The following is a 71,248-nucleotide window of genomic DNA, read 5'->3' as shown; positions in this document are numbered from 1 at the left end:
CAGCTCCTGCTCCAAATCCTGAGGACAGACCCCATTAGGGCTGATGGGGGTGAGGGACTTTGGTATCCCAAAAGCATCCCACCAATTACAGGGGGTGGGGCAGAACAGATGCCTATCTAGGCACCAACTTGTCTATGGTGGGGTGGAAGGTGAGCAGATGATGAGGGGGAGGGAGATGAACTTCCTGTCCATGGGACAATGCCTGGGCTCCCCCCCAACACTTCAGCCAGGCACCCCCAAGCTGAAGCTCTTGGAGGAACCGGAGATCTAGAGTTGCAACCTGTCCCCCAGGGCAAGATTCTCTCCTTGTACAGATAGAAAAATCAAGGTGTGGGGGCGGGGGGCACAACTTGTCCAAGGTCACACAGCCAGCAAACTGCAACGCTTAGCCTTGTGTGTAGACCCCTGCCCTGAGTGACTTCTTGCACACCAGTCACCTCTCCCCGCACCATACGTGCGCCAGGGCTCAGCAAGGACCTTCCAAGTGCAAGTCTCCCAACTTTTTGCCCAGTCCCCTGCAACACCCCACTCTGGGTTCTCTGCCCTTCACATTCAGCCCAGGGTCCTCTGCCTACCCAAAAGACCCTCAGCTCCTTCACTGTGCCTTGCTGGGGCCAGCTGTAGGGTCTCTCCGCCCTCTCTCCTGGGGGCCACTGTAGGCCACATGGATAACACTGTGCCGGGGTTCCTCTCCATCCTCTGCAGTGTCACCCAAACCCCCATTCAGGGTGGCCTTGTGGCTCTCCCCAGGCCCAGGTCCCCCTCCTCTATTCCTTAGCCGGATGCAAAGTTTCTCATGTGCTCTCCTGGGGGTCCATTAATAATTAGGGGAACCCTGTACGTCAATCCAGGGGTCCCCATCTCTATCCTCTGTACCGTCCACCATCCCCCATTCAGGGTTGCCTTGCTCCCTCCTCGATTCCGGGCTGGCTGCACAGTGTCTGCACTCCCTATCCTGGAGACCCCTCTAACTGTGAGGGAAACCCTGAATCCCTCCCAGGCAGGGGTCCCCTTCTTCAACTGACTGCAGGGTCTTCCATCGCTCATACCGAGGGCATCCTTGCTCTTATTCCCATTCTGGTCACCCTGTACTCTCCCCACTTCAGGTCCCCTCCGCTATTCGGACACAGCTGCAGGGTCTGTCGAATCACACCCGGGGGTCCATGCCGGTCCACTTCCAGGAGTCTTGTGACTCCTGACCCGACCTCAGGTAGAAGCTCCTCTGACACTCCCTTAGTTCTCTTTCACTCTGGGGTCCCCCTGCCCCGCCCCTCTCACTGCGGCGAACTAAGCCTGCCCTGGCGGAGGGGGGAGGAGGCGAAGAGGGCGGGGCCCGCCCCCCCCCATGCCTAGGGGCCGGGCCGAGCCGGCCCGGGCGGCTATAAAAGGGCCGGCGTCCGGGGTGCTGCCGCAGTGCGGTCCGCCCCGGTCCCGTTCACCCGCCCGCTCCGCTCGCGGCCCGCACCTGCTCCGGCCACGATGAGCTTCGGCAGCGCCGACGCGCTGCTGGGCGCCCCGTTCGGGCCGCTGCCGGGAAGCGGCGGCTTGTACTATGCCCTGGGCCGCAAGGGCGGCGCGCGCTCAGCGGCCGGCTCCTCCAGCGGCTTCCACTCATGGGCTAGGACATCCGCAAGCTCTGTGTCGGCTTCTCCCAGCCGCTTCCGCGCCGCGGCCGCCGCCTCAAGCACCGACTCGCTGGACACCCTAAGCAACGGGCCGGAGGGCTGCGTGGTGGCGGCGCGCAGCGAGAAAGAGCAGCTGCAGGTGCTGAACGACCGCTTCGCGGGCTACATCGACAAGGTGCGGCAGCTCGAAGCACACAACCGCAGTCTGGAGGGCGAGGCGGCGACGCTGCGGCAGCAGCAGGCCGGTCGCTCCGCCATGGGCGAGCTGTACGAGCGCGAGGTCCGCGAGATGCGCGGTGCCGTACTGCGCTTGGGCGCGGCGCGTGGCCAGCTGCGTCTGGAGCAGGATCATCTGCTTGAGGACATCGCACACGTGCGCCAGCGCCTAGACGACGAGGCCCGGCAGCGCGAAGAGGCAGAAGCGGCGGCGCGTGCACTGGCGCGCTTCGCGCAGGAAGCCGAGGCGGCGCGCGTCGAGCTGCAGAAAAAGGCGCAGGCGCTGCAAGAGGAGTGCGGCTACCTGCGGCGCCACCACCAGGAAGAGGTGGGCGAGCTCCTCCGCCAGATCCAAGGCTGCGGCGCCGTGCAGGCGCAGGCTCAGGCCGAGGCGCGCGACGCCCTCAAGTGCGACGTGACGTCGGCCCTTCGCGAGATCCGCGCGCAACTCGAGGGCCATGCGGTGCAGAGCGCGCTGCAGTCCGAGGAGTGGTTCCGAGGTGCGCAGGCGTGAGGGATGGGGCACGGCCAGAGGGGGCGCTCGTAGGCTTCGCGGGGAGGGCGCGCTGCTCAGTTTTCCCTTGAAAAGTGCATGCCCACTTGGGGAGAGGCCAGAAGTGGGGAAAGGACAAAATATTTAAGCCCAATACTTAAATATTGGGCTTCACTCTGGGTGTTTTGTGAGCACCCCCCAGCTCTGGGTTCTCCTTTGCCTGTGCTCCCCTAGGGTCCTTAACGTCTGTCCTCCGACTCTGGGCACACTCTGCTCCTCCCATCAAGATCCGCCCCCCCCCCCCCCCGCCGCGCCCCGCAGTTCCAAAGTGGGCTTCTGGTCCGCAGACGCTAGGGACTCTACACCCTTCAAAGTAGTTTGCCTTCCCTGCCCAACGCTGCCCATCCCCCTTTCCTGCACACTGCAGGGGACCCCATTTTCCTGGCCCCCTACCAAGCGCATCCCAAAGCTCAGCATCCCCGCCCCGCCCCTAAGTCGCTTTTGGGATGGAAATGGCGGGGTATTCGCACATCATTTCTGGGGGCAAAGGGCATCATCACAGCCAGTTGCAGTAGATGGCTGAAGTGCCCTTTAACGTCCCCTCCCCTTCAGGGAAAGTGGGAGCTTCTCAAGCCGGCCCCTTCTCCTAGCTCCCCCCTGTCTGAGTCCTCTAGGCACGGAAGCTTTGCCTAGCAGCTGCAGTGTGGCCTTAACCAACACTTGTCCTCTCTGGCCTTCATTTCTTTGAGGGTCAAAAGAGGGCGAGTACATCAACCGGGTTTCTTAATCCAGAGAGGTCCATGATCCCTCTAGAAACTTTGCGCATTTGTCTGGGGGTAGGGTACAGAGAGTGCAACAATTTTCAAATGGGTCCGTGTCCCAAAATCGGTAAGAATCCTCACCCCGCAGGATGGTGTCTCAGTCTTTGTGGGCACTAGCAGGGGAATCCAGGAAAGCTGGGGTCTGAGTGCATGCCTTTTCCCATTCCTTTTCCACCCCACCGCAGTGGCATCCCTCCGCCTGCTCTGCAGCAAGGCTCCACCAGGAGCAAACCTCTGCTCTCCTGGGCTTTGCCCTTCACACAGGACTCCTGGCCATCTGGCTGGCCCCCTCCCCTGCCCCTGAAGACTCAGGCCCTTACCACTGTCAGGTGATTCAGGAGTTGGAGACCAATCTCCAGAGTTCTACTGGTCCTGGAGGGTCTTCTGGGGACCAGAATCCCTTTGGTGGCAGGGGCCATGGTGTGACCTCTATTGGGCGGGGGGGGATCCTGTACTAAAGAATGGGCAGCCAGGCATAGGATGGGACAGAGGGACTGGACACATAGGCTACTGGCTATGCAGTGACCTGGAGCCCTGCACAGAAACCTGCAGGGAAGGGGCTGTGACGACATGGTGGCCTGATTGCTTGAGGCACCCTCATGCCTGCAGAAGTCACAGGCTCATTGACCTGTTCAGTCACAATCCTCAAATTCAGAGTTAAGCCCCATGGGCCAGGTATCACATCTGGACCCAGACACTGCCAGGCCTTGCTGGGGAGCTGGACAAGGCAGAAGCAGGGGCATCCTCTGCCCTGCAGGGCTTGTAGGTCCTGAGCTGGGGGAGGCAGCATGTCATCTTTAGAGCCAGACACTGGTTTTGAATCCAGCTCTGCCACTTACTAGCTGGGTGGTTTGGGCAGCAGCCACTTGCCTGTCACATAGGAAGTGGTGAGTTAAGCATGCAGGCTAGTGCCTGGCATGCAGTGGGCCCTCAACCCATGTATGTCTCTTTCTGCATCTGGGCACTGGAACCTAAATCCAGGTGTGTCTGACCCTGTGCCCTGCTCCCTTCTTCCCTCAGTGAGGCTGGACAGACTGTCAGAGGCTGCCAAGGTGAACACAGATGCCATGCGCTCAGCACAGGAGGAGATAACTGAGTACCGGCGTCAACTGCAGTCCAGGACCACAGAGCTGGAGGCGCTCAAAAGCACCAAGGACTCGCTGGAGAGGCAGCGTTCTGAGCTGGAGGACCGGCATCAGGCTGACATTGCATCCTACCAAGTGAGCAAGGGTGGGGCAGAGAGCATGGGCGGGGCAGAGAGCATGGGCCTTGGAATCAGATTTACCCAGGTACCAGTACTTTCTGGTGCTGTGACCTCAGGAAGGTTATTTGCCTCTCTGAATCAGTTTCCTTCTCTGCAATGAAAAAAATAAAAAAGACTACTTGCTTTGTACAACTATGAAGTTTAAATGAGATACCCAAAATTTAAACGAGATGAAGAGTGTGAAAGTGCTCAGCCATATCTTGGTCACTATAGGCATTCAGTAAATGGTAACTGTAGCATCTGGCGCCCTCGTGGCGCAGTGGTTAGGAGACTAGCTGCAGTTCGAATCCACCAGCCGCTCCTTGGAAACCCTATGGGGCAGTTCTACTCCGTCCTATGGGATCACTATGAGTCAGAATCAACTTGACAGCAACGGGCTTGGTTTTTTGTGGGTAGCACCTGTGAGTCTGCATAGCCTGAGGAAGGCATTGGCAGAGCTCTCCATTAAAGGCAACTGGTGAAAGAAAGTGTCACTTTCAAAGAATTTCTGCAAGTAATACTCAGTGATTGTAGGAAAATTAAGAAAAAGAGAAAATAAAAAGTCACCAATAATGGTTCACTTTAAGTAGTGGCTACAGTGGGATTAGTGGGGTGGTGGGGGAAGAAGTTTTAATTTGTGTTTAATGTACTTCTGTGTGTGGTCACAGTCATCAACAACAGATGCTTACTGCACCCTTAACCATGTAGCAGGCACTTCGGGGCATTGGGGAGCAAAGGAAAACAAGCTCTTGCTCCCAAAGAGCTTGAATTTGTTACTGAAGATTTGAGAGATCCGTAAAAAATCACCTGTCATCCCCCCAACCAGTGACAACCACTGTCAACATCTGGTGTGTTTTATTCCAGACCTTTCCCCAGGCTGAGATTATATATGTGAGAACTTTTGCTCTAGCTGATCTCTTTGTCCACAAATGAGAACCCTGCATCTTTGACAGGGTGGGAGTTAGCTCCCGCGAGCCTCGCTGGGCAGAGCTGCCCTGGGTTTGCCCCACCAGTGCCATTTTCCCTGGTGCTGAGGGCCAGGCTCTGGCTGGTGCATGACGTGTGTGACATCTGCTCCCCCAGGAAGCTATTCAGCAGCTGGATACTGAGCTGAGGAACACCAAGTGGGAGATGGCAGCCCAACTCCGAGAGTACCAGGACCTGCTCAATGTCAAGATGGCTCTGGATATCGAGATTGCTGCTTACAGGTGAGGTGGGCCAGAGGGCCTTCAGGGTGGTGGCGACCAGCCCCTGAGCTCTTATAAGGAACTAAGCCTTGGGTTTCAAGCCCCAGCTAGGCAGGTACTTGTCTTAGAGAAAAAAATTTGTCACTTATTTTCATTTTGACAGTGACTTAAAGGGTGAAAACTGCCCACTGTCTCCCCAAATTCAGTCAGCCAGAGGTCTACTTTGGAGGGAAAAGAGGTGCTTGAGTATTCGGGGCCCTTTATAATCCTGTCCCTTAGAGTTTCTTAGCTCTCTGAGCATTTATTTTTCAGGGAAATAAAATGGGGATGATAATAACAGTACCCATGTCGTGGGAAGTTTCCATGAGTTAGTTCAGGTAACATGGATAGCACTGGGCTGCCACTGTACGTGGTAGCCAGGAGAGAGCCAGTTCCAAGGAATGAGAACTCCCAGCTTAAGCTTAACTTAGCCACTTCTTGCTAAGGACCTGCCCAAGTTGCTCAGCAGTGACCCTTCATCTCACCCCTTGGCTCTAGTTTTGCTCCTCAAAGCGTGATCTGTTAACCAGCAGTATCAGCATCATCTGAGAGTTTGTTAGAAAGGCAGAATCTCAGGCTCCTCCCCAGACCTACTGAATCAGAATCTGCATTTTAACAAGATCCCTGGCCACTAAATTTGGGAAGCACTGGTCTATGGGGTAACCCCTGCACTTACTCTCAGGCAGGCACTCTGCTAAGCCTCTTTTATTCATGATCACATTTAAACAACCCTATTTTTTTTTTTTATGAGATAGGGCTCTTATGACCCCTTTTCACCAATGAGGAACCTGAGGCTTAAAGAATTTGAGTGGCTTGGCCAAGGCCTCCCATCCCATCTAGTGAGTAACAAAGCCAAGAGTAGAAACTGCTGCCACCATCGTATTCCTAAAACCCAAACGATGAGAATATAAGATAATGGGAGACCCTTGAAATTCAAATGGAAGCATTCTAAAACCTCTTAAATCTATATTTATAAAAGTTGAATTGTTTGCTCAGGCTCCTAGAGTTCTCTTGAATCACATTTAAGTGATGAAAAACAAGTGTAACTTTTGTTAATGTAGGAGCTCTCTCTCGAGGGCCCTTTTTCAGTTGAAAAAAGTCGTTTTATTTCATGAGTTGTAACGTTAAAAATTTTTTTTTTTTTTTTACGTTAGCTGCATTAAACAAGAGTAACCCCTTTGGGGTACAGATTCTAGGTGGTTGCTGGGATTGTTTGCTAATTGATGTTCTCCAGTCTCAAAGTGTCTATCATTTGCATTCATTTCTTGGCCAACGTCCATATCATTGGACGCCATGGACCTTCATCGTAACCGAGGAAGACCCCCAAAATGATGAATCTGCAAAGAGTTAATAGTAATGGCTTTTGTTGTCCTTTCTGCAGAAAACTCTTGGAGGGAGAAGAGTATCGAATTGGCTTTGGCCCAAGTCCTTTCTCCCTTCCTGAAGTATTCCCTAAAGTTCCCTCTATATCCACCCACATAAAGGTCAAAAGCGAAGAGAAGATCAAGCTGGTAGAAAAGTCAGAGAAGGAAACTGTGATTGTAGAGGAACAGATGGAGGAGATCCAGGTGACTGAAGAAGTGACCGAAGAAGAAGAAAAAGAGGCCAAAGAGGAGGAAGTCAAGAAGGAAGAAGAGGGAGAAGAGGAGGAAGCAGAAGGGGGAGAAGCAGCAAAATCTCCAGCAAAAGAATCTATATCCCCAGAGAAGGAGGTCAAGTCCCCTGCAAAGGAAGAAGCAAAATCACCAGCTGAGGCCAAGTCCCCAGAGAAGGAAGAGGCCAAGTCACCAGCTGAGGTCAAGTCTCCAGAGAAGGCCAAGTCCCCTGTGAAGGAAGAGGCAGCATCTCCAGCTGAAGTCAAATCCCCAGAGAAGCCCAAGTCCCCTGTGAAAGAAGAAGCAAAATCGCCAGCTGAAGTCAAGTCTCCTGAGAAGGCCAAGACACCTTTGAAGGAAGAAGCAAAGCCTGTAGCTGAGGAGAAGTCCCCAGAGAAACCCAAGTCCCCAGTGAAGGAAGAAGCAAAGTCCCCAGTGAAAGAAGAAGCAAAATCTCCAGCTGAGGTCAAGTCCCCAGAGAAGGCCAGGACCCCAGTGAAGGAAGAAGCCAAATCTCCAACAGAGGTCAAATCCCCAGAGAAGGCCAAGACCCCAGTGAAGGAAGAGGCCAAGTCTCCAGCTGAGGTCAAGTCCCCAGAGAAGGCCAAGACCCCAGTGAAGGAAGAGGCCAAATCTCCAACAGAGATCAAATCCCCAGAGAAGGCCAAGACCCCAGTGAAGGAAGAGGCCAAATCTCCAACAGAGGTCAAATCCCCAGAGAAGGCCAAGACCCCAGTGAAGGAAGAGGCCAAATCTCCAACAGAGGTCAAATCCCCAGAGAAGGCCAAGACCCCAGTGAAGGAAGAGGCCAAATCTCCAACGGAAGTCAAATCCCCAGAGAAGGCCAAGACCCCAGTGAAGGAAGAGGCCAAATCTCCAGTGGAGGTCAAATCCCCAGAGAAGGCCAAGACCCCAGTTAAGGAGGAAGCCAAGTCCCCAGTGGAGGTGAAGTCCCCAGAGAAGCCAAAGTCCCCAGTGAAGGAAGAAGCAAAGTCCCCTGAGAAGGCCAAGACTCTTGATATGAAATCCCCAGAAGCCAAGACGCCAGTGAAGGAGGAAATAAGGTCCCCTGCAGACATCAAGTCCCCTGAAAAGGCCAAAACTCCTGTCAAGGAAGAGATTAAATCCCCAGAGAAGGCCAAATCTCCCGTGAAGGACGATGCCAAGGCTTCTGAGAAGGAGGCCCCAAAGAAGGAAGAGGTGAAGTCCCCCGTTAAAGAGGGGGAGAAACCCCAGGAGGGTAAAGTCAAAGAGCCCCCAAAGAAAGTGGAAGAAGAGAAAGCTCCAGCCACACCAAAAACTGAGGAGGAGAAGAAGGACAGCAAGAAAGATGAGGTGCCCAAGAAGGAGGTTCCAAAGCCTGAGGTCGAGGAGAAGAAGGGACCTACTGTAGAGAAGCCAAAAGAATCCAAAGTCGAAGCCAAGAAGGAAGAGACTGAAGATAAGAAAACAGCAGCGACCCCAGAGAAGGAGACTCCTGCCAAGGTGGAGGTGAAGGAAGAGGCTAAACCCAAAGAGAAGACCGAGGTGGCCAAGAAGGAGCCAGATGATGCTAAGGCCAAAGAACCCAGCAAAGCGGCGGAGAAGGAACCAGAAAAGCCCAAAAAGGAAGAGGCACCAGCAGCACTGGAGAAAAAAGATACCAAGGAGGAGAGGACCACAGAGGCCAAGAAGCCTGAGGAGAAACCCAAAACAGAGACCAAAGCTAAGGAGGAGGAAAAGCCTGTTGCAAAAGAGCCCACCAAGGAGGCCCCCAAGCCCAGCAAACCCCAGATGGAAAAGGCTGAAAAATCCTCCAGCACAGACCAAAAAGACAGCAGGCCTCCAGAGAAGGCTCCAGAGGACAAGGCCCCCAAGGGGGAGAAGTAAGTCAGGGAAAAAGGAACATCTGGAGCAGCCAAAGAAACTCAGGAGGGGCAGGAGCTTGTGGGTCGGTATAACGAATTTTCGTTTTTTTCTCTTTTCTTTATGTAAGAAGAAACTCTGCTTAGATGATGGAGCTCTCCTTCACCAAACAGGAATTTCTGTTAGCAATATATTCGCAAGAAAGGGGACTCCCAACCCCCTGGCCCTCACGCCCCAAACTCTCCCCAAGCGATGGACAATTATGATAGCTTATGTAGCTGAATGTGATACCTGCTGAATGCCACACGTAAACACTTGACTATAAAAACTACCCCCTCCTTTCCAAATAAGTGCATTTATTTCCTGTATGTGCAACTGACAGATGACCGCAATAATGAATGAGCAGTTAGGAATACATTATGCTTGAGATGTCTTAACCTATTCCTGAATGCCTTCTGTTTTTCCAAAGGAGTGGTCAAGCCCTTGCCCAGAGCATTTTATCCTGAAAGAGCTCAAGAGGGTGGGGCTGGGCACTGGCCACTGAATCATGCCAGGGCGCACTTTTCCACTGAAGTCTACTTTCAATTGCTTCTGTGCAATAAAACCAAGTGCTTATAAAATGAAAATGCTGCAGCTGTTATTTATTCTCTTCTCCTGGGAAGGCCGGGGAACGGGTTGGGGGAGGCCTAGGTGTCATATCCAATACTGCACAGGACTGAGAGAACATCAGAGTTCTCTGCCACCAGATAATTGTAGGCCTGAAACCAGTCTCCTCACCGCTCTGGTGCTGTTTTCTGGGTGCAAATCACGGGCCTGGTAATGTGCTAGGTGCTTTGATTTTATGATCTTATAGACTGCTGACCTGGTACATAGTTTCCCAGTAGGTTCCACCAGCCTCAAATCGCCTAGGAGACTCATGAAGAAGCAAATTGTGTCTTTCATAACATGGAGGAATCTGGAAGGCATTATGCTGAGTGAAATTAGTCAGTTGCAAAAGGACAAATATTGTGTAAGACCACTATTTTAAGAACTCGAGAAATAAACAGAAGAAAATATTCTTTGATGGTTACGAGAGGACAGAGGGAGGGAGGGTGGGAGAGGGGTATTCACTAATTAGGTAAGAACTACTTTAGGTGATGGGAAAGACAACACAATGCAGACGAGGTCAGCACAACTGGACTAAACCAAAAACAAGTTTCCTGAATAAACTGAATGAAGGCCAGCGTAGCATGGGCGGGGGTTTGCGGACCATGGTTTCAGGGGGCATCTAAGTTAATTGGCATAATCTATTAAGAAAACATTCTGCATCCCACTTTGGAGAGTGGTGTCTGGGGTCTTAAACGCTAGCAAGCGGCCACCTAGGATGCATCAATTGGTCTCGACCCACCTGGACCAAAGGAGAATGAAGAACACCAAGGACACAAGGTAATTATGACCCCAAGAGACAGAAAGGGCCACAGAAACCAGAGACTACATCAGCCTGAGACCAGACGAACTGGATGGTGCCTGGCTAAAACCGATGACTGCCCTGACAGGGAACACAATAGAGAACCCCTGAGGGAGCAGGAGAGCGGTGGGATGCAGACCCCCAATTCTTGTAAAAAGACCAGACTTAATGGTCTGACTGAGACTAGAAGGACCCCGGTGGTCATGGCCCCCAGACCTTCTGTTGGCCCACGACAGGAACCATTCCCAAAGCCAACTCTTCAGACAGGGATTGGACTGGACAGTGGCATGGAAAGGGATGCTGGTAAGGAGTGAGCTTCTTGGATCAGGTGCACACTTGAGACTGTGTTGGCTTCTCCTGCCTGGAGGGGAGATGAGAGGGTAGAGGGGGTTAGAAGCTTGCGAAATGGACACAAAAAGAGAGTGGAGGGAGGGAGCAGACTGTCTCATTAGGGGGAGAGCAATTGGGAGTATGCAGCAAGGTGTATATAAGTTTTGTGTGAGAGACTGACTTGATTTGTAAACTTTCACTTAAAACACAATTAAAGAATTGAGAACCCAGACATAGATCCATCCACGTATGAGCAGCTGATATTTGACAAAGGACCAGTGTCAATTAACTGGGGAAAAGATAGCCTTTTTAACAAATGGTGCTGGCATAACTGGATATCCATTTGCAAAAAAATGAAACAGGACCCATACCTCACACCATGCACAAAAACTAACTCCAAGTGGATCAAAGACCTAAACATAAAGACTAAAACGATAAAGAACATGGAAGAAAAAATTGGGACAACCCTAGGAGCCCTAATACAAGGTATAAACAGAATACAAAACATTACCAAAAATGATGAAGAGAAACCCGATAACTGGGAGCTCCTAAAAATCAAACACCTATGCTCATCTAAAGACTTCTCCAAAAGAGTAAAAAGACCACCTAGAGACTGGGAAAGAATTTTCAGCTATGACATCTCCGACCAGCGCCTGATCTCTCAAATCTACATGATTCTGTCAAAACTCAACCACAAAAAGACAAACAACCCAATCAAGAAGTGGGCAAAGGATATGAACACACTTTTCACTAAAGAAGATATTCAGGCAGCCAACAGATACATGAGAAAATGCTCTCGATCATTAGCCATTAGAGAAATGCAAATTAAAACTACGATGAGATTCCATCTCACACCAGCAAGGCTGGCATTAATCAAAAAAACACAAAATAATAAATGTTGGAGAGGCTGTGGAGAGATTGGAACTCTCATACACTGCTGGTGGGAATGTAAAATGGTACAGCCACTTTGGAAATCTATCTGGCGTTATCTTAAACAGTTAGAAATAGAACTACCATACAACCCAGAAATCCCACTCCTAGGAATATACCCTAGAGATACAAGAGCCTTCATACAAACAGATATATGCACACCCATGTTTATTGCAGCTCTGTTTACAATAGCAAAAAGTTGGAAGCAACCAAGGTGTCCATCAACGGATGAATGGGTAAATAAATTGTGGTATATTCACACAATGGAATACTACGCATCGATAAAGAACAGTGATGAATCTCTGAAACATTTCATAACATGGAGGAACCTGGAAGGCATTAAGCTGAGCGAAATTAGTCAGAGGCAAAAGGACAAACATTGTATAAGACCACTATTATAAGATCTTGAGAAATAGTAAACCTGAGAAGAACACATACTTTTGTGGTTACGAGGGGGGGAGGGAGGGAGGGTGGGAGAGGGTTTTTTATTGATTAATCAGTAGATAAGAACTACTTTAGGTGAAGGGAAAGACAACACTCAATACATGGAAGGTCAGCTCAACTGGACTGGACCAAAAGCAAAGAAGTTTCCGGGATAAAATGAATGCTTCAAAGGTCAGCGGAGCAAGTGCGGGGGTCTGGGGAACATGGTTTGCGGGGACTTCTAAGTCAATTGGCAAAATAATTCTATTATGAAATCATTCTGCATCCCACTTTGAAATGTGGCGTCCGGGGTCTTAAATGCTAACAAGCGGCCATCTAAGATGCATCAATTGGTCTCAACCCACCTGGAGCAAAGGAAAATGAAGAACACCAAGGCCACACGACAACTAAGAGCCCAAGAGACAGAAAGGGCCACATGAACCAGAGACCTACATCATCCTGAGACCAGAAGAACTAGTTGGTGCCCGGCCACAATCAATGACTGCCCTGACAGGGAGCACAGCAGAGGACCCCTGAGGGAGCAGGAGATCAGTGGGATACAGACCCCAAATTCTCATAAAAAGACCAAACTTAATGGTCTGACTGAGACTGGAGGAATCCCGGCGGCCATGCTCCCCAGACCTTCAGTTGGCCCAGGACAGGAACCATCCCCGAAGACAACTCATCAGACATGAAAGGGACTGGTCAGCAGGTGGGAGAGAGACGCTGATGAAGAGTGAGCTAATTATATCAGGTGGACACTTGAGATTGTGTTGGCAACTCTTGTCTGGAGGGGGGATGGGAGGATAGAGAGAGAGGGAAGCCGGCAAAATTGTCAAGAAAGGAGAGACTGAAAGGGCTGACTCAAGAGGAGGAGAGCAAGTGGGAGTAGGGAGTGAGATGTATGTAAACTTATATGTGACAGACTGATTGGATTTGTAAACGTTCACTTGAAGCTTAATAAAAGTTATTAAAAAAAAAAAAAAACTGTCTCCACTGCAGCAACAAGGGAAGCCTAGGAAAGTGAATGTTTCACCAACTGTCAGGTGATTCTAACTCACAAGTAAAGTCTAGGGGACTTTGAACAGTCTATTTTGAGCTCTGCATACATCCTCTTGCAAAAGAGGAATGAGCCTTCTGAATGAGAACCCACACGTAGCTACTTCACCTGTAGTGAACAGGTACCACTATATTAGGAAAAATTTGTCAGTAGTCACTTAATGACAATGTGCTTCTCTGGATATGGTTTTGAAAACTGTGGTGCTCTTATGGATTTAAGTGGGGTCTTTGCTATAAAATTCTTGTGCCATTTCTAACTTTAGGTTGTTCATAACAGCTCTTGTTTGCTGAGTACCTTCCTTGTCTTGGAATTTCTTCTTCTCCTCCCCCAACCAGGTGGGTCTCAGGGAGCTACCGTGTTTTTTAATTGCTCTCCACCACTGGTCCCTAAGTGATTAGTTGAAGAATGGCCACTTGACTCCAGCTGAGCCAATCAGAGCCCTTTCCTGGGATTTTAAACATGGGAGCTCCTCTGATTATGGAAGGTGGGAGAATGGAAGAATCAGGAACTATGGACTGCCATGTTTCTAGTCGTACCGAAAAAGAGGGTGAGATAAATGTTCAGAGGCAAGATACCTAGAGTTGATGGATTTCATATTCCTGATTACCGTGTTCCTGGAACCATTTACATGATTTGGCCATTCCTTGAGCCAATAAATCCCCTTCTTTGCCAAAACTCATTTGGGTTATGGCTCTGTCATTTGCAACCAGAATAGGTCTGAATATAGTGACAGAGGGGAACAGTTTCTATGGTAGAAACTAATTGGTGCTCTCTCAGGGAAAGAACAAGTGTCTCCTCAAAGTTCTGCCCAGGGTAAACTTTTTGGGCCAGGGCCCACATCTTACCTTTGACAACCATTTCCTATTTGTCATAAACTGAATTTTTACAAGAGAGAGTGCCAGTATAGGCTAGGGTGGTCACATTTAAGCAAAGGGGTCTTTAAATGCCATTTTAGAAATGGTTTTGGTTGGCTCTACAGCCAGGTTATTGAACCTGCCCAATGACTCTATGATGACATAAGCGTTATATTCTGAGCAGCTTTGCCCTAGGAAATCAGACATCCCCGAGCCTTGGCACATGGCTACAGCATCTGAAGATCAGGATGAGAAGATCTGGGACCTAGGAAATGCCCATGAGTCTGGTCTGAAAAAAGCAATCATTGGCTGAGTTCTCCAAATGGCTCATAACTGTAACTGTTATTGTTTGTTGAGATAACCATGTTTTTACATAAATTCTCTCCAATCCACATGGGAATTTTCCAAGGTAGGGATTCTGATGCCTATTTCATTCATTAAAAAAAAATTTTTTATTGTGCTTTAGGTGAAAGTTTACAGAGTTTCTCGTTCAACAAATTGTACACAAAGTATTCCATGACATTGGTTGCATTTCCCACGATGTGTCAGCATTCTTGCCATTTCTGCCCTGGCCTCCTCGTTTCCTTTCATCCTGATTTTCTACCCCTTCCTGCCTTCTCATCTTTGCTTTTGGGCAAATGTTGCCCTTTTGATCTTGTATAATTGATCTGAGGATCACATTCCTCTTGGATGTTATTGTTATTTTATGGGCCTGTCTATTGTTTGGCTGAAAGGTGGTCTCTGGGAATGGCTTCAGTTCCAGGTCAGAATGGTGTCTTAGGATCATAGTCTCGGAGATTCCTCCAGTCTCTATCAGACCAGTAAGTCTGGTCTTTTTGTGTTCTACATTTTTCTCCTGCTCTGCCCTGGACCCTCTGTTGCGATCCCAGTCAGAGAAGTCGGTAGTGGTAGCCAGCATCATCTAGTTCTTCTAATCTCGGGGTTGTGTAGGGTGTGGTTCATGTGGCCCGTTAGTCCTCTGGACTAATTTCTCCCTCAAGACTTTGGTTTTCTTTGCTCTCCTTTGCTCCAGACAGGAAGAGACCAATAGTTGTATCTTAGACGGCTGTTGATGCCTGTTTTAAAGGTGAGAAAACAGGTTCAGAGGTAAGGTAAATTATGTAGAGTCACACAGCTACAAAGTAGTAGTATTTGAACCCAGAACACCTGCAGCCATCACACGCTGGGAGAGACAATGAATAGGTGCTCCTTTAGAGTCTCTGAAGGAAGCATGGCTCTGCCTATATCTTTATTTCAGACTCCTGGCCTCTAGAATGGTGAGAGAATAAATGTCTGTTGTCTTAAGCCACCAAGTTTGTGGTTGTTTGTTACAGCAGCTACAGGAAACTAATACACTCAGAAATAGCACAAATTTAGGCCAGGCTAGACTAAGGGGCTGAAATGAAGTCACTGGGACTCAATTCTGCCTCTCCACTGTGTTTTCCTTGTTGGCCTCTCCACAATAGCTCCCAATGAGCTCCACCTCCAGATATTCATACTCTTGTGTAGTTCAGTCCCCTGACCCTCTTGACTATGAACCTAGTGACTTGCTTCTAGTGAATAGGATATGACAAAATAATGGGATGCCATTTCCAGGATTAGGTTACAAAAGGATTCTGGCTTCTGTCTTGCTCGCTGTCTCTTGCTCTCTCACCTGTTTACTCTGCTGAAAGCCAGCTGCCATGTTGTGAACTGCTGTATGGAGGAGCTTACATGGCAAGGAACTGAAGCTGGCCAATAGCCAGTAGAGAACTGAGGCCCTTTCATGGTTGAATTGTGTCCCCTCAAAATATGTGTTAGGCCATGATTCCCAGTATTGTGTGGTTGTCCTCCATTTTGTGATTGTAATTCTATGTTAAAGAGAATGAGAGTGGGATTGTAACACGCTTACTAAGGTCACATCCCTGATCCAACGTAAAGGGAGTTTCCCTGGGATGTGGCCTGCACCACTTTTTACCTTACAAGAGAAAAAGGAAAGGGAAGCAAGCAGAGAGTGAGGAACCTCATACCACCAAGAAAGATGTGGCAGAAGCAGAGTGTGTCCTTTGGACCCAGGGTTCCTGCACGGAGAAGTTCCTAGTCCTGGGGAAGATTGATGAGAAGGACTTTCCTCCAGAGCCAACAGAGAGGAAAAGCCTTCCCCTGGAGCTGATGCCTTGAATTTGAACTTCTAGTCTACTAGACTGTGAGAAAATAAATTTCTCTTTGTTAAAGCCATCCATGTGTGGTATTTCTGTTATAGCAGCGCTAGATGACTAAGACAGGCCTTTAGTCCAACAAGGAACTAAATCTGCCAACAACCATATGAGTGAGTCTGGGTGTGGATCCTCCCCAGTTGAGCCTTCAGATGAGATGACAGCCCCAGATGACACTGATTGCAGCTTTGTGAGAGATCTTAAGAAAGAGGCACTCAGTGAAACTACATCTGGATAATAAATGTTGTTTTAAGATACTGAGCTTTGGGATAATTTGTTACACAGTAATAGATAATTAATACAGCTTCCCTCTCAAGAAGGCCTCTTCCAGGTTCAAATCAGGACAGACAGATTCTGTCTCCATCAGTTCAAACAAAGTCTGAGAACTGAGTCTCATTAGATGATTGGATTATGTGCCTATGCCAAAATTAGTCACTGTGGCCAGGAAGGATTGCATACACTTGGACCTCTGGACTCAGAGGTGGGGTCAGTCCACCTGAATCACCTAATCTGGACCTGACATTTCAGAAACAAAGGATAGGGAGAATCCTAAATGCTTCCAGAGAGAAAAAGCAGGATCAGGAAAAAACACGGCCCTCAAATTTCTCAACAGTAATGATGGAACTGCCTAGATGTCTGTATTGAAAACTCAAGTGTGAGGGTAGAAAACGGACAATTTCAGACATACAAAGTCTTAAAAAAATTCCTCCTCATGACCCCTTTCCCTGAAAGTTATTGGAGGACATGCTCCAACAGAAGGAGGATAAAAACCAAGATATAGAAAATCTAGGAATACAGAAAACAGAGACTCCAGAAAAGGAAAGATGAGGCATTTATCAGAAGGTTGACAAAGGGGAGTTGAAGGACAACAGCTGTGTAGCCTCTACCCAAGTGGAGTGGTGTGGGGGTGGGAGGTGCTCCAAGAGAAAAAAAATTGAAGTGAAACATTATTTGACGTGATTTTATAGGGTAGCTATGAGTCGGAATCGAGTTGATGGCAGTGGGTTTGGTTTTGTGGGTTTGGCCCATGGGCAAAACTGGATTAAAGGCCTTTATATTGAACTACTGGAGAGTACGGAAACATTTCAAAAAAATGAAACAAATAATAAAATGGGAGGCAATTATTAACTCCAGACAAACAAAAAGTTACATACAAAAGCAAATGTAATTATGATACACTACTGAGTTCAGTAGAGAATGATATTTACCTAATAGTAATAATAAAAGCAATGAATATGGGTTACACCAAAAATTAAGATAAATATATGGGAAGAATGGTGTCTTAGTTATCTAGTGCTGTCATAACAGAAATACCACAAATGGATGGCCTTAACAAAGAGAAATTTATTATCTCACAGTCTAGCAGGCTAGAAGTCCAAACTCAGGGCATCAGCTCCAGGCGAAGGCCTTCTCTCTCTGTCGGTTCTGGAGAAACATCCTTGTCATCAATCTTTCCCTGGTCTAGGAGCTACTGGGGGCCTCCATGAAGAGAAGGCCTTCTTGAGAGGGAAGCTGTATTAATTATCTATTACTGTGTAGCAAATTATCCCAAAACTCAGTATCTTAAAACAACAAACATTTATTATCCAGATGTAGCTTCACTGAGTGCCTCTTTCTTAAGATCTCTCACAAAGCTGCAATCAGTGTCATCTGGGGTTGTAGTCTCATCTGAAGACTCAACTGGGGAGGATCCACTCCCACACTCACTCATTTGGTTGTTGGCAGATTTAGTTTCTTGTTGGGCCAAGGGCCTGTCTTAGTCATGTGGTGCTGCTATAACAGAAATAACACAAGTGGACGGCTTTGACAAAGAAAAGTTTATTTTCTCACAGTCTAGTAGGCTAGAAGTCCAAATTCAGGGTATCGGCTCCAAAGGAAGGCTTTCCCTCTCTATCGACTCTGGAGGAAAGTCCTTGTCATCAACTTTCCTCTGGTCAAGGAGCCTCTCAGTGCAGGAACCCAGGGTCCAAAGGATGTGCTGTGCTCCCGGTGCTGCTTTTTTGGTGGTATGAGGTTCCCAAGTCTCTCTGTTTGCTTCTCTCTTTTATATTTCAAAAAGACTGGTTTAAGACACAACCTAATCTTGTAGATTGAGTCTTGCCTCATTAACATAACTACCTCTAATCCTGCCTCATTAACGTCATAGAGGTGGGATTTACAACACAAAGGATAATCACATCAGATGACAAAATGGTGAACAATCACTGTCTTAGGCTGGCTTCTCTAGAGAAGCAAAGCTAATAAAGCATGTAAAATATATAGAGAGAGGTTTATATCCCGAAAACAGCTCACACGATTGTAGAAGCTGGAACGTCCCAAGTCCGTGAATCAAGGTAGAGGCTTCTTCTGATTCTTGTAGCCACAGGGGCTGGCGAACCCAAGATCAGCAGGTCAGAGAGCAGGGCTCTTGCTCACAGACTATGAAGATTGACCAATCCTGAGACTGGCATATAAGCTGATAGCTCAAGTCCCAAGAACCAAAGACCAGATGAACAGGAGGTAGCCGCAGGATGCAAGGTGAGCAAAAAGCCAGAACCACTGCTTGTATTTGAATGCAGGCCACAAGCCCAAGGAGATTCCCTTTCAAATGATTGGCTACTCACAGGAGATCCCATCATGGGAGTGATCACACATAAACTCTGAGAATCGTGACGCAGCCAAGATGACACACAATCTTAACCAACACAATCACGCAATATTGGGAATCATGGCCTAGCCAAGTTGACACATATTTTGGGGGGACACAATTCAATCCATGACAGATAGGGAAAGGGGAAGTGAAGTATATAATTAATCAAAAACATTTATCTCTCATAATACAAAGTCTGGAGATAATGCTTAAAATTGAAAATCAAAGGAAAGACTGAGAAATCATCACAGACTGGAGTGACTTGTTGTTAGCTGCCGTCGAGTTGGGTCCGACTCATAGCAACCCTATGTACAACAGAACGAAACACAGCCTGGTCCTGCATCATCCTCACAATCATTGTTATGGTTGAGCCCATTGTTTGTTTGTTTGTTTTGGAGGAGACTAAAGATGACTAAATACAATGTGGTATCAAGGTCCTTGGGTGGTACGGTTTGTGCTCAGCTGGTAACCAAAAGGTTGGTGGTTCAAACTCACTCAGTGGCACTGTGGAAGAAACAGTCTTGGTGATCTGCTTCCACCAAGAAAACTCTATGGAGCAGTTCTACTCTGTAACACACGAAGTCTCCTAAGTCACAAATCAACCGCAAAAACAAAACCAACAACAATAAATGCAATGTGACATTAGGGGGAAAATCAATGAACTCCAAATAAAGTCTGCAATTTAGTTCATAGTAACATATCAAGTTAATCTACTAGTTTTCACAAATGTACTAAGATCATGTGAAATGTTAACATTGTGGGATGGTGGATGAAGGGTATTCAGGAACACTCTGTATTATCTTTGCAACTCTTCTGTAAAACTGAAATTATTCCAAAATGAAGTTTTTAAAAATTATATATCAAGAAATTACATTTTATTAAAAATATGGAGGTAAATAAATCTGGAGCCCTGGTGGCACAGTGGTTAAGGGCTTGGGTGCTAACCAATAGGTTGACAGTTTGAATCCACCAGCTACTCTCGAAAACCCAGTGGCAATTGTTTTTTTTTTTTTTAACCCATTTCCGTCTAGTCGGTTCTAACTCACAGCAACCCTATAGGACAGAGTAAAACTGCCCCATAGGGTTTCCAAGACTGTAATCTTCACAGAACCAGACTGCCCATCTTTTTCCAGCAGAGTTGCTGGTGGGTCAAATTGCTGACATTTCTATCAGTAGCCGAGCACTTAACCACCTTGCCACCAGGACTACTTGTGGACTTAAATACCAGAAGAAAAACCTAAGAGTTGAAGATAGGAGTGAGAGGCTGTGGGAAGAGGAGGCAAAGGCCCCTGTGCATCATTATAAGCAGATTGCAGCCATTCAAAGCAAACAGGCACCAAAACAGTGTTTAGTCCAATCTCCTCATTGTACAAATGAGGAAAATTAGGCCAGGGAGGCAGAAGCTTACTTGAGACCAAACAGCCAGTTGGTAGCAGAGCTATACTTTCCTATCTGTTTTAGAAAGAAAACATCCATTACATTGTGTTTTAGGTTGGGTTCTCTAGAGAAGCAAAACCAGTAAAGCACATAAGTATCTAGGTAAAGAGATTTATATTCAGGAAATGGCTCAAGTGGTTGTATAGGCCGGAATGCCCCAAATTCATAGGTCAGGCTGGAGGCTTCATGTAGCCACAGGGGCTGGCAAACCCAAAATTCTGACAGCAGAGCACTTGCTCACAGGCTTCGAAGACTGATGAATCCTGAGATTGGCAGACAAGACCACAGGTAAGCTGTTAGCTCAAGTCCCAAGAACCGGAGGTCAGACGAAAAGGAAGCAGCTGTAGGACCCAGAGTCGGCAAAAGCCCTTGAGCCTTGCCAGACAGTCCACTTATATTTGATATAGTCTGCACCCCCAAGGAAATTCCCTTTCAACTGATTGGCTACTCACAGCAGATCCCATCATGAAGGTGATAACGTTATATCTGACCTGGAGTCAGAAAACCAAAACGGAAGAACACGCTTGGCATTTCTCAAGCTGAAAGAGCAGAAGAAAAAAATCAAGCCTCGAGTTGTAATATTGAAGGATTCTGTGTGAAAATTATTCAATGGTACAGGAAGCACCAAAAGAAGATGGATGGAAACTTCCTGAGGGACCGAATCACTGGGCTGAGGGCTGGGGTGATCACGTCTCGGGGAACATCTAGCTCAATTGGCATAACATAGTTTATAAAGAAAATGTTCTACGTCCTACTTTGGTGAGTAGCATCTGGGATCTTAAAAGCTTGTGAGTGGCCATCTAAGATACTCTGCTGGTCCCACTCCTTCTGGAGCAATGGAGAAGAAAACCAAAGACACAAGGGAAAGACTAGTCCAAAGGATTAATGGACCACATTTACCATGGCCTCCACCAGACTGAGTCCAGCACAAGTAGAAGTTGCCCAGCTACCGGCACCGACTGCTGTTACAGGGATCACAATAGAGGGTCCCAGACAGCTCGAGAAAAATATAGAGCAAAATTCTAACTCATGAAAAAAAGATCAGACTTATTGGTCTGACAGAGACTGGAGAAACACCAAGAGTATGGCCCCTGGGCACCCTTTTAAATCAGTATTGAACTCACTCCTGAGGTTCACACTTCAGCCAAACATTAGACAGGCCCCCAAAACAAAATGAGACTAAATGGGCACACCAGTTTAGGGGCAAGGATGAGAAGGCAGGAGGGGACAGGAAAGCTGGTAATAGGGAACCCGAGGTCTAGAAGGGGAGAGTATTGACATGTCGTGAGATTGGCAACAAACATCACACAAAAAAATGTGTATTAATTTTTTAATGAGAAACTAATTTGCTCTGTAAACCTTGACCTAAAATATGATAAAAAATGCAAAAAAAAAAAAAAAAGTTGGAATGAATTCACAGTCACCGTATCAACCATTTCAGGAAGTAGCATATGACCAAGAACCGGTGATACTGAAGAAATCCAAGCTGCACTGAAGGCATTGAGAAAAACAAGGTTGGACTATGAGTAAGGAAGACAGAAAACGGTGTGACACCTTTGAGTTATGGTGTTGGTGAAGAATGTCAAATATATCATGGACTGCCAGAAGAACAAACAATCTGTCTTGGAAGAGGTACAACCAAAATGCTCCTTAGAAGTAAGGATGGCAAAATTTTGTCTCACATACGTTGGACATATTATCAGGAGGAATCAGTCCCTGGAGAAGGGCATCAAGCTTGGTAAAGTAGAGGGTGATTGAAAAAGAGGAAGACCCTCAACAAGACAGGTTGCCACAGTGGCTGCAACAATAGGCTGAAACATAGCAATGATTGTGAGAACGGCACAGTCCCATGCAGTTCCCTTCTGTTGTGCGTGGAGTCATTATGAGTCAGAACTGACTGGATGGCACCTAACAACAACAGTTCAATGTCCTTCATACCATTTATGTGTGTGTAAGTATGGCGAAAGGATACGACCATGATGCACACCTTTCCTGACTTTAAACCACGCAGTATCCCCTTTTTCTGTGCGAACGACTGCCTCTTGGTCTACGTACAGGTTCCTCATGAGCACAATTAAGTGTTCTGGAATTCCCATTCTTTGCAATGATGTCTGTAATTTGTTATGATCCACACAGTCGAATGCCTTTGCATAGTCAGTAAAACACAGGTAAACATCTTTCTGATATTCTCTGCTCTCAGCCAGGATCCTTCTGACATCAGCAATAGTATCCCTCATTCTGTGTCCTCTTCTGAAATCCACCTCGAATTCCTGGTAGTTCTCTGTAGATATACTGCTTCAACCACTTTTGAATGATCTTCAGCAAAATTTTACTTGTGTGTGATATTAATGATACCGTTCGGTATTTTCTGCATTTGGTTGGACCGCCTTTCCTTGGAATAGGCATAAATATGGATCTTTCCCAGTCGGTTGGTCAGGTACCTGTCTTCCAAATTTCTAGGCAAGCCTGCACAGTATGACAAACTGGCAGACACGTGGGGGTCATTAAATTTAGACACACTTTATCTTAATCTGTTTCCAGCTGCTTTAATTCATTCAAGAAATATTTACTGGTCTCTTATTATGCACCCTGGTGATGCAGTGGTTAAGACCCTGGCTGTTAACCAAAAGGTTGGTGTTTGGAATCTTCCAGCCACTTCTTGGAAATTCTATGGGGAAGTTCTACTCTCTCCTATAAGGTCATTATCAGTCCGAATCGACTCGATGGCCATGGGTTTCGTTTTTATTATTCACCCACTTTTGAACAGCTCTGGGGATCTAGAGGTGAGCAAAACAGACATGTGTTCTGCCTTTCCCTACACTTGTAGTCTAGTGGGAAAGGAATATTACAGATTAACACACAAATCGTTACATAATCAAATTGTCATGGGCTCCATTCTACTGTCCCTCTACTGGCTTTTGTTTGCCATGTGCTTCTCCAGCTTTCATGGCCTCTTTTTCTTTCTTTTTTTTTAATTGTTCTTTAGATGAAGGATTACAGAGCAAACACATTTTTCATTAATCAATTAATAAAGATATTCTTTTGTGACATTGGTTGCCAACCCATGACATGTCAACACTCTCTCTTCTCAACTTGGGTTTCCTATTACCAGCTTTCCTATCCCCTCCTGCCTGCCTTCTAGGCTTTGCCCCTGGGCTGTTGTGCCCCTTTAGTCTTGTTTTGTTTTATGGGCCTTGTAATCTTTAGCTGAAGTGTGAACCTCAGTAGTGACTTCATTACTGAGCTATATATAAGGGTGTCTGGGGTCCATACTCTCAGGGTTTCTCCAGTCTCTGTCTGACCAGTAAGTCTGGTCTATCTTTTTTTTTTAATGTGGTGCATAGATATTTTATTACTTCTAAATTTCCCACTTCACTGCTTTTAACTTTTTAAAAATCTATTTTTTTATTGTTGTTGAGAATATACATAGCAAAATATATACCAATTCAACAGTTTCTATGCCTGCAATTCAGTGACATCGATTCCATTCTTCGACTTCTGCAACCATTCTCACCCTTCTTTTCTGAGTCGTTCTCCCCCATGAACATAAACTTGCTGCTCCCTAAGGTTCCTATCTAATCTTTCCAGTTGCTGTTATGACTTTGATCCCATATAGATAGTTCTTAAAAAAACATAATGCTCAAGGCCGACTGTTTTTTACTAATTAAGCTACACTTTTCTTTGGTCTTAAGAAGACTTCAGGGGGTATTTTTGGTTTAAGCTTTAAAGATTATCTCAGGGCAATAGTTTCGAGGGTTCTGCTGGCTTCCATGGCTTTCTGCAGTTCGTGAGGATTTGAAATTTTGTTCTACCCTGTCACATGGGCTTGCTCTGAAACTGAAGTGACTCAATGGCGCCTAACAACAACAACAACAGAGGTTGGACCCCATGCAGGACCATTAAATCAGAACCTCTGTGCCTTTCGAAAGGAAATGACTCTCTCAATTCCAGGGCTCTAGCCCCACATGCTATGTCTACTGTGGAGGGCCAGCCAAGCAGGGCTGGACTGCATCTGTCAGGGGAGAAATGCCCCAGTTGAAGCCAAGGGAGACGAGGGGAAGGAAGCAGAAGGAGGAGACACAAACAACCAAGCAATAATTTCTTGCTATTTTTTTTTAATATATGAGTGGAAAATGACTGTCCTCCCCCCTCGTCTGCTGAGGGCCACCCTCCTTAAAATGATCTCTGGTCCAAACACATGACCGAGGATGCCAGGAGTGGGTCAATGCCAGCAGAAGACAATGAGAAAAGAACAGTTTTTCACACAAAAGCTCAATAATTCAGAATGCTGTGTGCAGGGGATCCTGATCTGCTAGGCTGGTTCTAGAAAGAGCGCTGTGGACAGGGACTGAGGGGCAGAATCCGTGCTGGCATGGAAGGGGGTTGGGCAGTGAGAGAGTTGATGGCCCAGGGACAGGTTGGGGAGGAAGGCCACCCAGGTGTGCCCAGCACAGAGGTTTCCACAAGGTGATGAGATGATGGGAGACTCAGCAGGCCCAGGGCTCTCGTCACCAATTTTGGCTTTCAGATGAGATTGGCTTTCTTGTAGCTGTACACAGAGCAGAGAGATGGGAAGGGCAGCAGGTCGAGATCTGGGACAAAGGCGAATGTGACCCATGAGCTCAGAGCTGAGTCTCCATATCCTAGTCTTGCCATGGAGACAGATGACTCCTGGCCTGGGCCCCAGCCTCAGGGCTTTCCTGCTGCCTGTCCACCAGCATGTTAGTTTAGATGAAGTGCTCAGAGAAGGAGAGAGAAGGGGGCAAATTGAGTGCAAAGTGTCCTATACTAGTTGGCTGAACTGCTAGGACCACTGCTGCCTGCACAGGGTTTTAGAAGATACCAAATCACTCCTCTCAGCAGCTGCCCCAATCCCAGACTGGAGGCTGTTTCTAGACTTGCCTGGCCCTCAACTCAAACGAAGGGATTGGGTTCCCTGCCTCAGAGCTCAGAACCAGGTGGGGGAGTTTGGGAGCCAGGACAGTAGGTGCCCATAGATTCCTGCTCTGAGTGGGGGTCGGTAGGCTAACGCTCCCTACTCCAGAGCAGGGGGCAGTACCCAGTCGCCTCCCACAGCTCCAGCTTCTTAAGTTCTCCTCACCAAGGTACTCAAGTTCTCAGTGGGGTTTGGGACCCCCCAAGAAACTTTCCACTATGCAGGAGCATCTTTGAGGATAGGGCACTGGGTAAGGACAGCTCCAGGGCCCCTTAACTGCTCTCTTGGTCTTGTTTGCTCAGGGTCTAAAGCCATGCCTGAGGATCAGGTGTGGGCACAAGTCCAGTCACACGCCACTGGGCTGCCTGACACTTGGTATCATTTTCCACAGGAAGGGGCACCACCTTCTCATTGGTGCACTATCGAAGCATTGTCAGTGGAAGTTTTGACCTTGTTCGACTTCCTTCCAGCCCACCCCTCAGTGGAGTGGACTGGCAGGGTGCCCCTCAGCTTCTGACAGCAGCCCCACTTGGTCTTAGTGACGACTCCCTGCCACACTGAGAATACCCTACCTCTAGACCCCACTCCCAAGATCCATAGCACACTTCAAGATCCTGTGCCTAGAAGTCCCAGGCTAGATAGGGGATGAGCTGTGTGTACTTCAACAGGAGCTCACAGCCCAGCTTCTTCTTGTGGAAGACATTCTCCTGTGAGATGTTGAGGCCATAGATTGTGTCCGTCAGCCTCATGTTGTTCTTGCTACACAGGCGGCAGAGCACGTTGCTGAGGAGCCCCGGTAGGATGTCCATCGTGGACTTGAGCTTGCTGTGGAGGTTCTGATCATTGGGGTAGAGGGTCTTCTGGAACTTGAGGGTGTCATCCAGGGAGAAGTCAAAGTAGACCATGATGCGGTAGAGCTCCACCAGCTTCTCTCTCTCGATGCCATTGGCGTGGAAGGGTGGGAAGCTCATCAAGCCATGGCCGCACATGTGGTCCACATCGCTGGAGAAAGGCTGGCCCTGGCCCATCTACTGAGAAGCAGAGGGCGGAGGGGAGGTGAGCAAGGAGGCAGGGATCGGTGTTTCAGCCCTGGCACCTACTCTTGTGGCAAGCTATTGGGCCTCAGTTTCCCTACTTATGGCATGGAGACCCAACTCTGTGCCCTATACACAAATCAGGATCCTCATGAGAGGCAGGTGGAGATCTGGGTGTGAACCCACTTGGTAAAGAATCAAGTTCCTGTCCAGAGGAGAGATAAGAAGGTAGACAGGGCTAAGAGCTGGTTGAATGGACAGGGACAATCTGGGGTGGAAAGGAGGAGTATGCCGTCACATTACACAGATAGCAGCTAGGCTTACATAACAATGTGTGTATAAAGTTTTGTATGAGAAACTAACTTGAGCTATAAACTTTCACCTAAAGCACAATAAAAAGTAAATAAATGAGTGAGAAGAATCAAGGCCTGTGGCGTTCAAGGACAGTTATTACCACTTAGTATTAGGAGTCCCTTGGTGGTGGAAAAGGTTAAGGCACTCGGCTTCTAATTAAAAGTTCTGAAGTTTGAGTCCACCCGGAGGCACCTCCAAAGAAAGTTTGGTGATCTACTTCCAGAAACTCAGCCACTGCAAAATCTATGGGGTACAGTTCCACTCTGACACACATCGGGTTGCCGTGAGTCAGAATTGACTGGTGGCAACTAGTTTTGATTTATTTTTAATTATCGTGATCATATGGAGAAAGAAAGAAAACCAGGGTGCTTCACCTTCAGAGGTGTGTCACACATTGGCCTTTCACCTACCTGGATATCTCTTGTACCCAGATACCCACAGCCCACCATCTCCCTCAAAGTTACCTCTCTGACCACCTCCCTGACTTTTCCCTCCTTTGTGCATCTCCATCTGCCTCTCACTCCACTGTGACGGGGAACACCCAAACCTGAAGTGCCAGGCCATTTACATTCTCACCAGAGCTCTACACTGACCTAACCCTGGGAAAGTCAATTCCCATCTGTGCAGATGGTAAGATGTTGGGAAAGCCGGGTGTGGTCTAACTAGCCCCCTTTCTTTCCTTCCAGCTACAAAAGGTGTCCTCCCTGGCCAGCACCCCCAGCTCAGGTCAGTGCGGCCTCTAGTGATACCTGCAGTGATTCTGCCCACTTCTCCCACCTCAGGCCCACACCCTCCTTCCTCGGTCCCCAAGGTTTAGAGGGGTAACTTACATAGGCAATAAAGACGTCGTTGGCACTACTGTTGAGCTGGCCCATTTGACTCCTGATCTGGGTCATGATGTTGCTGTCACATGGGTGGTCCAAGACACAGGGGGCATTGTCAGGAGTGTTGCAAAGAGGGCTCCCTGTCCCATGTTCCCAATGTAGAATAAGCAGCGGTGATAGGATTCCTAGGAGTCTGCCAAAAGACGTCATGATCAGAATTGTAGGGTAGGCAGCTCGAGGCTCAGGTCACACTGGGATGCACTGCTTCTCCTCCTACAGCTCTCTGGACACCGTCTCTGTCCCACTCTATCTTTATCCCACTACCCCTGCTTCTCTCACCTGCTTATATCTCACTGCAGGGTACGAGCTGTTCCCACCGATTGGAATCTGGCTTTAGGGTGACACCCAACCATCTAGTCCTTACTCTCAATAAGGCAAAAGCTCCCTGGCCTCCTGGCTCTCTGACTTGAGGGTACCACTCCCCACCCTATTGGAATAGGAGATGCCTATCTCTCCATCTCCTGAGATGGCTCAGATTCCTAAGCATTTCTTCATGTGCACCTGCCTAGAGCAACTCAAATCTCTCAATCTGGGCTCTCATTGGGACCATGGAGGGTCCTTCGCTGACCTTCTTCACCCTCCCAAACATGCCACCTGTTTGGCCCCCCAGTTTAATTTCCCCCAATTTCCCATCTCCTTCATTGATGTCCTTCCCTAAATATGGCCAGCCTCCCTACCTTTCCTTCTGTTGTTGTTGCTAGCTGCCACTGAGTCAATTTTGAATCATGGTGACCCATGTGTGTCAGAGTAGAATTCTGCTCATAGGGTTTGCAGTAACTGATTTTTCAGAAGTAGATCACTAAACGCTGTATTCCGAAGAGCCCCTTGGTGGGCTCAAACCTCCAACCTTTTGATTAGCAGTTGAGCACATTAACCGTTTGCATCACCCAGGATCTCCCCTTCTGCATAGTATTTGTCATTAGAGCACAGGTGACATGGAAGCTTGCCTTTCTTCCACCAGAAACACTGAGCTTATTGGGCAGAAAGCCTGGCACATGGGAGGTCTTACCAGGCTTGACCGGGTGAGTGGAAGAATGAGGGAAGGAACATGAAGACGAGTGAGCATAAGCAGCCTCTCTCGGGAGCTGAGTGATGTCAGGATGGTCCCTTAGCCTCCCAGGGCCTCAGTTGCCTCATCTGTAAATGGAGACAGTAACTCATCCCCACCTTCACGGAGTGGTTGGGAGGAGCCAAGGATGGGTGAGAAAATGCCTTGTGAACTGTTAAGTGCAGGGCCCACAGAGACCGTGGGCTTGTGTATCTGGTGGGGTAGCTGTTGGTGTTGGGAGTCCCCCTGTCCTGTTGAGCCCTCCCAAGAGCCCAGATGGGAGAAGGTCCAGCTGGAGACCTGGGCTATCCTGCTACCACCACATGGACAGGAGGCCTCTCTATCAGGTCTCCTGATGGCTGGGATTAGGACACCCGAGGCAGAGGGGTATCAGCTGGGAGGGTGGTCCTTCCTGTTCCCCTTCGCCATCAGCGTTGCTTCTGACCTTGGATCAGAGCTGTCAGAATCCTGCACGCACAGAGAAGAGTCGCTCCTTCCTCTACAAGGTGACACAGGTGCCTGAGATTCACTTGGCTTTGTCCATCTTCCTGTGGTGGGTGGGCCGGGTCCCACTCTTGGGAGCATTCCTCTCTTTCTGTCCCTGGGATCCTTCCAGCAACCTTGTGTAAGGAGATAGACCAGCGTTCATCATCATTATTCTCAAAATGCACAGATAAGAGAGAGCTGAGCTCACCCAAGAGAGTCAGCTACTCATGGTCACAGGAGAGGACAAGGCAGAGCCAGGGCGGGGACCCGAGCACCCGAGCAATGCCCCTTCCTTCTGCTGAGTGAGCATTCTTGCCTCCTGTTTGGAGGGCGACCCTGCTACCTATTCCTAGTCCTTTGTTCTGTCTGGCCAAGGGAGGGCAGACAACAGAACTCCTGCCCTCTCCTCAGGACCAGAGAATTCCTCAGACATGAGCAAGTTCAAGAGCCCAGGGCAGAGCGCTGGGCAGGTCTTCTGCCCTGCACGCCAGCATTTGGGGTCTGTCGTTATCCTCCCTTTCTGGCCGAGGTGTTTGTTTTGTTCTCTCTAGTTTCTGAGTAAAAGTTTTCTTTTGTTTTAAATATTCAACCCTGTCTCAGATGAGAAGGGACACCAAGGTCGACTGGGTGTGGCTGGCCCTCCTGTGATAGGTAAATAAGTATGGCAGCTATGGCTGGTGCCTAAGGTGTCTGATGGCTGTGGGGGTGTGGGGACAATGAGCAGTTTCTGGTCAGCTGTGAAGAACCATTCCATAATTTAAAACTAATTTTCATAGATGCTGTTTTCTGTAGATAAGAGGCTGGCTGTGGGTTTAGCCCTCCAGGCGGGGAAAAGCCCAGACACTAGAACTGAGCTTGGGGAAAAGGAGTCAGAAACAGCTGGGGTAGGGCTCCCGTCCCTGCCCAGTGGCCTCTACCTCCCACGCTGCTGCCTGTGCTGCTGTGGCAATTAGCATTTGGGGAAAGTCCTAGATTCATGGGCAGTGAGAGATGGAGGGCTGCAGGGCAGCATTTCTCAGACTTCATGCGCACAGAGAGCCCTGAGACCTTACTACAAGGCTGACTCCTGTTCAAAAGGTCTGGGGGTGGGGCAGAATCTCTAGGGGTACAAAAAGTTAAAGTGCTTGGCTGCGGAAGGAAAGGTTGGAGATTTGTGTCCACCTAGAGTTACTTGGAAACCCTGGTGGCGTAGTGGTTAAGTGCTACGGCTGCTAACCAAAGGGTCGGCAGTTCGAATCCACCAGGTGCTCCTTGGAACCTCTGTGGGGGCAGTTCTACTCTGTCCTATAGGGTCACTATGAGTCGGAATCCACTCGACGGCACTGGGTCTGGTTTGGTTTTGGTAGAGTTACTTGGAAAGAAAATCCTGGTGATCTACTTCTGAAAAACCAGCCATTGAAAACCCTATGGAGCACAATTTTACTCTGATACACGCGGAGTTGCCATGAGCCTCAGCTGACTGCGTGGAAAGTGGTTTTATGCAGAAGGGGAATTCAATTTTACACTAAATAACCACATTTTCAGAAATAAATATTAATGTCATAATGGAAACGAGATGCATTTGTTTCCTTTTAAACAGCATATAAATCTCTAGCAACTGAGAGTGCACGATAAAAAATACTGATAAAATAGATAAAGGGAATCAGGATCAGAGAAAATATAAGCAGACTGATAAAACCAAGATTACAGAAATAAAGTAAATAAACGCTTCAGCTCACAAGGGACCGCATAATTACTGTGGCCCAACTTCAGGTTTGGCTCTGAGACTCCCGGCAGCAAAAAGAAAAAGGGAAATATGATGTTATGTGATTCTTATGATCACAAAGGAGGAGGCTTTCCCAAAACTCAGGGGAAGCAGAGTCTACCCTGAGCCTGGGTTCTAAAAGAAATTTCTTTTGAGACCCCTCGGTGGGGGAGTGTGAGGAGTGAGAGGTACTTGGTGTCCCACCCAAGGTGGCATCCTTCATTAGGATTCCAGGCTGGCCTTACTGCGGTCTTTACAAAAGCTGCCCAAAGTCAAATGCAGCCCAATGAAGGGGATTCTACCAGAGACCACTGTGACCTGGCACAAACTAGGGCTTCACCCCAATCCAAGGGGGAATGTTGAGTCCTGGGGAGGAGCAAGGGCTAACTTTGGTCCAGAAGCTTTTCCCTGCCCTGGTGTCATTTTTTTGCTTTAAAAAAAAAATTACGTTAAAAGTTGTTGTTGTTGTTAGGTGCCGTTGAATCGGTTCCGACTCATAGCAACCCTGTGCACATTTGCCATTTCAACATTTTTATGTGCATAATTCAGTGACGTTAATTATCATGCTGTGCAACCATTGCCACTATCCATTTGCAAATTTTTCCATCACCCTTAAACTCAGTGCCCCCTAAACAATGACTCCCCTTTTCCTTCTCTGTCCCACTCCTAGCAACCACTAATAAGTTTTGGTGGTTATTTGCCAATTCTAGATATTTCATATAAGTGCACTCATACAATACTTGTCCTTTTGTGGCTGACTTTTTCACTCAGCATAGTATTTTCAACGTTCATACATGTTGCAGCATTTATCAGAACTTGTTGTTGTTGTTAGGTGCTGTCATATCAGTTCCTACTCACAGTGACCGTATGTACAACAGAACAAAACACTGCCCAGTCCTGGGCTAACCTCACAATAGTTGTTATGCCTGAGCCCATCGTTGCAGTCACTGTGTCAGTCCATCTTGTTGAGGGTCTTTCTGTTTCTCACTGATCCTCTACTTTACCAAGTACGATGTCCTTCTCCAGGGACTTATCCCTCCTGATAATATGTTCAAAGTATGTGAGATGAAATCTTACCTCCCTTGCTTCCAAGGAATATTCTGGCTGTACTTATTCCAAGACAAATTTGTTCCTTCTTTTGGCAGTTCATGGTATTTTCAATATTCTTCTCCAACACCATAACTCAAAGGCATCGATTCTTCTTGGATCTTCCATATTCGCTGTCTAGCTTTTGCATGCATATGAGGCGATCGAAAGCACCATGGCTTGGAACAGGCACATCTTATTCTTCAAGGTGACATCTTTGCTTTTTAACACTTTAAAGAGATCTTTTGCAGCAGATTTGCCCAATGCAGATGATTTCTTGACTGCTGCTTTCATGGATAGATGTTAATTTTAGATTCAAGTGAGATGAAATCCTTGACAACGTCCATCGTTTCTCCATTCATCATGATGTTCCTTATTGGTCCAGTTGTGAGGATTTTTGTTTTCTTTATGTTGAGGTGTAACCTGTAGAGAAGGCTGTATGTAGCCTTTGATCTTCAACGCTAAGTGCTTCAACGCCTCTCCACTTTCAGCAAGCACGGTTGTGTCATCCGTATAATGCAGATTGTTAATGAGCCTTTCACCAAACCTGATCCCCCATTCTATCAGACGGTGTTCTGCTGCCATTCATAAGGCTTTCACTGGCTAATTCTTTTCAGAAGTAGACCAACAGGTCCTTCTTCCTTCCTATCAGTCTTAGTCTGGAAGCTCAGCTGAAACCTGTCCATATGGGTGACCCTGCTGGTATTTGAATACCACAGGCATAGCTCGCAGCAACACAGCAACAAGCAAGCCCCGACAGTAAACAAACTGACAGACATGTGGGGATATCAGAACTTCATTTCTCTTTATGGCTGAATAATATTCCGTTGTGTGTATATGCCACATGTTCTTTATCCATTCATCTGTTGATGGATGTTTAAGTTGTTCCTCCCTTTTGACTACTGTGAATACTATTGCAATGAACATTGGTTTACGAATTACCTCTGGGGTTTTACAACCTTTTTACTGATGTGTAATATACATACAAAATGTACATCAGATGACTCCCTCCCTCCTGGAAGATTCTGTGAGGGTTGGAGAAATGTCAGGGAACACATGAAGGATGGCTTGGGGGCAGGGGGATTGGGGAGTCAGTGGGCTTTGAATCTTTGTGCCCGTCTCATTCCAGGGCCACTTGTCTGGGCCGAAAAGAAAACATTTATGGGCCACTGGCTTCCTCATCAGCAGAGCCCTGGTTATGCGGTGGTTAAGCACTCAGCTTCTAACTGAGCTGCTTGGTGGGAGAAAGATGTGGCAGTCTACTTCCATAAAATCGCTGCCTTAGAAACTCTACGGGGCAGTTCTAGTCTGTCATGAATAGGGTTGCTATGAGTTGGAATCAACTCAACGGCAACGAGTTTTGGTTTTTGGCTTTGATGTCAAGGACATTTCCTGCGCTGCCACCCGCCCTACTGGAGGAGCCAGCCTGCCCAGTCTGTTTCCTTCCCTTTGGCTTGGGGGAGCAGCACCTTACTCTGGCCTCACTTAAAAGTCTAAATATATCAGTTATGAGGACGTGGTCATGACCTGCCCACTCCATCTGAGCTTCAATGACGGGGAAGAGGCCTGAAGAAAATGTCTATTTCCTGCCCAGATGGTGAATGAATCAAAGCCAGAAAAGGCTCTACCTGTCAGCAGGCTTCCTTCCTGGCCATGCTCACCAAACCCCCATCTTCCACCCCGACAGGCGGCAGGCAGCTGTCCCAGTTCCCTAGAAGGATCTTTCTCCAGAGAGGAGGGTGCTGTGTGGGGCCCCCGTGGTAGCTGTGGGTGTAGGACTCTTGTCTTTCTCAGCTTGTTCTTCTTGTCCTGTCTTGGGAAGGGGCATCACATACATCGCCCACTGAAGCATCACATACATCGCCCACTGAAGTGGGTTGGATAGACGCCCCCAAAAAACGTGTCCAGAATATACAAGGCTTGAAGGCTGAAGACCATAGCTTTGGGGGACATATATGTCAGTTGGCATAACATAGTGCATAAAAACAATGTTCTACGTCCTACTTTGGTGAACAGCGTCTGGCGTCTTAAAAGCTTTTGAGGAGCTGTCTAAGATATAACTAGTGGTCTCTTCACATCCGGAGTAAAGGAGAGTGAAGAAAATCAAAGACACAAGGGAGGAATTATTCCAAAGGACTAAAGGACTACATGCACCCCAGTCTGCATGGCCCCGAGACCAGAAGAAATAGATGAGGCCCAGCTACCACTACTGACTACTCTGACCAGGATCACAATAGAGGGCACTGGACAGAGCAGGAGAAAAATGTGGAATAAAAAAATCAAATTCATAAAACAAAGATCAGACTTAACAATCTGATACAGGCTGGAGGAACCCCTGAGACTATTGCCCTAAGACAATCCCCTGAGTTGGAACTGGAGCCATTCCCAGAAAACCCCTTCCAGCCAAATAATGGACAGATCTATAAAATAAATGACCCCTGAAAGAACTTGCTCTGTAGAACAAACAATTATACGAAACCAAAAGGGCAACATTTGCCCAAAAGTAAAGATGAGAGGGCAGGCTTGGTAGGAAAAGCAGATGTAGGGAAACAGAGAGCCAGAGCAGAAATGGGGAGAGTGCATACATGGGGTGGGGAATGTAACCAGTGTCATGGAACACTGTGTGTACAAGTTGTTGAATGAGAAACTGATTTGCTCTGTCAACTTTCACCTAAAACACAATAGCATACATATATATATACATATATTGCCAGGCCGAGTCCAGTACAACTAGATAGTGCCTGGCTACCATCACTGACTGCTCTGACAGAGATCACAATAGAGGGTCTAGGACAGAGCTGGAGAAACACGTAGAACAAAATTCTAGCTCACACCAAAAAAGACCCGACTTACTGGCCTGACAGAAACTGGAGAAACCCTGAGAGCATGCCCCTTGGACACCCTTTTAACTCAACACTGAAGTCACTCCTGAGGTTCACCCATCACCCAAAGTCTAGGCAGGCACATAAAACACAAGAAGATTAAATGGGCACACCAGCCCAGCAGCAAGGACAAGAAGGCAGGAGGAGACAGGAAAGCCAGTAGTGGGGATCCCAAGTTCGAAAAGGGGAAAATGTTGACATGTCATGGGGTTGGCAATCAATGTCAGAAAACAATAACCCTTAACCCATTGCCTTACAGTCGATTTTGACTCTTAGCCACGCTACCGGAACTGCCCTATAGGGTTTCCAAGGAGCAGATGGTTGATTCCAACTGCCGATCTTTTGGTTAGCAGCCAAGCTCTTAACCACTACACCACCAGGGCTTCCACTAAACAATATGTGTATTAATTGTTTAATGAGAAACTAATTTGCTCTGTAAACCTTCATGTACAGTACAATAAAAAGAAAAAGAATTTTTGCAGATGTAGTTAAGGATCTCAAGATGAGATTATCCTAGATTATCCATTGAGGCCTAAATGCAGTGGCTATTGTCCTTATAAGAGATGCCCAGAGGAGAGACATAGGGAGAAGAGGAGAAGGCCATGTGAAGACAGGCAGAGATTGGAATGATGTGGCCACAGCCAAGGAACTCCTGGAGCCACCAGAAGGTGGAAGAGGCAAGAAAAGAATTCTCCCCTGGAGCCTTCCAGGGGAGTGTGTCCTTACTGTCCTCTTGATTTCAGACTTCTGGCCTCCAGAACTGTGAGAAGATAAGCCTTTGTTGTTTTAAGCCATGCAGTTTACGGTTATTTGCTAGGTGGCCCTAGGACAGTATCTGTCACCTGTCTCAGGTGTGTTCAAGTCAACCTTTACATGACCTGAATCCATCCCCTCTTGTCTACTTCCCCACCCCAGGCTGTTATTATTCTCTCCTGGACTATTGCCACAGCCTGCAGCCTGTCTCCCTGCCTTCAGCTCATCCCCTCCCATCTGACCAAAAAAAAAAAAAACCTCCCCCTTATTCCAGAAGTTTTCCAAAGTCCTGCTCAAACTACTGAGAGGGTAAGACCAAGACCACCCCCTTTCTGTGAACCACAATCTGGTTTCCAAATTCAAGCCCAACTTCATAGACCCTCATTAAGAGGGACCCCAAACTTGGTTTAATGCTCTGCTCTTGCCAGTTTGAAATTCGGAATTGTTTTTGGAAAAGGGGTCTTCATTTTCATTTTGCACCCATTGAAACCAGGTGCCATTCAGTCAACTCCAACTTGTGGTGACACCATGTGTGCCAGAATAGAACTGTGCTCCATAGGGTTTTCAATGTCTGGTTTCTCAGAAGTAGATCTGCAATCCTTTCTTCGGAGGTTCCTCAGGGGAGACTTGAACCTCCAATGTTAGCTGCTGAGTGTGTTAATTGCAACATCCAGGAACGGATATTGCACCAAAAGAAAAACCAACCAAACTCGTTGCTGTCCAGTTCAACTGATTCTGACTCACGGTGACCGCATGCATGATAGAGTAGAACTGCTCCACAGGGTTTTCTTTGCTGTCATCTTTACAGAAGCAGATCACCAGGCCTTTCTTCTGCAACTCCGCTGGGTACATTTGAACCTCCAACCTTTAGATTAGTCATCAAGCATAAACCGCTTGTGGCACACACGGGCCTTCATTATGTAGAAGGTCCTGCAAGTCATGTAGCCAGCCCTGCCCAGCTCGACCTTCTCAACTGGCCATGTCCACACCCCGGGGAACTCACCATGCCCCACGCTGGACTGAATCTGCATTTCAATGCTGTCCTCAGGGTTCCCCGTTCATTGGAGGCTGAGAAGCCCAGCAGTGCAGCACCCCACACACAGGGCCAGGGCTTCCACACGGCTGGATATGGACCCTGGCTCTGCCCTTTGCAGCTGTAGGAGCTTAGGCAAGGTTCTTAACTTTCTGTGCCTCAGTTTCCTCATTTGTCACATGATCCTCATATGGCCATTGAGAGGCTTGAGGAGAGAATGCTTGGCAGACAGAAAGCAGGTGGGTTAGTGTGACAGGTCTCATCTGAATACCCACACCCCACCTGCCTCCCCTCCATCCCCCACCCCCCTGAAATATCTGCTCTGCTCTTAAGTTATTTTTAGAGCCCTCACAAGCCCCCACCATGGTGAGCCTCCTCAGAGAAACCTCAGCTCTCCTGTAGGCAGCAGAGGAGGTACTGGGGTGCAAGGGGGCCTTTCAGTCTTCCCACACATGGCCCTGACTCTGACTGGTGACCCAGCCCTCAGTGTCCCCCACTCAGTTCAGCCTGTCCCATTCTCTGCTTCCTGCAGGAAGGCCAGAGTCACCTCCCCTCCCCCCAGCAACTCCCTGTAGGTCCTGCTTCCCAGAACCAGTGAACCCCAAGGGAGGCGCTGGAGAAGGGGAGCTGAGTGTAAGGTCAGCCCCACTTCAGCCTCTCTCCATTTCCCATCATGGCTGGAAAAGGCCGCTGAGTGGGTGCCAGCCATGGGAGAGGTCTGGTCCTCTGCTCCCGGCCAGACCACAGTCCAGGGGGGAGATGATCTCAGTTTCCAAGTTCCTCTCTCTATCTGGCCCTCGGGACCCCTCCCCAAGCCCAGAGCATGCAGCCATCAGGGGCTCTTCTAAGCAGGTGAGGTCATTGTCTCCACCAGACCAGTCTGAGGCAAAGCAGTTCAGCCACCCACATGGCAGGAATCATACTTCCTGGCTCCTGGCCAAATGCTCTCCTGCTATAGCCCTGGACCCCAATTCCTCCACTTCATTCCCCAGAGGGGTCTTCAGGAGCTGGCCCCAAACACCTGTTGGGAGGACTGAACTACACTGGATGAAAGAGAATTATGGGGCAGGGTGGGCGGCTTGTTGAAAAGACAGATTCCTGGACCGCCCTCCAGAGTCTGCTTTGGTCCGCGAGGAGAGGTCCCAAAGGCAGCCTTTGACAGTTCTGGGGGATTCAGTGCACAGACAGGTTCCGGAAGCTCTGGCTTCAAGCCTCCTTTGCTACCTACAGAACACAGAGCTGCATCACTGGTGTTTATCCTCCACTTGAAGCGATTTTTTTTATCATGGCTCGGGCAACGCGAACCCCTTCTTCTGCTCTTAAGGGCTTCCCAATTGTGCCTGGTTCCAGGATGTTTTTGCTAAAGGCTTGAGGGCTTGGCTCATGGCTCTGGAGGGGTGACAAGTGGGGGTTCCGCAGTTACTTCCTCAATGAGGTTCATACCTCTGTGTTAGTCAAGATCAGCACTTCTCAACCGAGTGATTGTGCCTCCCAGGGGACACATGGCAATGTCTGCAGAAATTTTTGGTTGTCACAACTGGGACAGGGGGTGCTATTTGCATGTAGTACACAGAGGTCAGGGGTGCTGCTCAACATCCTACAATGCACAGAACAACCCTCCCGCCATAAGAATTATTCTATTCAAAATGACAATCAATACTGCCAAGTTGAGAAATCCTGGCCACAATGAATCATTAATTAAGCCATCATCACCCAGCTCCTAATCAGCTCCCAGACTATGGGGATGCGGAGAGAAGGTCCAGCGCTGCAGAAACTGAATGGGAGCCAGGAGGCCTTTCATTCTATCCCGGGCAGGCCTCTTCATCGCTGAGGGGAAGACACCAGTGGTTGTCAGAGCCTGGGCATGGGGAAAGGGTTCACTACAAAGAGAAAGGACAGGGGAATTTGGGAAGTAATAGAACCGTTCTGCAAGGACCCCTGGAAGTGCAACCAGGTTGCTGCTAATGGAAAGGTTGGTGGTTCAATCCTACCCAGCTGCTCCACGGGAGAAAGACTTGGCAATCTCCTTCTGTAAAGATTGTTGTTCTTGGATTGATTTCTATTCATAGTCACCCCATGTGACAGGGTAGATGTGCTAGATAGGATTTCCTAGGTTATAATCTCGCCATTGTGCATAACCTTATCCTGCCTCCAGTTTTCTGTCATTTTGTTGTACTCTGGTAGTTTGCATGTTGCTATAATGCTAGAAGCTATGCCACTGGTATTTCAAATAACATCAGGGTCAACCATGTGGACAGATTTCAGTGGAGCTTCCAGACAAAGAGAAACTGGGAAGAAGGACCTGGCAATCTCCTTTGGAAAAATTTGACCAGTGAAAACCTTATGGATATCAGCGGAACATTGTCTGACATGGTACCAGAAGGTGAGCCCCTCAGGTTGGAAGGTACTCACAATACGACTGGAGAACAGCTGCCTCCTCAAATCAGAGTAGACCTTAATGATGTGGATAGAGTAAGCATTCAGGACCTTCATTTGATGATGTGGCATGACTTAAAATGAGAAGAAACAGTTGTGAATATTCATCATTAATCCTAAAGTGGAATGTATGAAATTTGAATCTGAGAAAATTGGAGTCACCAAAAATGAAATGGAAAGCATAAAGATTGGTATCATAGTCATTAAGGAGCTGAAATGGACTGGTATTGGGCATTTAAAATCAGACAGTCATATGGTCTACTATGCCAGGAAAGACAAAATGAAGAGGCATGCTATAGCATTCATCATCAAAAAGAACATTTCAAGATCTATCCTGAAGTACAACACTGTCAGTGATAGAATAATACCCACATGCCTACAAAGAAGACCAACTATTATTCAAATTTATGTACCAACCACTAATACCAAAAATGAAGAAATTGAAGATTTTCACCAACTTCTACAGTCTGAAGTTGATCAAACATGCCACCAAGATGAATTTATTGGCACAAGAAAGTTGGAAGCAAAGAAGAAGGATCAGTAGTTGGAAAATATGGCCTTGGTGATTGGAACAATGCTAGAGATCACATGATAGAATTTTGCAAGACCAATGACTTATTCATTGCAATTACCTTTTTTTAACATAAATGATGAACATATACATGGACCTTACCAGATGGAATACAAGGGAATCAAATCGGCTACATCTGTGGGAAGTGATGATGGGGAAGCTAAAATCATCAATCAGAACAAGGCCAAGGGCCAACTACAGAACACACACCAATTGCTCATATGAAAATTTAAGTTGAAGCTGAAAAAAATTAAATCAAGTCCCCAGAAACCAAAGTACAACCTTGAGTATATCCCACCTGAATTTAGAGACCATCTCAAGAATAGATTTGACCCATTGAAGACCAGACAAGTTGTGGAATGACATCATAAATGAAGAAAGCAAGAGGTCATTAAAAAAGACTGGAGAGAAAGAAAAGACCAAAATGGATATCAGAAGAGACTCTGAAACGTACTTGTGAATGTCAAGCAGCTAACGCAAACGGAAGACTGATGACGTAAAAGAGCTGAACAGAAGACTTCAAAGGGTGGCTTGAGAAGACAAATGTATTAAAATTAAATGTATAAAGACCTGGATTCAGAAAACCAACAGGGACGAACAAGCTTGGCACTTCTCAAGCTGAGAGAACAGAAGAAAAAAAAAAAAACTAAGTTGTAATATTGAAGGATTCTATGGGAAAGTTATTCACTGACGCAGGAAGCATCAAAAGAAGATGGAAGGAAACTTCCTGAAGGACCAAATTGCTGGGCTGAGGGCTGTGGGGAACATGTACTGGGGAACATCTAGCTCAAGTGACATAACATAGTTTATAAAGAAAATGTTCTACGTCCCACTTTGATGAGTAGCATCTGGGGTCTTAAAAGCTTGTGAGCCAAAGACAGAGTAAGGGACAAGGGCTTCTGGAAACCTGGACTTTGCAAGTTACTCCTCACAGCTAAGCATGAGGGAAGGATTTTGCTGGAAGCTTTAAGGAATCTCCTTAAACCCTGAGGTGATACGACCTAGTTATCAAGAGAGAATTGAACTTTGGGAGTAAAACCACCAGCTCATCCTCTAGCAGGCCCATTTTCCCCTTGCTGTACATGACTATGTGAAGGAGATGAAGGTTCTTCCCACGTCCTCTCCTCCGATTTTTCTTCTCTCTGGATTTTGTATTTCAGTCCTTTCTTACCCATGAATAAATCCTTTGGGCCAGGTTAGGCCTCCCTTGGAAAAATCACTCATGTTACACACTTAAGGATAATAGATGGGGCTACATTCTTCCTCCACTCAAAGAAGTACATTGATGTTGCTAAGTGGGTGTGTTGGGAGGGCAGCCCCATTCACTGCTTGCCTGAACTTCTCTGCCTAGCAAATTGTGAGACCTTTGACCTCAAGACAATCATTATAATCAGCATTGGGGGCTGCATCCTGGTTGCCGTGCTGATAGTGATCGTTCTGATCATCTGTGTTTACGCCAAATTGGCCAACTCGACCAAGCCAGTCACAGCTGCAAAGACCTGTGCTGCTGGGCCCCTGAAGAATAATTCAGCTGTTGACAGCCAGGCCAAGTCTGTCATTGCTGTGTCTTCTGCCACCCTCCAGCTGTGTGAGGAGTGCAACATGTATGCAGCATATGACCCCCTCCCACCTTGCTTCTGTGACACAAACAAGGGGCTCTCACTTGGGTCCTGTGGGCATGCAGACCTCCATAAGCAAGATTTCTTCCTTAGTAGAATATTTTTTTATTCAAGTTGAGTTCCATAGTGTTTACATTACGTTATGTACTATACAACATTATTTTTATGTACTTCTGAATAAATGTGCAATACTGAAAATTAAAAAAAAGCTTGTGAGCGGCCATCTAAATACTCCACTGGTCCCATTCTCTCTGGAGCAAGGGAGAATGAAGAAAACCAGAGACACAAGGGAAAGCTTAGTCCAAACGACTAATGGACCACAACTACCACAGCCTCTACCACACTGAGTCTGGCACAACTAGACTTTATCCGGCTACTACCACCAACTGCTGTGACAGGGATCACAATAGAGGGTTCCAGACAGCTGGAGAAAAATGTAGAACAAAAGTTTAACTCACAAAAAGACTATCAGACTTAGTGGTCTGACAGAGACTGGAGAAACACTGAGAGTACGGCCCTTGGGAACCCTTTTAACTTAGTATTGTTCTTACTCCTGAGGCTCACCCTACAGCCAAACATTAGACAGGCCCATAAAACAAAACGAGACTAAATGGGTATACCAGTTCATGGGCAAGGATGAGAAAGCAGGAGGGGACAGGAAAGCTGGTAATAAGGAACCCAATATCAGGAAGGGGAGAGTATTGACATGTTGTGGGATTGGTAATAAATGTCACACAAAAAAATGTGTATTAATTGTTTAATGGGAAACTAATTTGCTCTCTAAACCTTCACCTAAAATATAATAAAAAATGCAAAAAACAAAAAAAGAAGAAGACAATGGAAGGAATACACAAAGTCACTGTACCAACCATATCAGGAAGTAGCATATGATCAAGAACCAATGATATTGAAGAAGTCCAAGCTGCACTGAAGGCATTGAAAAAACAAGGATGGACTATGAATAAGGAAGACCAAAGAAAAATTGACGCCTTTGAATTACGGTGTTGGTGAAAAATATCAAATATACAGTGGAATGCCAGAAGAACAAACAAATCTGTGTTGGAAGAAGTAAAGCCAGAATGCTCCTTAGAAGGAAGGATGGCAAGACTTCTTCTCACATACTTTGGACATATTATCAGGAGGGATCAGTCCCTGGAGAAGGGCATCATGCTTGGTAAAGTAGAGGGTCATCAAAAAAGAGGAAGATCCTCAACAACATAGATTGACACAGTGTTTATGACAATGGGCTCAAACTTAGCAATGGTCCTGAGGATAGCACAGGACTGTGAAGTGTTTCTTTCTGCTGTGCGTGGAGTCATTATGAGTCAGAACTGACCGTACCCCACATAACAACAACAGTACAATGTCCTTTATACCATTTATGTGTGTGGGGGGTACATTTATACAGCAATCTAAGTGTCTAGGAATAGTAACTGAACTATGTTCTGTGAGGCAGAGCCAAGATGGAGGAATAGACAGACGATTCTGGCAAGCCCTCTTACAACAAAGACCCGAAAAAACAAGTGAAATGAGTATATTTATGACAAGCTAGGAGCCCTGAACATCAAAGGCAAGCTTAGAAAATGAACTGAGGAGCAGGGGAAGGAAGAGATGGTTCAGAAGCAGAGAGGACTTGCTGAACCTGAATTGCCGGGAGCAGTCAGGCACCATTCCTGGGAGTGGCAGTGGGCAGATACTAGTGTTCGGCCTCAGTTTCCTCAGGGAGAAGCAGCCAGCCACACAGCCTACTCACACCTCCGGAACCAGAGAAGAACGGCGCTCCCAGCAAAAGCTAAGTACTTGGGTATATTTTACCACGCCCCCCACCCCTCTGCTCCCAAGCAGGCTTCAGCAGCTGATTTCCCTAGGACTGAGATAGGCTGTGTTGAGCACCTAGAGCCATCCCCCCAGCCATGGAGAAGGAATAAATTTGCAATTGGGGAAAAAGATAATTTGCCAGCTCCACTCACCAGGGGAGCTGAGGAAAGAAGCAGCTCCTGTCCAGGCATGAATGGTCCATGGACTTTGAATACCTTTCCCCCTCTGCATGGACCTGTGTGGGCATATTTCAGGAGAACAGGCCCTTCTTGGCAGACTCCAACCATTTCAGCTGTGCAGCAGAGGGGTGGGTGTTTGATGTTTGACATTGCTTTGCCTATTAAACAGGGTCCTCACCTACCCACATCAGGGGCCTAAGGACTGGTGGCTCCACTCAGGTCACCCAGACACCTGCAACAGGGGTCCAAGGAAAATTGGACCTCCCCTCCAGTCCTTACAACCAAAAACATTGGGTGCTCATGGTCCATCTGCAGAACCTACCCACCTGTAAGATCTAGAGAACATGGACACGCTTTCCTCAGAAACACGTGGGGGATGATTCCCAGCCCCCTGCCTTGTTCAGAGTGTGACCCCCCTGCTGCAACCAGGTACCATTACCTACACCAATCACTCCTGCCCTTTAAGAATGAAGGACAGAGCCTATACCACACACTTGATGATCAGCTACCTGGACACCAGAGCTGAATTCATACAAGAAAAACGAATGGACTCCTAGACTGATATACCTGATAACAGCTCTAGCCATCTGAGGACAGGACATCAGAGCTCCAAAGGTGAAAATAAATAAGCTAGCTTACTCAAGCAACCCATTTGGGCATATCAAAACAAGGCAAAGCAAGAAGCTAAGACATAGTTAGCAAACATGAAACAAACTAATACAATAACTTATAGATGGCTAGAAGACAAGAGTCAATATCAAGTCACATAAAGAAACAGACCACGATTGCCTCAACAAGCTCTCAAAACAAAGAATCAAGGGATCTTCTAGACGAAAGTGCCTTTCTGGAATTACCAGAGGCAGAATACAAAGGATTAATATACAGAACCCTTCAAGACATCAGTAAGGAAATGAGGCAATAGGTAGAACAAGCCAAAGGAACACACAGATAAAGCAATTGAAGAAATTAAACAGAGTATTCAGGAACATAATGAAAAATTTAATAAGCTGGAAAAATCCATAGATAGACGGCAATCAGGAATTCAGAAGATTATCACTAGAATTACAGAAGAAAGCAACTCAATACAAAGTCAGAGTAGTGGAATTGAGCAAGCGGAAGGCAAATTTTTCAACTTGAAGATAAAGCTCATGGCACTAATATATTTGAAGAAAAATCAGATAAAAGAATTAAAAAAAATGAAGAAACCTTAAGAATCATGTGGGCTACATCAACAAAAAGAACATTAAAGAGGAAATCACCAAATCAATACCATTCACAGTAGCCCCCAAGAAGATAAAATACCTAAGAATAAGTCTTACCAAAGATGTAAAAGACTTATACAAAGAAAACTACAAGGTACTACTGCAAGAAACTAAAAGGGACTTACCTAAGTGGAAAAACATACCTTGCTCATGGATAGGAAGACTTAATATTATAAAAATGTCTATTCTACCAAAAGGCATCTACATATACAATGCACTTCCCATCCAAATTCCAACTACATTTTTTAAAGTGATGGAGAAACAAATCACCAACGTCATATGGAAGGGAAAGAAGCCCCGGATAAGTAAAGCATTACTGAAAAAGAAGAAGAAAGTGGGAGGCCTCACTCTACCTGATTTTAGAACATATTATACAGCCACAGTAGTCAAAACAACCTGGTACCGGTACAACAACAGATACATAGACCAATGGAACAGAATTGAGAACTCAGATATAAATCCAACCACATATAAGCAGCTGATATTTGACAAAGGCCCAGTGTCAGTTAGATAGTCTTTTTAACAAATGGTGCTGGCATAACTGGATATCCATCTGCAAAAAAATGAAACAGGACCCATACCTCACACCATGCACAAAAACTAACTCCAAATGGATCAAAGATCTAAACATAAAGTCTAAAATGATAAAGATCATGGAAGAAAAAATAAAGACAACGTTAGGAGCGCTAATACAAGGCACAAACAGAATACAAAACAGTATTAAAAATGACGAAGAGAAACCAGATAACTGGGAACCCCTAAAAACAAAACACCTATGCTCGTCTAAAGACTCCACCAAAAGAGAAAAAGACCACCTACAGACTGGGAAAAAATTTTCAGCTACGACATCTCCAACCAGCGCCTGATCTCTAAAATCTACACGATTCAGCTAAAACTCAACCACAAAAAGACAAACAACCCAATTAAAAATTGGGCAAAGGATATGAACAGGCACTTCACTAAAGAAGACATTTAGGCGGCTAACAGATACATGAGGAAATGCCCTTGATCATTAGCCATTAGAGAAATGCCAATTAAAACTACAATGAGATTCTGTCTCACTCCAACAAGGCTGGCATTAATCCAAAAAACACAAAATAATAAATGTTGGAGAGGCTGTGGAGAGATTAGAACACTTACACACTGCTGGTGGGAACATAAAATGGTACAACCTCTTTGGAAATCGATTTGGCATTTCCTTAAAAAGCTAGAAATAGAACTACCATATGACCCAGAATCCCACTCCTCAGAATATATCCTAGAGAAATAAGAGCCTTTACACGAATAGATATATGCACACCCATGTTTATTGCAGCACTGTTTACAATAGCAAAAAGATAGAAGCAATCAAGGTGCCCATCAACAGATGAATAGATAAATAAATTATGGTATATTCACACAATGGAATACTACACATCGATAAAGAACAGTGATGAATCTGTAAAACATTTTATAACATGGAGGAATCTGGAAGGCATTATGCTGAGTGAAACTAGTCAGTTGCAAAAGGACAAATATTGTATAAGACCACTATTATAATATCTTGAGAAATAGTTTAAACTGAGAAGAACACATTCTTTTGTGGTTATGAGGCGGGGACGGAAGGAGTGTGGGAGAGAGTTATTTACTGAGTAGATAGTAGATAAGACCTACTTTAGGTGAAGGGAAGGACAACACTCAATACAGAGGAGCTCAACACAACTGGACTAAACCAAAAGCAAAAAAGTTTCCTGAATAAACTGAATGCTTCGAAGGTCAGCAAAGCAGGGGCAGGGGTTTAGGGACTATGGCTTCAGGGGACATCTAAGTCAATTGACAAAATAAAATCTATTAAGACAACATTCTACATCCCACTTTGAAGAGTGGCGTCTGGGGTCTTAAACTCTAGCAAGTGGCCATCTAAGATGCATCAGTGAGTCTCAGCACACCTGGATCAAAGGAGAATGAAGAACACCACGCTCACAAGATAATTATGAGCCCAAGAGACAGAAAGGGCCACATGAACTAGAGACTACATCATCCTGAGACCAGAAGAACTAAATGGTGCCTGGCCACAGCCAATGACTGCCCTGACAGGGAACACAACCCCTGAGGGAGCAGGAGAACAGTAGGATGCAGACCCCAATTTCTCGTAAAAAGACCAGGCTTAATGGTCTGACTAAGATTAGAAAAACCCAGCAGTCATGGTCCCCAAACCTTCTGCTGGCCCAGGACAAGAACCATTCCCAAAGCCAAATCATCAGACATGGATTGGACTGGACAATGGGTTGGAGAGGGAAGCTGATGAGCAGTGAGCTACTTGCATCAGGTGGACACTTCAGACTATGTTGGCATAGTCTGGAGGGGGGAGTGGGAGGGTACAGGGGGTTAGCAACTGACAAAAAGTCGCAAAAGGAGATACTGGAAGGAGGGAGTGGGCTGACTTATTAGGGGGAGAGTAAGTGGAAATATGTAGTAAGGTATATATAAGTTTATATGTGAGAGACTGACTTGATGTGTAAATTTTCACTTAAAGCACAATAAAAATTATTAAAAAAAAAAAAAAAGACCAGACTTAATGGTCTGACTGAGACTAGAAGGACCCCAGTGGTCAGGGTCCCCAAACCTTCTGTTGGCCCAGGACAGGAACCATTCCTGAAGCCAACTCATCAGGCATGGATTGGACTGGACAATGGGTTGGAGACAGATGCCGATGAGGAGTGAGCTACCTGCACCATGTGGACATTTGGGACACTGTTGGCATCTCCTGTCTGGATGGGAGATGGGAGGGTAGAAAGGGTTAGAAACTGGCAAAATGGTCATGAAAGGAGAGACTGGAAGGAGGGACAGGGCTGACTCATTAGGGGGGAAGTAAATGGGAGTATGTAGTAAGGTGTATATAAGTTTATATGTGAGAGGCTGACTTGATTTGTAAACTTTCATTTAAAGCACAATAAAAATTATTTAAAAAAAAGAATCATGTGGGACTTTATCAAGAGAAATAATCTATGAGTGATTGGAGTACCAGAAGAGGGAGGGATAACAGAAAATACAGAGAGAATTGTTCAAGGTTTGTTGGCAGAAAACTTCCCTGATACCGTGCAAGATGAGAAGATACCTATCCAAGATGCTCATTGAACTCCACATAAGGTAGATTTTAAAAGGAAGTCACCAAGACATATTATAATCAAATTTGCCAAAACCAAAGATAAAGACAGAATTTTAAGAGCAGCTAGGGCTAAACAAAGTCACCTACAAAAGAGGGTAAATAAGAATAAGCTCAGACTACTTGGCAGAAACCATGCAGGCAAGAAGGCAATGGGATGACTTATACAAAAAATTGAAGAAAAAAAACTGCTAGCAAAGAATCTTATATCCAGCAAAACTGTCTCTCAAATATGAAGGTGAAATTAGGACATTTCCAGATAAACAGAAGTTTAGGAAATTTGTAAAAACCAAACCAAAACTGCAGGAAATACTAAAGGGTGTTCTTTGGTTAGAAAATCAATAATATCAGGTATCAGCCCCAGACTAGAAAAATGGGCAGACCAATCAGAAGTCAACCCAGACAGGGAAATCACAAAGATAAATCAAGATTCAAAAAAAAAAAAAAAAGCAAAAACAGGGAAACAGCAATGTTATTATGTAAAAGAAGACAAGATTAAAACAATAAAGATGGACTAAGAAATGTGGTTATAGATCTTCCATATGGAGAGGAAGACAAGGCAATACAAAGAAATAAAAGTTACGTTTAAATTTAGAAAAGTAGGAGTAAATAATAAGGTAAACACAAAGGAGACAAACTATCCTACACATCAAAATAAAATACAAGAAAAAAATAGGGACTCAGCAGAAACAAAATCAACAACAATGAATATGAGGAAAGGACAATATATAATCTACTCAGCACATAAAATTAAGTGGGAAAAAGAAACTGTCAACAACACACAAAAAAAGACATCAAAATGATAACACTAAATTCATAAAAAAAAAAAATTTTTAACCATAATTATGCTGAAAGTAAATGGACTAAATGCACCAATAAAGAGGCAGAGAGAGGTAGAATGGATTAAAAACAAGATCTGTCTATATGCTGCCTACAAGAGACACACCTTAGACTTAGAGACACAAACAAATTAAAACTCAGAGAATGGAAAAAAATATATTAAGCAAACAACAATCAAAAAAGAGCAGGAGTAGCAATATTAGTTTCTGACAAAATAGACTTTAAAGTTAAATCCATCATAAAGGATAAGGAAAGACACTATATAATGATTAAAGGGACAATATGCCAGGGAGATATAACCATATTAAGTATTTATGCACCCAATGACAGGGCTGCAAGATACATAAAACAAGCTCTATCAGCATTGCAAAGTGAGATAGACAGCTCCGCAATAACAGTAGGAGACTTCAACACGCCGCTTTCAGAGAAGGACAGGACATCCGGAAAGAAGCTCAATAAAGACAGAAGATCTGAATGCCACAATAAACCAACCTGACCTCATAGATATATACAGAACACTCCACCCCAAAGCAGCCAAGTATACTTTCTTTTCAAGTGCACATGGAACATTCTGTAGAATAGACCACATATTAGGCCATAAAGCAAGCCTTAGCAAAATCCAAAACATTAAAATATTACAAAGCATCTTCTCTGACCATAAGGCCATAAAAGTGGAAATCAATAACAGAAAAAGCAGGGAGAAGAAATCAAACACTTGGAAACTGAACAATACCCTGCTCAAAAAAGACTGGATTATAGAAGACGTTAAGGATGGAATAAGGAAATTCAGAGGATCCAATGAGAATGAAAACACTTCCTATCAGAACCTTTGGGACACAGCAAAAGCAGTGCTCAGAGGCCAATTTATAGCAATAAATGCACACATCCAAAAAGAAGAAAGGGCTAAAATCAAAGAAGTATCCCTACAACTGGAACAAATAGAAAAAGAGCAACAAAAGAAACCCTCACGCACCAGAAGAAAACAAATAATAAAAATTAGAGCAGAATTAAATGAAATAGAAAACAGAAAAGCAATTCAAAGAATTAACAAGAACAAAAGTTGGTTCTTTGAAAAAATCAACACAATTGATAAACCACTGGCCAAACTGACAAAAGAAAAACAGGAGAGGAAGCAAATAAACAGAATAAGGAATGAGATGGGTGATATTACAACAGACCCAACTGAAATTAAAAGAATCATATCAGATTACTATGAAAAATTCTACTCTAACAAATTGGAAAACCTAGAAGAAATGGATGAAATCTGAGGAACACACTACCTACCTGAACCAACACAAACAGAGGTAGAACAAATAAATAGACCCAAAACAAAAGAAGAGATTGAAAAGGTCGTAAAAAAAACTCCCAACAAAAAAAAACCCTGGCCCGGACAGCATCACCGCAGAATTCTACCAAACTTTCAGAGAAGAATTAACACCACTACTACTAAAGGTATTTCAGAGCATAGAAAAGGACAAAATACTCCCAAACTCATTCTATGAAGCCAGCATATCCCTGATACCAAAACCGGGTAAAGATACCACAAGAACAGAAAATTATAGACCTATATCCCTCATGAATGTAGATGCCAAAATCCTCAACAAAATTATATCCCTCATGAGTGTAGATGCAAAAATCCTCAACAAAATTCTAGCCAATAGGATTCAACAACATATCAAAAAAATAATTCATCATGACCAAGTGGGATTCATACCAGGTATGCAGGGATGGTTCAACATTAGAAAAACAATTAATGCAATCCATCATATAAATAAAACAAAAGACAAGAACCACATGATTGTATCAATTAATGCAGAAAAGGCATGTGACAAAGTTCAACACACTTTCATGATAAAAACTCTCAGCAAAATAGGAACAGAAGGAAAATTCCTCAACACAGTAAAGGGAATTTATACAAAGCCAATAGCCAACATCATCCTAAATGGAGAGAGCCTGAAAGCATTCCCCTTGAGATCAGGAAACAGACAAGGATGCCCTTTATCACCACTCTTATTCAACATTGTGCTGGAGGTCCTAGCCAGAGCAATTAGGCTAAATAAAGAGATAAAGGGCATCCAGACTGGCAAGGAAGAAGTAAAAGTATCTCTATTTGCAAATGACATGATCTTATACACAGAAAACCCTAAGAAATCCTCAAGAAAACTACTGAAACTACTAGAAGAGTTCAGCAGAGTATCAGGATACAAGATAAACATACAAAAATCAGTTAGATTCCTCTACACCAACAAAAAGAACGTCGAAGAGGAAACCACCAAATCAATACCATTTACAGTAGCCCCCAAGAAGATAAAATACTTAGGAATAAATCTTACCAGAGATGTAAAAGAATTATACAAAGAAAACTACAAAACACTTCTGCAAGAAACCAAGAAAGACCTTGCTCATGTATAGGAAGACTTAACATTATAAAACATTATAAAAATGTCTATTCTACTAAAAGCGATCAAAAGATTTAATACAACTCTGATCCAATTTCCAAGGACAGTTTTTAATGAGATGGAAGGGAAAGAACCCCCGGATAAGCAAAGCATTACTGAAAAAGAAGAACAAAGTGGGAGGCCTTACTCTACCTGATTTAAGAACCTATTATACCGCCACAGTAGTCAAAACAGCCTGGTACTCGTACAACAGATACATAGAACAATGGAACAGAATTGAGAATCCAGACACAAATCTATCCCACATATGAGCAGCTGATATTTGACACAGGCCCCAAAGCAGTTAAATGGGGGAAAAGACAGTCTTTTTAACAAATGGTGATGGCATAACTGGATATCCATTTGCAAAAAAAATGAAACAAGACCCATACCTTACACCATGCACAAAAAAAAGTTCAAAATGGATCAAGGACCTAAATATAAAATCTACAACGATAAAGATCATGGAAGAAAAAATAGAGACAATGTTAGAAGCCCTAATACATAGCATAAACAGTATACAAAACATTACTAACAATGTAGAAGAAAAACTAGATAACTGGGAGCTCCTAAAAATCAAACACCTATGCTCATCTGAAGACTTCAGCAAAAGAGTAAAAAGATTAGCTACAGACTGGGAAAAAGTTTTTAGCTATGACATTTCCGATCAGCACCTGATCTCTAAAATCTACATGATACTGCAAAAACTCAACTACAAGAAGACAAATAACACAATTAAAAAATGGGCAAAAGATATAAATAGACACTTCACTAAAGAAGACATTCAGGTAGCTAACAGACACATGAGGAAATGCTCTCAATCATTAGCCATTAGAGAAATGCAAATTAAAACTACAATGAGATTCCATCTCACTCCAACAAAAAAAAAAAAATTTTTTTTCCAACAAAGCTGGCATTAATCCAAAAAACACGAAATAGTAAATGTTGGAGAGGCTGTGGAGAGATTGGAACACTTATACACTGCTGGTGGGAGTATAAAATGGTACAACCATTTTGGAAGTCGATTTGGCGCTTCCTTAAAAAGCTAGAAATAGAAAAAAAAACAATCCAGCAATCTCACTGCTCGGAATATATCCTAGAGACATAAGAGCCTTTACACGAACAGATATATGCACACCCATGTTCATTGCAGCACTGTTTACAATAGCAAAAAGATGGAAGCAACCAAGGTGCCCATCAATGGATGAATGGATAAATAAATTATGGTATATTCACACAGTGGAATACTACACATCAATAAAGCACAGTGATGAATCTGTGAAACATTTCATAACATGGAGGAATCTGGAAGGCATTTTGCTGAGTGAAATTAGTCACTTTCAAAAGGACAAATATTGTGTAAGATCACCATTATAAGAACTCGAGAAATAGTTTAAAAAGAGAAGAAAATATTCCTTGATAATTACGAGAGGGTGGAGGGAGGGAGGGTGGGAGAGGGGTGTTTACTAATTAGATAGTAGATAAGAACTACTTTAGGTGATGGGAAAGACAACACACAAAATACAGGGGAGGTCAGCACAACTGGGCTAAACCAAAAGTAGTTTCGTGAATAAACTGAATGCTTTGAAGGCCAGCGTAGCATAGGCGGGAGTTTGGGGACCATGGTTTCAGGGGACACCTAAGTTAATTGGCATAATCTATTAAGAAAACATTCTGCATCCCACTTTGGAGAGTGGTGTCTGGGGTCTTAAACGCTAGCAAGCGGCCACCTAGGATGCATTAATTGGTCTCGACCCACCTGGACCAAAGGAGAATGAAGAACACCAAGGACACAAGGTAACTATGACCCCAAGAGACAGAAAGGGCCACAGAAACCAGAGACTACATCAGCCTGAGACCAGACGAACTGGATGGTGCCTGGCTAAAACCGATGACTGCCCTGACAGGGAACACAATAGAGAACCCCTGAGGGAGCAGGAGAGCGGTGGGATGCAGACCCCCAATTCTTGTAAAAAGACCAGACTTAATGGTCTGACTGAGACTAGAAGGACCCCGGTGGTCATGGCCCCCAGACCTTCTGTTGGCCCACGACAGGAACCATTCCCAAAGCCAACTCTTCAGACAGGGATTGGACTGGACAGTGGCATGGAAAGGGATGCTGGTAAGGAGTGAGCTTCTTGGATCAGGTGGACACTTGAGACTGTGTTGGCCTCTCCTGCCTGGAGGGGAGATGAGAGGGTAGAGGGGGTCAGAAGGTGGCAAAATGGACAGGAAAAGAGAGAGTGGAGGGAGGGAGCAGGCTGTCTCATTAGGGGGAGAGTAATTGGGAGTATGTAGCAAGGTGTGTATAAGTTTTGTGTGAGAGACTGACTTGATTTTTAAACTTTCACTTAAGGCACAATAAAAATTTTCAAAAAAAGAAAAATATTTTGATTTTGTGGTGCCAAAATACAACATAAAATTTATTATTAGTGACATTTAGTGCCTTTACTGTCTTTGCCAATATCATCACTAGCTAGTTCCAGAGCTTAATTATCATTCTAAAGGAAAACCCCTTACACATTAAGTGGCGTTTCTCATTCTTTTCTCCCAGCCCCTGGCAACTGTTAATCTTCTTTCCATCTGTATGAATTTGCCCTAGTGGTGTTACTGCAATTTCACGAGTTAGAGCCGCCTACTGCAAACAGCCAATTCTTGAGACAGGGGTGAGGTGGGAAGCAAGAGCTTTATTTTATATGTTTTTTTATATATACACAGGTATATGGAGACAGAGGGGAATGATCTCCTCCTAAAGTCGTCTCTCTCACTAGACTACTGATCAGCTCGGGTTTTTAAGGGAAAAGGGGTCATAAGTTTTAGGGACTTGTGGAATGGGCACTCTCTTTCTTCTGTTTGGTTTCGGTGGTCAGTGGTCGTATTCCAAACACGTTGATCTCTTCTTGCCATTATCCCACCAGCTCAGGGGGTGGCGGGAGCCATCCTTCATCTTATTTGACAGGTTTACATCAATATCACTTGTTTTCCACGGTTCTTGGGGAAACATTGGCTAACACTTAACCATTTGGGGAGCTAACATCAGGATCTTGCTTGGAGGCAGGGATGGGCTAGGGGAGGGAAAGAAGAGAAAGAACAAAGAAGGAGGAAAAAAAATTGGCTCAGGCACTGTTCAAGATGTGGCTGAGCAGCCTGTTTCAATTCTCCTTTCTATTGTAGGGTTCTCAATCTTGGGAAACAGGGTGCCATGCCTCTCTCTAGCTACTTCTTGCTGGATGGGGGCATTGGTTGGGGAGAGAAACCTGACATCTACTAGGGGTCATATACACGTTGTGGTCTGGAAAGATGAAATTCGGCAACGTCTCTTTGGAATAAGTGATGCACATCCCCGGTGTCCGGGAAAGGAGCAGTAGTTCAGTCTACCAGGGCAAAGACCTCTCCAGCCTTTGAGGGTGCTGGTGGCACCCCCTGGTAACCACTTTTATTAGCCAGGGAGCGCAAATGCAGACCAAAGTGACTATTACCCCCAAAGTTATTAAAGGGGTCAAGCAGGACCCCAAGGTGGGGAAAAAGGTTAGTGAACCAATCCTACACGCTCTTCTGTCTAGGTGTTGGGTCTAGGTGTTGTGAATAGCATCCAGTCCTACCTCTACCTCTCCGGTGGTGTTTATCCAGGCACAACAGGTTTTGTAAATCGCAGCACACACTCCTCTTGATTTGGCTAATAAGAAGTCTAAGGCTATTTTCTTATATGAGACCAGCTCTGTCAAGGAGTTTAAAGAGGTTTTATAGGGTCCCTTTTAGGAGTCGGAATCGACTCAATGGCACTGGGTGGGTTGGGGTCTAAGCGCCTTTTCAGTACCTAGGGCTAGCAGGTGGATAGTGTCTGACAAGGTTCTTATGGCTGCCTCCATGTGGTACATTCTTAAACCCAGAAAAATTGCTCTCAAGAACCACTACCCAAACCCGTTTTCCTCTAGAACAGGGTTATTTCCCATCCCTGTCATCTCTAATGATGTAGGATCTACTGAAAACACATCCCTTTTCTTTTGGGGGATCTGCATGGTGTGTTGGGCAGATGGTGGATGAACTTGGGTTGGGAAAGTCAGGAATCCCAGAGTACACTGTTCCACAAAGTGAACTCCTGTTAAGCATTGAATGGCCCAGGTGTAAGGTGATTGCCTAGGGATGGGAACTTTACTGGTGGGGTAGGGTCTCCCTCCACATAAGAAGCTGTATCCTGGTGGAGCACACAAGGATAGATTCTTATTGGGGCCATCAGGAATACCAGAATTGATGTGAATCAACTGGGGTATGGTCAAAGACTTGTTGCAGGATGAAAGAAGCTGGAAGTCTAGAACACCTGCCGTGTGGCTTTAGCTCGGGGGCTTTGTGATTTTGTTTCCCATCTGGTTCCCGAGGTATGATTATAAAGATTAGCGAGGAGAAAACAAGGTATGGAAAATGGGTACTGTATGAGCCGAGCTCGGATTGGGGCCTTGGAGTCATGGCGAGTCGAGGTACAGTTAGGGACATCTTTGTTATAGTCAAAAATTGGGGCTGCCACGGGGCTCAAAGGTGCTCTTGACCAAGGAAGATGATGGCATACCCAGCAGTTATTGAGATTTCCCCCCATGGCCACTTCTTGGGACATGGTGAATAGGCCATTAGACGACCAGTCCCACCCATCTGGGAGGTGGGCAGGCTCTTGATATCCTACAACAACTACCTGGATTCCTTCTCCCCTACTGATTTCAATATCTTTTGGCAACCCTTTTTTAAACTTTACACAGTAATAAAACCCTGCATCAGACAAGGTTATATCTGAAATAATGATTGAAAAGTCTCAATTGTATGACTGAGTGGTGTTAGCCATGGGGGTCATTCAGGAGGAGCCAGCAGTTTTAAAGTCCCAGGCAATGGTCTGTTCTTTTTCTGGGGTTACCGGTATCCATTTAATGGGGCCAACTGGAGCCAGAGACGATACAACACACGCAAGAGTCAGGGCATCTCCTACTCGTATGGTCAGGGTCTCTCTGGCTTGTAGAATTGCAGGGGCCTGATTTGTTGTCATGGTGTGGCATGCACCTTGGAAGAAGAGAAAAACAAAGGTTAAAACTATCATTCTATAATTTTTTTAAATCTGTACTTTAAACCTTGAACCGGTGTGCAGGAATAAGGTGGCTCTTCAGTCCCTTCTTTTTCAAGCGGAGCTGTTTTTACTCTGGAATGATGCACCCATGCGGTCACTCCCGCCAACTTTAAAGATGAGTGAGTAGTCAGGAGGACTTTCAAAGGCCCCTCCCATTTGGGAGCCAGCTGGTCTTCAGGGTGTTGGTGTCTCCAAGTCTTTAGTAATACCCAATCTCCTGGCCAGAATCTGTGAAGAGGGGTATCAGAGGGAAAAGACAGATGGAGAGAGGCATATTGGTTAATAATGCTTACAACAGCTCCCAGAGAACAGGTCCAGTCTCTCTTTTCCACTTCTGTCATTACCGAGGTAGGGAAGGTAGACTTTCTCAGGAATGTTCTCCCATATACCAATTCATAAGGGCTTAACTTAAACTCACTTCGAGGGGCCACTTGGATTCAAGCAGTGCAATAGGCAGGACTTGTAAACATGTTAAGTTAATCTCTTGACATATTTTTGTCAGGACCTTTTTTAAGGTGTGATTCATCCTCTCAGTCTTCCCTGCTGACTGTGGCATCTAGGCAGAATGTAACCTCCAATTTATACCCAGTGCTTTGCTAACTTCTTGGGTTATTTGTGCCACGAAAGCTCCTCTACTGTCTCTTTGAATTGAAATTGGCAATCCGAACCAAGGGATAATCTCTTTAAGTAGTACCTTGGTTACTTCTCGAGCTTGTTCAGTTCGACAAGGGAAAGCCTTTACCCACCCTGACACAGGGTGAATAGGCCATTAGACGACCAGAGCATTTCCTCATGTGTCTCTTAGCTACCTGAATGTCTTCTTTAGTGAAGTGTCTATGCATATCTTTTGCCCAGTTTTTAATTGCGTTGTCTTCTTGTAGTTGAGTTTTTGCAGTATCATGTAGATTTTAGAGATCAGTAAACCTTTGTGGATCATTATCCACAAAGACCAACAGGTACCTGAAGTTTCCAGGTGCCCAGGGAATCACTGTAAAATCTGTCACTCTTCTCCCATGTTAGTTCCTCAATGTTGGACTCCCAGTTCTGTTGGATGGGACACAGTCTTTGGGTTGTTCTTTGCACAAAGGTGGCATCTTCTTGTGACTTCTTGAATGGCCTTGAGGAGACGTGGTCCTGCGACCACCTGTTGGATACACACAAGACTGGCATCTCTTCCATAATGAGTTCCTTCATGTAAAGTCAACACTATACCTTATACCTGGGCTTCTGGTAACAGCACTTTCCCTTCGGGGCTCACTAACCAGCTGGAATGGGGAGCGGGTGAAAACCACATTCTGCAGCCCTTTTTAAGTCTTGAGTGGTGTAGGTAGTTGTGGGAAGATCAGCAGTGTCCAGGTGAGGGATCAGGGCCATTTCTTTCTCTATCTCATCTCCTTACGTCGCAGCCCTTTTGGCCTCTGCGTCTGTTTTCCAGTTCCCTACAGTTTCAGGAGATTTTCCCTTCTGGTGCCCGGGGTAATACACCACTGCCACCTGGAGAGGATCGTTGACTGTTTCTAGGAGCTCAAGAATTTCTAGTACATGCTTTATCTCTTTGTTAGCAGATGTAAGGAGACCCCTCTCCTTCCACAATGCCCCGTGCGAGTGGAGCACAAGATGGGCATATCTGCTGTCAGTGTACACTGTTATACGCCTTCCTGCTCCAGCCGCAGGGCCCACCCAAGGGCTATTAACTCGGCTTTTTGTGCTGAGGTGCCAGCAGGAAGCAGAGCAGCCTCTAAAATTTCAGCCCGAGTCACTACAGCATAGCTTACCCTTCGATGTCCTTTTATATGAAGCTGCTACCACTGGTGTACATCTCTAGCTCAGGGTCAGTTAAAGGGGTGTCTGGCAGATCAGGCCTGCTGGAATAAACCTCTTCTATAATCTCTAAACAGTCATATATTGGCTTTTCTTCTGAGATGGGTAGTAGGGTGGCTGGGTTGAGAGCAGAGACGGCCTTTAAGATTACATTTGGGTTGTCTAATAGGATTGCTTGATATTTCCCCATGCATCCTGCCGTAAGCCAAAAACCCCCTTTTTGTTCTAAGAGAGGATGGACAGTGTGAGGCATGAGAACCATCACTTTTTGTCCTAGGGTAAATTTTTCAGCTTCTTGCAGTAAGCCACATGTTGCAGCCACAGTCCGGAGGCAAGGGGGCCATCCTCGAGCCACGTTGTCTAGCTCTTTGGAAAAATAGGCTACTGGCCTCTTGGCTGGTCCCATAGTCTGGGTCAACACTCCCAGAGCAACTCCCTGTCTCTTATGTACAAACAGTTCGAATGGTTTCTGGAGATCCAGTAACCCAACGCTGGAGCCGTCATTAATTTATATTTAATTTTTTCAAAGGCTTGTTGACATTCAGCCGTCCAAAACACGGGTTCCTTATCTTCTCCCTTCAGGGCTTCATACAAGGGTTTTGCCATGAGTCCAAACCCTGGTACCCAGATTGGACAAAAACTTGCCATCCCGAGAAAACCTCTAAGTTGTTGCTTAGAGGTAGAGGGCGCTACCCACATAATAGCTTCTTGTCTGTCCTGGAGAAGGCTCTGCTGCCTCTGTGATATTTGGAACCCCAGGTATCTTACTTGTTGTTGTGATATTTGGGCCTTCTTTTTGGAAACTCGGTTCCCACACCTAGCCATATGGTTTAAGACCACGATGGTATTTAGATCTGAATCTTCTTGAGTTTCACTTGCCACTAAAATATCGTCTATATACTGTAAGGCCATCCCCTTTTCTAGTTGCAAGGCCCTCATGTCTTTAGCCAGGATCTCTCCGAAAATTGTGGGGGAGTTTTTGAACCCTTGGACCAGCACCTGCCATGTGAGGTGTCTTTTTGCCCCTCTTTCTAAATCAGTCCATTTAAAGGCAAACAAAAGTTGAGATTCAGAATGCAAGGGAATGCAAAAGAAAGCACCTTTCGGATCTAATACTGAAAATCAAGCATATTTGCTGCTTATGGTTACTAGGAGAGTATATGGGTTGGGCACAACCAGGTGAATACCTTCTACTATTTGATTAATCTTTCTTAAGTCTTACACAAACTGGTATTCTCCTGTCCTGGGCTTTAACACTGGCAGAATGGGGGTGTTATATGGGGACCAGCATGGTCTTTAAATGCCTATCTCTATATATTGGTGGACCAGTGGAGCAATCCCTTCCAGAGCTTCTCTATGGAGTGGGTATTGTTTCTAATTTACAACAGGCACTCCAGGCTTTAGGGCAATTTTAACTGGCTCGGTGAACCTGGCCCTTCCTGGCCTCCCTGAAGCCCATACTCCCGGGTTCACTTCTTGTATGTTGACAGAGATGTTGCTAGGGGCCACTGGATCCTCTAGCAACAAGGCTGCCTGCAAAGCACATGCCTGTTCGAGCAGAATTTGCACCAAAATTCGAGACGGTCCAAAAGTGACTTGTGCCACGAGTTTTGACAATAGGTTCCTCCTGAGGAGGGAGCGGGGCATTCTGGCATATAAGGGAAGTCGTGATATAACAAGTCTTTTCCAATTTCACAATTACCCAGTTGGAGGAAAGGCCAGGTTGAAAGTTTTCTTGAAACCCTTACCGCTAGGGCAGTACGTAGGCTAAGGAGAGACTCGGCGGCAGTGTTCTAAACTGAAAAGATGGCACTCGTGTCCAGAATAAAGTCAATAGGGCATCCTCCCACCTTTAGAGTTACCTGGGGCTCACGGTGGGAGGTAGCCACGAGGTTTGAGCCCCTGGGTCCCATCATTTGGAATCATCCAACTGTGGGGGCCCTTCGTGATAAGCCTGGAGAATGGCGGGTTTTGGTCTGTTTTGCCTTTCCCTTTTCTCTGGGCACTCCCGCTTCCAGTGGCCCAGTCTTTTACAGAAGCCTCACTCGTCAGGTTCTAAAGTTCTCTCTCCTTGCCCCAGGGTGGTCCTTCTTATGTCTCTTATCTCTCTTCCCCTTTCTTCATTCAGGGGGGCTTGGGCCACTGCTAGTAAGGTTGCCTTTTGTTTCATCTTTTTGTTCTGCTACCTGGTCCCGATTATTGAACACCTTAAAAGCTACTTCAAGCAGCTGCCTTTTTGGCATCCCAAGTCCTCCTTCTAATTTTTGTAATTTTTTTCGAATATCAGGGGCGCTCTGTGAAATTAAAGTCATGCTTATAAGCCAGGCGTTGTTGGGATCTTCGGCTGCCTTTTTGGCATCCCAAGTCCTCCTTCTAATTTTTGTAATTTTTTTCGAATATCAGGGGCGCTCTGTGAAATTAAAGTCATGCTTATAAGCCAGGCGTTGTTGGGATCTTCGGGATTGGTATCAGTCTACTGACGCAATGCGTCTGTCACCCTTTCTAAGAAAGTGGATAGGTCTTCCTTTTCTCCCTGGATAATTTCTGTAACCTTCTGTAAGCTCTTGGGTTTGGGGGCCTCATTTCTCAACCCAACAATTAGGCAGTTCTGATAGAACTGAAGTTTACTCACCCCTTTTTCACGATTGTGATTCTGACCCAGATCTCTACTAGGAATGGCTTCTGTCCCAGGTGATCGGGCTCCATTACTAGGGTCTAAATTATGGAGCCTATCGGCCTCTCTCTGAGCCTACTCTAACACCACATGGCGTTCTTCTGAAGTTAACAGAGTGGTGAGGAGCACCTGTATATCTGCCCAGGTAGGGTGGTGAGTAGAGAAGAGAAACAGTTCAGTCATTCTGTTTGGGTCACTCTGGTAGGGTGGGTTATGGCTCTTCCAGTTATATAGATCAGAGGTGGAAAATGGAGTATGTACCAGCATTGTCCCCCATGGCTGCCTGTTATCATCCACTCCAGCAAGAACTTCTTTCAGTGGGTATTGCCCTGCCTGGACTCCTGAGCCACCCTCACCAAAAACGGTACCGTGATGGGCATGAGAAGGGGAGACCACACCTGAGACCACACCTGAAATAGTCAGGCCCTTACTGTCTAACCCTCCTTCTCCATCGGCCTTTGGTGTGCTGGCCAAGCTAGAAACGGGCTCGGCCATTCCGTTTGGAGACCTTGCTGTCCTTTCACGGTCCGACCCCTCAGCTTCTACCGCACCTCCCCTATACGGGGGAGGGGAACCAAAACAGTGGCCAGAGCCCATCCCTCTAGGAGGGGGCCCTCTGATGAGAATTCAAGGAGTGCTTTGGCCTTTGATTTTCCCTGGAAGAAACCTGATTAGGGAGGTGCAGGGTCTCGTAGAGAGCCCTTATATCCAATTGAAGTATCATATTATAATGTAAAGACCCCTCTGGGGACCACTGTTCTTGGTCCCCCAACTGATATCAGGGCCATATGCTGTTACACAGGCGAATCATCCACTTTTTGGTCATGGGCTCGTAACTATACCTTTTCCAGTTGGCCAAAAGCAGCCCAGCGGGGATGTAGCTGGAATAGATGGGCCCTCCCCCATGCTAATATCTCTTTTGTTTGAACTCTCCTTTTCCTGCCTCAGGCAGGATCAATCTTGCTTGACAAAGGGGAGATTTTGAGCCTCTCAAGCATAAGGCTTAATCTATCTCTTCTCTAATTAGGTTTAATTCTTTCAGGATTTCTTGGGTTCCTATCTTAGGACCCTAATCTCTTTAGGGACATGCTTCTAAAATAGTCTGTACATGGTGAACTTTCTGAGACCGATGAAACTAATTGTCAATCTCAAGAAACTTAGGTCAAAACTGTTCTTGAACCTGGTGAGAGGTTTTATATGAATAGGGGTTTACGAGATGATGACACACACACACACACACACACACACGAAAAACCTCAAGAGGACAAGTAATCATACATAAGACACACAGACAGACTGACAAAAGCAACGAAGATAACCTTTCAGTCTCAACCTCCCAGACAGCCAGATGGGCTGCACATAAGACGAACCAGACAGAGAAAAACGCTCGGAGCACAAAAGCCAGAAAGGAAAAGGGGGAACGAGGATGATCTTAGTGGGGTCTAATACACTACTAGGGATGTCTGAATCTCCACTTCAATCCTCCAGATACCGCCTATCCCCAGTGCAAGATGGAGAGGCTTCAATATCCCAATCTAAACCAATGGGGATGTCTATATGCACTCCGCAAAACCACGGTTCACCAACCAGAGGCAGACAACGATCCAAACAAAATCCATAGGCCGATACGCACTCATACACCTGCCCAGCTCTAGCGTCATCAAGAATCCCTCTTTGAGATCCTACTCATGGGGATGGTCATCCAAGGCGCCAGTCGCCTTAGAAACCAAGGACCCAGATCCATTTCCAGAAGCCACGCTGCCCCGCCCTATCCACCCCGGCTGGAGCACAACTGAGAGAGGGTCTCTGACTCACCTCAGGATCCTGGTTAGGTCTTGCCTTCACCCACCTCTCTGGTGCGGTTGGGGGCCAGCGGCGCTGCAGGGAAGCCTGGGTCTGGGGACAGCCTCCAAGGACAAACAGAGCCCCCAGTGGCCACTTGGTAGATCTGTCCATCGTGTCCAGGCCCCACCCTGGGGCCACCACGTCTCAAATGGCTGGGCTCCCCATAGGGGCCACCAAATTGTTACCGCAATTTCGCAAGTTAGAGCTGCCTGCCACAAACAGCCAATTCTTGAGACAGTGGTGAGGTGGGTAGCAGGAGCTGCCCTAAAGTTGTCTGTCTCACTAGACTATGGATCAGCTTGGGTTTTTAAGGGAAAAGGGACCATAAGTTTTAGGGACTTATGGAATATACACTCTCTTCTCTTTAGTTTGAGTGGTCCTATCCCAAACATGTCGATCTCTTCCTGCCATTATCCCATCGGCTCAGGGGGTGGCTGGCACCATCCTTCATCTTATTTGACAGGCTTAGATCAATATCACTTGTTTTCCACAATTCTAGAGGAAACATTGGTTAACACTTAAACATTTGGGAAGCTAACATCAGGACCTTATTTGGAGGCAGGGATGAGCTAGGGGAGGGAAAGAAGAGAAAGAAGAAGGAAAGAAAAAATTGGCTCAGGTACTGTTCAGGATATGGCTGAGCAGCCTGTTTCAGTGGCACAGTGGTGAAGAGTTCAACTGCTAACCCAATGATTGCCTTTCAAATATCCCAGTCACTCTTTGGAAACTCTATGACACAGTTCTACTCTGTCCTATAGAGTTGCTATGAGTTGGAATCGACTTGACAACAACAGGTTTGATTATTTTTGGTATGGGGATTTCATGGGAGCCTTGGTGGCACAATGGTTAAGCACTTGGCTGCTAACCGAAAGGTTGGCAGTTGGATCCCACCAGCTGCTCCTCGGGAGAAAGATATGGCAGTCTGCTTCTGTGAAGATTTACAGCCTTGGAAACCCTATGGAACAGTTCTACTCTGTCCTACAGGGTCACTATGAGTTGGGATCGACTCAATGGCAATGGGTTTGGTTTTGGGGCTTGGGTATTTTATATTAAAGGAATCATAAATTATGTGACCTTTTGTTTTTGGCTTCTTTTGGGGAATGGTCATTCTGTGTATCCTGCAGGTTGTAATACCAAGAATAAGGAGATATGGGGGAAGGAAGGTGTTTTGTTTCTTCTATGCTTATTGCTGTACCCTGGAGATTCTCAGCAGTCTTATATGAATTTCAGCCTTATATAGGGCATTCATAATTATAGACATTTTTTTTATAATATTCTGTTTTTCTTGCCATCCCAAACCTGAGTTCACCCATTAAATTTGTTGTTGTGTTGTTATGTGCCATCAAATCAGTTCTGACTCATAGCCACTCCTATGTCTTCCTCTTTTTTGCTGACCCTCTCCTTTACTTGACGCCCTTCTCCAGGGCATCCCTCCTGATAACATGTCCAAAGTATGTAAGAGGTAGTCTCACCATCTTTGTTTCTAAGGAGTATTCTAGCTGTACTTCTTCCCAGACAGATTTGTTAGTTCTTTTGGCAGTCCATGGTATATTCAGTATTCTTCACCAACACCATATTTCAAAGCTTTCAATTCTTCTTCAGTCTTCCTTATTCCTTGTCCAGCTTTAGCATATGAGACATTTCAAAACACCATGGCTTGGGTCAGGCTCACCTTATTATTCTCCAAGGTGACATCTTTGCCTTTTAACGCTTTAAAGAGGTCTTTTGCAGCAGATTTGCCCAGCGCAATGTGCTTTTTGATTTCTTGGCTGCTACTTCCATGGATGTTGATTGTGGATCCAAATAAGATGAAATCCTTGACACCTTCAGTCTTTTCTCCGTTTATCATAATGATCCTTATTGGTCTAGAGGTGAGGATTTTTGTTTTCTGTATGTTGAGGTATAATCCATACTGAAGACTGTGGTCTTTGATCTTCATCAGTAAGTGAGTCAAGTCCTCCTCACTTTCAGCAAGCAAAGTTGTGTCATCTGCATAACACAGGTTGTTAATAAGTCTTCCTCCAATCCTGATGCTTGTTCTTCTTCATACAGTCCAGCTTCTCGGATCATTTGTTCAGCATACAGATTGAATAAGTATGGTGAAAGGAGACAACCTTGTTGCACACCTTTCCTGACTTGAAATCATGCGGTATTCCCTTGTTCTGTTCCAACAACTGCCTCTTGACCTATGGACAGGTTCCTCATAAGCACAATTAAGTGTTCTGGAATTCCCATGCTTTGCACTGTTATCTGCAACTTGTTATGATCCACACAGTTGAATGCCCTTGCATAGTCAGTAAAACACAGGTAGACATCTTTCTGATATTCTCTACTTTCAGCCAGGATCCATCTGCCATCAGCAATAATAGCCCTCGTTCCACATTCTCTTCTGAATCAGGTTTGAAGTTCTGGCAGTTCACTGTAGATGTACTACTTCAACCACTTTTGAATGATCCTTTGCAAATTTTTACTCATGAATGATATTAATGACACTGTTTGATATTTTTCACATTTGGTTGGAGCACCTTTTTTTGGAATAGGAGTAAATATGGATCTTTTTCAGTCAGTTGGTCAGGTGCCCGTCTTCCAAATTTCTTGGCAAGCACCCACAGACGAGAAACTGACAGACGCAAGCAGGCCATTTAGACACCCTTTATCTTAATCTTCTCCCAACTGACTACAAGAGTCATGTATTCATTCAAGAAATATTTATTGGTCTCTTACTATGCACCATGGTTGTGCAGTGGTTAAGAGCTTGGCTGCTAACCAAGAGGTTGGCAGTTGGAATCCATCAGCCACTCCTTGGAAATTCTATGGGAATGTTCTACTCTGTCCTATCAGGTCATTATCAGTCCAAATTGACTCGATGGCAATGTGTTTCATTTTTATTATGCACCCACCTTTTGCACAGCCCTGGGGTTCTAGAGATGAGCAAAACAGATGCATGTTCTGCCTTTCCCCAAGCCTGTAGTCTAGGGGGAAATGAGTATTACAGAGTAACACGCAAATGATTACATAATCGAATTGTGATAGTTCCCATTCTACTGGACCGGAAACCCTGGTGGTGTAGTGGTTAAGTGCTATCGCTGCTAACCCAAGGGTCAGCAGTTCAAATCCACCAGGTGCTCCTTGGAAATTCTATGGGACAGTTCTACTCTGTCCTATAGGGTCGCTATGAGTCGGAATCGACTCGATGGCACTGGGTTTGGTTTTTTTGGTTTGGTTTGAACCTCTACTGGCTTTTGTTTCTCTATGTGCTTCTCCAGCTTTCATCCCCTCTTTTTCTTTCTTTTTTTAAATTGTACTTTAGATGCAGGTTTACAGAGCAAACAAGTTTCTCATTAATCAATCAATACATACATGGTTTTGTGACGTTGTTTGCCAACCCCATGACGTGTTAACACTCTCCCTTCTCAACCTTGGGTTTCCCATTACCAGCTTTCCTGTCCCATCCTGCCATCTAGTCTTTGCCCCGGGCTATTGTGCCCCTTTAGTCTCATATTGTTTTATGGGCCTTGTAATCTTTGGCTGAAGTGTGAACCTCAGGAGTGACTTCATTACTGAGCTATAAGTGTGTCTGGGGTCCATACTCTCAGGGTTTCTCCCGTCTCTGTCAGACCAGTAGGTCTGGTCTTTTTTTTTTTTAATGTTGTGCATAGATACTTTATTACTTTTCAATTTCACACTTCACTGCTTTTAATTGTTTTTAATTTGTTTTGTTGTTGTTGAGAATATGCACACCAAAATATATAACAACTCAACACTTTCTATATGTACGATTCAGTGACATTGATTCCATTCTTTGACTTGTGCAACCGTTCCCACCCTTCTTTTCTGAGTTGTTCTCCCCCATTAACGTAAACTCACTGCTCCCTAAGGTTCCTATCTAATCTTTCCAGTTGCTGTCATCACTTTGATCCCATATAAATAGTTCTTAAAAGAATATTATGTGCAGGGCTCGCATGTTTTTTTTTTTTTTTACTAATTAAGCTACACTATTTTTTGGGTTTTAAGAAGACTTCAGGGGATATTTCTGGTTTAAGTTCTAAAGATTATCTCAGGGCAATAGTTTCGGGGGTTCATCCAGCCTCCATGGCTCTCTGTAGTTGGTGAAAACTTGAAATTTTGTTCTACATTTTTCACCTTTTGATCAGAATTCTTCTCTAGAACATTTAATCAAAAGGTTCAGTCATGGTAGCTGGGCATCATCCAGTTCTTGTCTTATGGCAAAGGAGGTAGTTGATCACGAAGGCAATTAGTTACACATTCCATATCCTCATATTCTTGACTCTCCTTCTTCCTCTGTTGCTCCAGGTGAACAGAGACCAATTATTGTAGCTTGAATGGCCACTCATAAACTTTTGAGCCCAGGCACTACAAAACAAACTAGGAGGTAGAACAGGAGCACTAAACGAGTTATTAACTGGGATGACCATGAAACCCTGACGCTAAACCTCCAAAGCAGAGAAGGACAGACATCATGCTTGGTAAAACAGAGGATCAGGGAAAAACAGGAAGACCATCAATGAGATGGGTTGACACAGTGGGTGCAATAATGGGCTCAAACCACAATGATTGTGAGGATGGCACAGGACCAGACAATGTTTCATTCTATTGTACATAGGGTCGATACCAGTCGGAACCAACTCCATAGCACCTAACAATAACAAAAACAAGCCTCCAAAACAAGGAACCAAACCCCATGAGGTGTTTGATTGTATATAAGCATCCTCAGCATAATGTCTTCAAGCTCCGTACATATTGTAGCATGTATCAAAACCTCATTTCTCCTTCTGAGTAATATTCCATTGTATGTATGACCACACTTTGTTTATTCATTCATCTGTTGGTGTGCATTTGTTTCCACCTTTTGGCTATTGTGAATAGTGCTGCAGTGAACATTGGCGTACAAGTCTCTGTTTGAATATCTGCTTTCAAGTCTTTTGGGTATATACCTAGGAGTGGAATTGCTGGGTCATAAGGAGTTCTACTTTTAGTTTTTTGAGGAACTGCTACACTGTTTTCCACGACGGCTGTATCATTTTGCATTCCAACCACCAATGGATAAGTGTTCCAATTTCCCCACATCTTGACCAATATTTGTTACTTTATTATTATTTTTTATCTCAGCCATTGTAGTGGGAGTGAAATGGTATCTCACTGCGGTTTTGATTTGCATCCCTCTGACGGCTTATGACATTGAGTATTTTTTTTGTGTGTTTGGTAGTCATTTGAGTGTCCTCTTTGGTGAAATGTCTATTCAAGTCCTTTGTCCATTTTATGATTGAGTTATTTGTCTTTTTGCTGTTGTCAAAGTTTTACACATAATTTGGTTATTAGATTCTTATCAGATATATGGGGTCTGAAGTTATTCTCTTGGGTGGTAGCTTATCTTGTCACTTTTTTGGTAAAGTCTTTTAATGAACAGAAGTTTTTAATTATTATGAGGTCCAATTTTTCTATTTTGTCTTTTGCGATTTGTGCTTCTGTTACTATATTAGACAATCCATTATTAAAGGCTAGGCCCGACAGCATTGCTCCTGCACTTTCTCCTAAGAATTTCATGGTTTCATTTTTCACATTTAGGTCTTTAATCCATTTTGAATTTGTTTTTGTGTATGGTGTGAGACATAGATCCTGTTTTAGTTTTCTGGTAGTAGATACCCAATTTCCCCAGCATCAGTAATGGAAGGCACTCTTCCTTCAATGGACCACTCTTGAAGACAGAGGCCTCAACAGCTGGTTTCTTCTAAGTCTTTGATATATCATGTAGGGGGAAATGTGTGAGGTTTGGAGCTCAGGGGGTGGCCCTTGTTGACCCTAAACGCTCTGCCAGTGTGACCCTGGGCAAGTGACCTCATCTCCTTGAGCCTTCGTTTTCCACTCTATTAAATAGGGATGATGCTTCACAGGGTTACTATAAGATTTAAGTCAGTGACTAGGAGTGAATGAGCTGACTATGTGTAAGACATCAAATAATCTTCCCTACACTTTTTTAAAAAATAATTTTATTTATTTTGCTGTCGTCATTATTGAGAATATGTGCAGCAAAACACCCCAATCCAACCATTTCTACATGTACCATTTAGTGACATTGATTACATTCTCTGAGTTGTGCAACCATTCTGATCCTCCTTTCCTGAGTTGTTCCTCCCCCATTAACATAATTTCAGCAGGTGCTCCAGATCCCAGACTGTAGGCCATTTCTAGACTTGCCTGGCTCTCAACTCAAAGGAAGGGATTGTGTGCCCTGCCTCAGAGCTCAGAACCAGGTGGGGGAGTTTGGGAGCCAGGGCCATAGGGGCCCATAGACTCCTGTTCTCAGTGGGGTGTGTGGGCAAATGCCCCCCACTCCAGGGCAGGGGGCCGTAGCCCCCCCCCCATAGCTCCAGCTTCCTAAGTTCATCTCAGCCAGGTAATCTAGTCCTCACTGGGGTTTGGGATCCCCCCAAGGAACTTGCCACTGTGCAGGAGCATCTTTGGGGGTAGGGCACTGGGTAAGGACACTTCTGGGGCCCCTTAACTGCTCTCTTGCCCTTGCTTGCTTAAGGTCTAAAGCCATGCCCAAGGATCAGGTGTGGGCAGAAGTCCAGTTACACACCACTGGCCAGAATGACACCTTGGTGCTTGGCTGCCATTTTCCACAGGAAGGGGCACCACCCTCTCATTGGTACAGTATTGAGGCCATGCCAGTGGAAGATTTGACCATGTTCAGCTTCCTCCCAGCCCACCGCTCAGTGGAGTGGATTGGCAGGTTCTGCCAGCAGCCCCTCCACAATGAGAGCCCCCCACCTCTAGATCCAGCTCCCCAAATCCCTTGATCCACAGCACGCTTCAAGATCCTGTGCCTAGAAGTCCCGGGCTAGCACAGGGATGAGCCGTGCGTACTTTATCAGGAGCTCACAACCCAGCTTCTTCTTGTGGAACCAGTCCTTCTGTGAGATGTCGAGGCCAGAGATCGGGTCCGTCGGCCTCATGTTGTGCCCGCTGCACAGGCGGCAGAGCATGTTGCTGCGGAGCCCTGCCAAGATGTCCATCGTAGACTTAAGCTTGCTGTGGAGGTTCTGATCCTTGCGGATGAAGGTCTTCTGGAACTTGGTGATGTCATCCAGGGAGAAGACAAAGAAGACCGTGATGCTGTGGAGCTCCACCAACTTGTCCTTTTCCGTGCCGTTGGCATGGAAAGGTGGGAACTTAATAAAGCCGTGGCTGCATATCTTACGCATATCACTGGGGAATGGCTTGCCCTGGGCCTTGGACTAAGAAACAGAGGGCAGAGGGGAGGTGAGCAAGGAGGCAGTGATCAGTATTTCAACTCTGCCACCCACTCCTGCAGCCAACTATTGGGCCTCAGTTTCCCTACCTATGGCATGGAGACCCAACTCCGTGCCCTATATACAAATCAGGATCCTGATGAGAGGCAGGTGGAAATCTGGATGTGAACCCACTTGGTAAAGAATCAAGTTCCTGTCCAGAGGTGAGATGAGCAGGCAGAAAGGGCTAAGCACTGGTTGAATGGACAGGCGAAATCTGGGGTGGAGAGGAGGAATATGCTGTCACATTGTGGGGATAGCAGCTAGGCTCACATAGCAATGTGTGTATAAAGTTTTGTATGAGAAACTAACTTGAGCTTTAAACTTTCACCTAAAGTGCAATAAAAAGTAAACAAATGAATGAAAAGTATCAAGGTCTCTGCCATTCAAGGACAGTTATTACTACTTAGTATTAGGAATCCCTGGGTGGTGGAAAAGGTTAAGGCACTTGGCTTCTAATTGAAAGGTTGGAAGTTTGAGTCCACCTTGAGGAGCCTCGGAAGAAAGATTTGCTGATCTACTTGCAAAAAATCAGTGATTGCAAAACCTGTGGGGTACAGTTTCACTCTGACACACACGGTGTTGGCTGAGTCAGACTCAGATGGTGGCAACTAATTTTGATTTATATTTAATTATCGTGATCATATGGAGAAAGAAAGAAAACCAGGGTGCCTCACCTTCAGAGGTGTGTCACGCACATTGCCTTTTCACCCACCTATGAATTCTCTGCACCCAGACACCCACTGCCCACTATCGTGCTCAAAGGCACCTCTCTGACCACCCTCTGCCTTTTCCCTCCTTTGTGCATCTCCATCTGCCTCTTGCCCCACTGTGATGGGGGAATCCCCAAACCTGAAGCGCCAGGCCCTTTACATTCTCATCAGAGCTCTAAGCTGACCTAACCCTGGGAAAGTTAAGTCCCATCTGTGCAGGTAGTAGGAAGTGGGGAAAGCTGGGTGTGGTCTAGCCAGTCCCCTTTCTTCCCTTCCAGCTACAAAAAGTTCTCCTCCCTGGCCAGCACCCCCAGCTCAGGTCAGTGCAGACTCTCCTGATATCTGCAGGGATTCTGCCCACTTCTCCCACCTCAGGCCCACACTCTCATTCCTTGGTCCCCAGGGGTTGGAGGGGTAACTTACAAAGGCAATAAAGAGGTCCTTGGCACTCCTGTTGAGCTGCGCCAGTTGGTTCCTGATCTGGGTCATGATGTTGCTGGCACATGGGTGGTCCAAGACACAGGGGGCATTGTCAGGAGTGTTGCAAAGGGGGCTCCCTGTCCCATGTTCCCAATGTAGAATAAGCAGCGGTGATAGGATTCCTAGGAGTCTGCCGAAAGACGTCATGATCAGAATTGTGGGGTAGGCAGCTCGAGGCTCAGGTCACACTGGGATGCACTGCTTCTCCTCCTACAGCTCTCTGGCCACCGTCTCTGTCTCACTCTATCTCTATCCCACTATCCCTGCTTCCCTCACCTGCTTATATCTCTCTGCAGGGCACGAGCTGTTCCCACCGATTGGAACCTGGCTCTAGGGTGACACCCAACCATCCAATCCTTACACTCAATAAGGCAAAAG

At 45.7% G+C, this 71,248-nt stretch overlaps 3 protein-coding genes across 3 annotated transcripts; 1 reads left to right on the top strand and 2 right to left on the bottom strand.

Annotated features, from left to right (window-relative positions):
* Positions 1–1,479: 1,479 nt before the first annotated feature.
* NEFH (neurofilament heavy chain) lies at positions 1,480–10,092 on the top strand. Its single transcript, XM_064272495.1, has 4 exons — positions 1,480–2,341; positions 4,176–4,375; positions 5,482–5,606; positions 7,006–10,092. Exons 1-4 carry the CDS (start codon positions 1,480–1,482, stop codon positions 9,086–9,088), a joined length of 3,270 nt encoding a protein of 1,089 aa, XP_064128565.1. The 3' UTR covers positions 9,089–10,092.
* A 15,833-nt stretch (positions 10,093–25,925) lies between these two features.
* On the bottom strand, positions 25,926–27,589 carry LOC100663365 (leukemia inhibitory factor-like). Its single transcript, XM_010598822.1, has 2 exons — positions 27,524–27,589; positions 25,926–26,333 (listed from the first exon to the last, which is right to left on the bottom strand). The coding sequence occupies exons 1-2, from the start codon at positions 27,587–27,589 to the stop codon at positions 25,926–25,928; spliced, it is 474 nt and encodes a 157-aa protein (XP_010597124.1).
* A 41,623-nt stretch (positions 27,590–69,212) lies between these two features.
* LOC100663082 (leukemia inhibitory factor-like) lies at positions 69,213–70,879 on the bottom strand. Its single transcript, XM_064271925.1, has 3 exons — positions 70,761–70,879; positions 69,813–69,894; positions 69,213–69,623 (listed from the first exon to the last, which is right to left on the bottom strand). The coding sequence occupies exons 1-3, from the start codon at positions 70,877–70,879 to the stop codon at positions 69,213–69,215; spliced, it is 612 nt and encodes a 203-aa protein (XP_064127995.1).
* Between the last annotated feature and the right edge of the window lie 369 nt (positions 70,880–71,248).

Source organism: Loxodonta africana, chromosome 19 (genome assembly GCF_030014295.1).
Source record: "Loxodonta africana isolate mLoxAfr1 chromosome 19, mLoxAfr1.hap2, whole genome shotgun sequence".
Lineage (NCBI taxonomy): Eukaryota > Metazoa > Chordata > Mammalia > Proboscidea > Elephantidae > Loxodonta > Loxodonta africana.
This window is presented reverse-complemented; position numbering and strand designations above follow the sequence as displayed.

Coding starts and splice junctions, on each gene's coding strand:
- LOC100663082 (XM_064271925.1), bottom strand. CDS start 70,879: ATGACCCAGATCAGGAACCAACTGGCGCAGCTCAACAGGAGTGCCAAG. Junction 69,895..70,760: donor AATGAGAGTGTGGGCCTGAG/GTGGGAGAAGTG, acceptor TCTCCACCCCAG/ATTTCGCCTGTCCATTCAAC. Junction 69,624..69,812: donor GGAACTTGATTCTTTACCAA/GTGGGTTCACAT, acceptor TCTGTTTCTTAG/TCCAAGGCCCAGGGCAAGCC.
- LOC100663365 (XM_010598822.1), bottom strand. CDS start 27,589: ATGACCCAGATCAGGAGTCAAATGGGCCAGCTCAACAGTAGTGCCAAC. Junction 26,334..27,523: donor ACGACGTCTTTATTGCCTAT/GTAAGTTACCCC, acceptor GCTTCTCAGTAG/ATGGGCCAGGGCCAGCCTTT.
- NEFH (XM_064272495.1), top strand. CDS start 1,480: ATGAGCTTCGGCAGCGCCGACGCGCTGCTGGGCGCCCCGTTCGGGCCG. Junction 2,342..4,175: donor GTCCGAGGAGTGGTTCCGAG/GTGCGCAGGCGT, acceptor TTCTTCCCTCAG/TGAGGCTGGACAGACTGTCA. Junction 5,607..7,005: donor ATCGAGATTGCTGCTTACAG/GTGAGGTGGGCC, acceptor TCCTTTCTGCAG/AAAACTCTTGGAGGGAGAAG.